Source organism: Natrix helvetica (assembly GCF_964273705.1).
Source record: "Natrix helvetica genome assembly, chromosome: Z".
Lineage (NCBI taxonomy): Eukaryota > Metazoa > Chordata > Lepidosauria > Squamata > Natricidae > Natrix > Natrix helvetica.
In genome coordinates, this window is record NC_138554.1 from 41,223,381 (window position 1) to 41,284,328 (window position 60,948).

The following is a 60,948-nucleotide window of genomic DNA, read 5'->3' on the forward strand; positions in this document are numbered from 1 at the left end:
GGGAAAATGGACATGGACATAAACTAAGAATCAAATGTAAATGTTCTTTATATCCTTGGAAGAAGACAATAGAAGTCATTCTATGTATATATTTGTGTCTTTCTTTCTTTTTCTTTTTACCTTTTCCCACTTCTATCCCTTTCTTTTTTTACTCTCTATTATTTATCTTGATTATTAGTTTATGTTATTTTTTATATTGTAGAAAGTTAGCACCCACCCCTCTCCTAGAAGAATGAAATATTTTGAGAAATATTAAAAAGGCATAATACTATATTTCCCTGAATGAGAAATGGAGAAACATGCTCTTGGAAAGCAGCCCCACCTTTCTTAATAGCCCTCAGCAAATGTCAGCACTTAAGAGACAGAGAGATAGCTAGCTCTATTCATAAGCAAATTACCTGCGGCAAGGTCTTAACAAAGGTAGGGTTAGCCCTCATCCCCAATAGGAACTGCCCAACAAGCCTCTTCATTACATCAGCAGACCAAACTTCAACCAAACCTAACTCAGACAAACTCTGAGGATTTGTACATGACCCCATGGAAGTCTGACAATAGCCAATAGAATACATGTTCTTGCACAGAAACAGGAAGTTCAAGTGCAAAGCCCAAGAGAGGGTATAAATACCCCCCACTCTCAACTCCATGTGGTCAGCTGCACCAGAACCACCCATGTGGTTATTGCTTCATCATTAAACCATCTTTCCAATGTTTCCAGTGTCTTTTTCCCAGCTTGGAATTGAACCAGATGGATATTTCTTCCAACAATATGTACACTTTGTAAAATGTAATAAAATTATTTGATAGAATTAGAACCTCGGAGCCCATGAATTTCTAGGCATGAAGCCAGATGGATGACCTGGATCAGCCATATTGTCTGTGTTGGGAAGGAAGCAATGGCAAATCACTTCTGAAACCTTGCCAAGAAAACCACAGAGATACAGGCAGTAACCAGGAATCAAAGGCATCTCTACCATAGTGTAGGACAACTTGCCACATACCACTCACCCTGGCCATCTCGCCATGGGACAACTCGAGGCAGGGCAATTCAACAACTCCACACTCTGGTTCATCCCAGCCTTGAAGATTTCTAACTTGAGAACATTCAAACCTAAAGCAAGACAAGGCCCACTGCAATTCACTTGTCCCTCTCTTTGATGTGAGTTTTCCCCTGGCAAGTCAGACCAGCTGCAGCGAGTTGTCCCATTCTGTCCCTACCATCCCACCACTATGCAAAAAAAAGGTGTAGGAAGTTAGCACCTACCCTTCTCCTAGAAGAATGAAATATTCTAGGAAATATTAAAAAGGCAGAATATTATATTTCCCTGGATGAGAAATAGAGAAACATTGTTAGATATTAACATATATCGTAGGAAGTCTCCTCTCTGGTCCGCTGCTACAGCGGGAAACAGGTATCGCTCTGATTGGTCGAGAGGCGTACCCGAGTCCTATAAAAGGGGAACCCTCCGGCCACAGAGCAAGCTGGATCACTACTACTACTACTAATAAAGAGCTGTTAAGTCACTTCGTGTCCGCAGTCTGTTCTCTCGTTGCCCAGATCCAACATTGGCGACGAGGGTGGGATCGAGAGACAGATAGGACGAAGAACGCTACTTCAGAATCCCCGGATTCGATCCAGCCAGGAATTCGGCAGAAATTCCGGCAGCCATCTCAGGACACCGCAGCGCGGCAAATTCAAACGAGGGAAAATGGCGATGCACACTCCTCCAGCTCCATTCGACCCAATCGCTGATCATTGGGAATCATACATGCTCAGGTTCGAGTGCTTTCTCGAAGCAAACGAATATACAGGAATACCAGACTCTCGAAAGAAAAATATATTCCTGAGCTACTGCGGCCGAGAAGTTTTCGAGACGGCCAGGGACCTCTCTGAACCAACCCCCATTCAGGCGGTATCATGGACGGCGCTGCAACAAACGCTGCAAACCCATTACGCGCCAAAACCTTCCCGCCACGTTTGTCGCCAAGCATTCAACACGAGGAACCAGAAGGCGGGAGAATCTATCAACCAGTACGTTGCAGCTCTACGAAAAGCAGCCACACATTGTGGATTCAGAGACCTGGACGAGCAAATTCTGGATCGACTCATATGCGGGCTGAGAGACATTTCCCTACAGAAACGGCTGTTGGCCAAAACCAATTTAAGCCTGCAGATTGCACTCGACGAGGCAAGAGCTTCAGAATCAGCAGAAAGATCAGCGGAAACCATACAACGCGGGCTCAACACAAGCCAGCCAGCACCAAGACACACCAGAGTCCACTACGACACAATTCCAGACTTCGAGGACCCCGAGCTCGAGGAAAGTCACCTGATGCGGAGCAGTCACGTGCGACCTGGGGGGAGACCCGGATTCCGTTTGCCGCCCTGCGCAAGCTGCGGAGGGAATCACCCCCGGTCTACCTGTAGGTTCAGGAACGTTGTTTGTTCGCACTGCAACAAACTTGGGCACATCGCACGAGTGTGCCGGAGCGAAGTCCCTGCCTCACGGCAACCACCCATGTACCGCCAACGGAAGCCCAACCCAGGGGCTTGGCGAAATCAAAAAGGGCGCCCAGAGAGAAATCCACAAGTGTTTACCCAGAGAGAAAATTCCCAAAGAGCTGAGTGAGCGTATTCCCAGAGAGATTACACGCAAAGAGCTGAGAGAGCGTTCTATCAAGAAGCTAAACGAGAGTATCTTCAGGATACAGACGCTGAGATAGAGTTGACCCAGAGAGAGGAATTGCGAATGTATCTCACCACAATAAGTCAGGTCCGCACCAAGCGGCCTAAAAAGCTGAAAGTCACAGACCTCTTGGAGGGCTCACCTTGCGAGCTAGAAGTTGACACAGGATCGTCCCTGACGATCATTTCATGGGCATCCATGAAACAGGCTATTCCTAGCCTCAAAAAGAGCCAACTACGTGTTCCAGAAATCCTGCTTCGAGACTACCAGGGAAACCAAGTCCCCATCGTGGGCCAAGGCACATTCCAGATCCGTTTCAAGGACATCGTAGCCCAGCTGCCTGTGACCGTCGCCAGCGCGCCGTTACAGAACCTTCTTGGACTAGATTGGTTTGAATCCTTGGAGCTAGAAGTCACCGGAATCAACGCCGTGGAAAACAGCAGCGCTGAGCAGATATTTAAGGAGTTCGAGGATGTGTTCAGCCCCGGTCTTGGTAAGTATGTGGGTAAACCAATCTCATTTAATTTAGACCCCAAAGTGGCGCCAATCCGACTTAAGCCGAGACGAGTGCCTTTTGCACTCCGCCCAAAAATAGATAAGGAGATAGATAAGTTAGTGGAGCAAGGAATCCTTGAGCCAGTGGATCACGCGCGCTGGGAAACTCCCATTATGACCCCCGTCAAGCCAGACGGGTCAGTCCGCATCTGCGCGGACTATAAATGCACAATTAATGTCGCACTACAACAAAGCGCATATCCTGTGCCAGTAGTACAGCACTTATTGCACTCGTTGGGGCCAGGAAAGATATTTGCTAAATTAGACATGGCACAAGCTTACCAGCAGTTGCCCGTAGATAGCGCCACAGCGGAGGCCCAAACCATAGTGACGCATAGAGGAGCATTCAAATGCAACCGGCTACAATTCGGCATGAGCATTGCTCCAGGATTGTTCCAGAGCGTCATGGAACGACTTTTGCAGGGGATACCGGGAGTCGTCCCCTATTTCGACGACATCTTAGTGTCCGCTGCAAACGAGGAGCAATTAAATAAAAGAGTCAGAACTGTTTTGGCCAGAATCAGAGAGAAGGGTCTCCGCCTTAAAAAGGAAAAATGCCAAATTAACGTGCCTAGCGTAGAATTCCTGGGTTATAGAATCGATGGTCAGGGAATACACCCCACTTCAAAGAAAATTAAGGCGATCCAGGACGCCCCCACACCACGAGATCAGACCGAGTTGCAGGCCTTCCTCGGACTACTTAACTTCTACAGCGTCTTTCTGAGACAGAAGGCGACCGTTGCTGAGCCACTACATCGACTACTCCAGAGGAACGCACCATGGAGATGGGGACGATCCGAAGCAGCAGCTTTCGCCGCGGTAAAGCGCCTGCTCACCACTGACTCGCTGTTAGTCCAATACAGCCAGACACTGCCGCTGGTATTGACCTGCGACGCATCACCCTTTGGAGTTGGCGCAGTCCTTAGCCACAGGATGCCAGACAGAAAAGAAGCACCCATCGCCTTCTACTCTAGGACTCTTTCATCGGCCGAGAGGAACTACAGCCAGATGGACAGGGAAGCGTTAGCTGCTGTAGCTGGAGTAAAACGTTTCCATGAATACCTCTACGGCCGCGATTTTGAACTAATTACAGATCACAAACCGCTGTTGGGACTTTTGGCGGGAAACCGCCCCACTCCGGTCTCCCTTTCTCCACGCATGACCAGGTGGACTGTTTTCCTGGCTGCGTACTCCTACAAGTTAATTCATCGACCAGGCTCCACTCTAGGACACGCAGATGCACTCAGCCGTTGCCCACTACCGGACCTTCTGCCAGACCCCATTCCCGAAGTACCGGTGTTGCTCATTGACTGCTTGGACTCTGGACCGGTTTCTTCCTGCGACGTTGCAAGGTTCTCCTCTAAAGACAATTTAATAAAACAAGTTCAAACTTGGGTTTGGAGGGGGTGGCCGAAGGGGAACGTGGGCCCGGAATTCAAAGTGTTTTGGTCGAAACGGGACGAACTCTCAGTGTTACAAGGTTGTTTATTGTGGGGGGATCGAGTTGTTATTCCTTATGCGTTACGTAGAAATGTGTTAGATGCATTACATGTTGGGCACCCGGGGATCGTTAGGATGAAGGCGTTAGCGAGAAGTTACGTTTGGTGGCCAAACATGGATAAAGAGATAGAGGAGTGGGTGGCCACTTGCGATCCATGCCAAGAATCGAGACCAGCACCCCCAGAAGCGCCCGCCACAGAATGGGAAAAGCCTAAAGCACCCTGGTCGAGAATACACATCGACTTTGCAGGGCCAGTTCAAGGTCAGACGTTCCTTATAGTTGTGGATGCATACTCCAAATGGCTAGAAGTAGTCCTAATGACTTCAACCACGGCAGAGGCAGTCATTAAGGTTCTACGGCGACTTTTTGCCACTCATGGCCTGCCCGACCTCCTGGTCTCCGATAACGGGCCCCAGTTCACAGCCATGCAATTCGAAACATACTTAGCAGGTCAGGGAATTCGGCATGCCCTCGTCGCGCCATTCCATCCGGCATCAAACGGACAGGCGGAGAGAATGGTGCGATCCGCAAAAGAGGCCCTCGCTAGGATGGGTCCAGGTGATTGGCAAACACGCATTGACCACTACCTATTAATCCAACACATTACCCCTAGCGCAACGACGGGTAGGAGCCCCGCTGAGCTACTCATGGGCCGCCGTCTACGGTCTCACCTGGACCGTCTTCACCCAAATTACTCTGCCACAGCACCCCCAGACTCCACAAGCAAAATTCGGAGTTTTAGCATAGGGGATTCAGTATACGCCCACAACTATGCAGGGGGAACATTGTGGATGCCGGCAAGAGTCATTGGCATCACGGGTCCACGATCGTATCTGCTAGAACTGGAAGATGGGCGGAACTGGAAAAGGCACATCGATCAACTTCGGGGTCGCCTGGCACACTCAGACCTACGAACCGAGGACGAGAGCTACCTACCAACACAAAGTCAGCCACTCGAGAGCCCCAACACAGAGAACTACGACACCTGCGAGCCCAGGACAGAACAAGAGGCCGAGCACGAAACGGAACAACCCCCAAGCAACGTAAGCGAGCAGACCCCCGAACGCCCAAGCAACGAAAGCACGAAAACCCCCGAACCCGAAACAGAGAAAGCAACCAATCCTGCAACTACTTCTGACCAACCCGAACTGTGACGCTCCACCCGAGTAAGACAAACGCCAACATACCTTAAGGACTACATAACAAACCGCAATGTTCCGTCTAAGAGGGGAGGGGTGTTAGATATTAACATATATCGTAGGAAGTCTCCTCTCTGGTCCGCTGCTACAGCGGGAAACAGGTATCGCTCTGATTGGTCGAGAGGCGTACCCGAGTCCTATAAAAGGGGAACCCTCCGGCCACAGAGCAAGCTGGATCACTACTACTACTACTAATAAAGAGCTGTTAAGTCACTTCGTGTCCGCAGTCTGTTCTCTCGTTGCCCAGATCCAACAAATATGTTCTTAGGCAGATAGCACTCACTCTTAATAGCCTCCAACCTCCTCAATAGCCTACAGCAGATGTCAGCACTTAAGAGATAAAGAGATAGCTAAGTCTATTCATAAGCAAATGCCCTCACCCAAGATCCAACAAAAGTAGGATTAGCCCTCTACCCATCTAGCAACAGAACTACCACATTACACCTGGGGAGATTACAACACCCAGCAAGATTCAACCAAGTTTGGGACTCAAAACACTACAAAGTTATCCCTGCATGGCCCTATGGGAGTCTGACAAACAATCAGAATATATTTATTACACAGGAACAGGAAGCTCCAAAGTGGGGGCCAAGAGAGGGTATAAATCTCACTCGTACCCATGTGTTTTTTCTTTTGCCCAGGATCTCAAACTATGCAGTCCTGTCCACCATTAAACCATATTTCCAAGAAGCTTCCATGTTTCCAGTGTCTTGCTCCCCCACTTGGAAGTAAACCCAGATGACATTTCTTTCAACAAAAGCACGCCTAAAAGTTATAGACATGCTCAGAAACGTCAGAAAAAAATATATGTGAAAATTTAATGGCACAACCATCTGCAGAACCTCAGAGATACCCTCTTTCCAGCATACCATAGTTTATACCATTGTCAAGGTCTGACTATTGTAATTTGTGTCCCACTTAAATTCTGAAAGATGGCTGTATTAGAATTCTTTGGTGGTTTTTCTCTTTTCAGGTGGGGCAACATTCACCCTACAAGTTCTGTATAGGTAGCAAGATGAGCTATTTCTTGGTCCTGAGACTTTTATTTTTTCTTTGTGATGAGAAAATTAAAATCTGCAAGTACAGCAGGCTGAGAACTCATCCCATGGTATGGCATACTTCCTGTGCCCTTGCAAAAAGCATTGCAAAAAGCTTTCCACATTTTACCCAAAGTAGCAATTAGCAACTCATCAATTGTTCAAGAGCAGCTAATTAGCAGTTTCCCTTGGAATCTGCTTTTGGTATCATCAAGCAAGCTCAGATTTGAGCACACTAGAGATTTCTGAGGTCTTGCCCAGAAGTAAATGGCCTGGATGTGTTTTGTGAAGAAAGCAAAGCAAATGAAGAGGAGCTGCACTGAGGTGTTTTTGGAGTCATCCAGAGGAAATAATATTCTAATTTGAACATTATCACATTTTCAGAATCCCAACATTCAGTGGTATATCATGTCTCAACCTAGCTATTATAAGAATATGAATCTTATTGTAAAGTTTTAGCTACTTTCAGAAGTGACATGGAGCTTGGATTTTACTACGTATTATTAAGCCAAGTACCTTTGAAACTGACTTTCAAAATAATGAAAAGTTGCAGAAGGGAAGCATTTTTTCCATATTTATTTAGGATTGCCCCATCAGCAAATAAGTTATGGTGACACTGTAGAAAGTTAGCACCCACCCCTCTCCTAGAATGAGATATTTTGAGAAATATTAAAAAGGCAGAATATTATATTTCCCTGGATGAGAAATGGAGAAACATGGTTTTTTTAGAGGCAGGAAGCAGCACCCACCTTTCTTAATAGCCCACATAGATGTCAGCATAATAGCCCACAGCAGAAAAAGAGATAGCTAGCTCTATTCATAAGCAAATTCCCTTTAGCAAGGTCTGAACAAAGATAGGGTTAGCCCTCAGCCACAATAGGAATTGCCCCAAAAGCCCCTTCATTGCATCAGCCAACTTCAACCAAACCTAGCTCAGACAAACTCCTAGGAATTGTACACGGCATCATGGGAGTCTGACAACAGCCAATAGAATATATGTTCTTGCACAGAAACACTATAAGTTCAAGTTCAAAGCCCAAGAGAAGGTATAAATACTCCCAACTCTCAACTCCATGTGGTCAGCTGCCCAGAACCACCCATGTGCTTCTTCTTCAACAATAAATGGACCCTCTTTCCAATCAGCCTCCATTTTGTCTCCAGTGCCTTTCTCCCAGCTTCAAACTGGACCTGGATATTTCTTCCAATACCACCTTCAGACTTGCAAAATCTTTTTTTTATTACTACAGCCTTAAGGTACTCCAGCAAGAGTAAGAACCAGGTGCAAAACATTTTCTTAAAAGATATTCAGACCCTTCATTGTCCATCATATCAAAGAACATAAACATGATCAAGTTTCTTGTTCATAACTTGGAATGTCTATTATTTCTATTCCTTAATTTGCTTTTTGACTTGAAAAAATGTTTTCCATAATTAGTTTCAAAACCAAATAGAAATGGTACATCTTACAGAATAACGCTCTAACATTGAAGAGCCAGAAACGCTTGATAATCTGTTCTAAATCACCCAAGGAATTAGATGATGATGATGATGATGATGATGATGATGATGATGATGATGATGATGATGATGATGATGATGATATAAATCATCCCTGATTTATATCATCAGTGCAAGTGGTCAACCAGAAAACAATTGTCACTGATAAATGAATAGACAACAGCGGAACACTCTTGCCCATCTGTTTCCCTACTTCTTCTGCAATAGAACTTTTTAATAAGCCAGAGGCCACAATAATTAATAGAAAAGATTTCTGTACTGAGTCCTCAAAATCTTTGTTGCTGTTTATAGACACATGGCACTGCTATGAAGAAGAGAGTGAGGCAAGGCTGACCCAGAATTCAACCACAGCATCCTGTCTTATAAGAATGCAATCAATGCTACCTAACTTGGAGAAATGAATGCTTTATGTGAGATGCAGTGTCTCCAGACTTAACACATAAGCACAGTATCCTCATAATCATAAAACAGAAAAATGGGGGAGGGTTAATCAGACACCAGTTGAACTCACCCTTGAGATATTCCTCTGACAATGGGGCTATTTTTTGGTTCCTTGTGCCTCCTCCCAGTCCGTTTAGAAAACATAATTGTCTCACTCTTTGGAATGTATCACCAGACTGTGACTGGTTGATGACAGTGCATGTTGATTCCCACAACTATAATGCACCAATGCATAGAAGACAGTATAATAGCCCAGATATTTTGATCACTTTCCCTTCATTGTGTTTCCAAACAGCTGTGAAACTATGGCTTTTCAGGAGAGCATTAGGGATGAGTAAAGGCTTTACCACCTTCAAATAGTGGTGCATGAGTCCAGCTGTTACTGGTTGTTATGTCATTTTTATTGTTTTAATTTTATTCTACACTGGTCTGATGTAAATGACCATTGTCTTACCTGAAGGGTCGTTTTCATGGCGCTGCGAAGGAGAGTCCAAGCAAGGGTTAAACACAGCCAATCTGCCCAGAACTGAATTGAAATTTTAAACCACGCTCCGGTGCTGATTATCTTCAGATTTTTTCAATGAAGACGTGGAACTGTTGCGCGCTGAGAAGTCCAACAATGTAAACAAGTCAATAAGAAAACCAAATCAACTGGAACCGTAATATTCGAACCGTCACCAGCAGAGCCAGACCCCTGGGTGGGGTCGACTCTCCTTCGCAGCGCCCTGAAAACGACCCTTCAGGTAAGACAATGGTCATTTTCCAGAGAATCCAAGCAAGGGACATGCCCAAGCTAATTGTCACTAGGGCGGGAAGCAGCAGCATTCAGAGTCTCTCCGCTGGTATGAATGCCTTGAAGAACACACCTCCCGAACGCCCCCTCCGTTGATGCAAAGGTGTCCAACTTATAATTTTGGACGAATGGAGACAACGAAGTCCAGGTAGCCACCTTGCAAATTTTCTCAATCGGTTCCTGGGTCGCCCAGGCTGCCGTGGCGGCGGCACTCCTAATCGAATGTGCTGTAATGTTGTGAGGCACAGGTTTGGACTGCAGGACATGAGCAAGGGCGATGCAGGCCCTCAGCCACCCACCAATCATAAAGGAAGACACTTTCCTGCCCTGGGAAGCCGGCTGGAATGATATGAAGAGTGATTCAGATCGTCGAAACCCCGCTGTGCGCTTGATGTACCTGCGAAGCGTCCTGCGCACATCCAGCAAGTGCCAGCGTTTCTCCCTCGGATGTCTAGGATGCGGACAGAAGTCCGGTAGAACCACCTCCTGGGCTCGGTGGAACCAGGAGTTGATTTTGGGAATGAACGACGGGTCCAGCCTGAGAATTACCCTGTCCTGTCGAATCAAGCATAAGTCGGCTCTGACGGACAGGGAAGCCTACTCCGAAATGGTAATGGCAGCCAAAAATGCTGTCTTAAATGTCAGATGTTTGAGACTGGAAGTCCTAAGTGGTTCAAATGGGGGGGGGGCGATAAGAGCTCGTAGCACTAAGTTGAGGTCCCAGAATGGATATCTGTGAACCACTGGGGGTCTCAGGTTAGTTGCGCCCCTGAGAAAACTGTGAATGGTAGGATGTCGGCTGAGCGAGGAATGTCCATAGGGAGCCAGAATGGTGGAAATAGCTGCCCCCTGACGCCGTAGAGTGTTAGGCGCCAGGCCCTTGTCCCAACCATCTTGCAGGAAGTCCAGGATGACAGGGACTGAGGCTGAGGAGGCTGAAGATCCACGAGCAGAACACCAGCTGGCGAAGGCTCTCCAGGTAGCATCATAGATCCGGGTCGTGGACGGATGCCTGGACGCTTGGATGGTGCAGATCACTTTGGCCGAAAGACTGCCTCTGCTCAGGAGATCCCTCTCAAGTGCCAGACGGCTAGTTGCAGCCACTGGGGCTCTGGATGTTGGAGAGCCCCCTGGCTAAGGGAGATCTCCTGCGGAGGGATCCGCCACAGTGGCTCGATGGAGAGACCCATCAGGTCTGCAAACCAGGTTCTCCTGGGCCCAAACGGTGCCACCAGCAGTACCTCCGCCGCCTCTGACAGGATCTTCCGGATGACTCTGGGAAGTAGAGGCAATGGAAGGAAGGCGTACAGTAGTCCCCACGGCCAAGGACAATGCAAGGCATTGACTCCTTCGGCACACGGGTCATGGAACCTTGTGAAAAACTTTGTGAGGCGCGTGTTGGATGCGGTGGCGAACAGGTCTACCTGCGGACGGGCGAACCTCTGGGACAATTGCTGGAACAGGTGCGGATGCAGGCGCCACTCGGAGTGGTCAACCATGGCCCTGCTCAGCCAGTCCGCCTGGGTGTTGGTCGTGCCTGAGATGTGTTCTGCCTGAAGGGACAGGAGGTGCTTTTCCGCCCATTGTCCTAGGAGTTCGGCCTCTGACATCAAGGATCTGGAGCGGGTGCCCCCTTGGCGGTTGATGTGCGCCTTTGTCGCAACTGGATGAGGACATTGTCCAGGTAGCAATGCAATCTTATTGGATGGGATCTGAGGAAGGCCGCCACCGCCGCGAGGATCTTTGTAAATGTCCTGGGGGCCGATGATAGGCCGAACAGCAAGGCTCGATACTGGTAATGGCGGCCTGCGTAAGTGAATCTCAGGTACCGGCAGTGGGCTTTGAGGATGGGTACGTGGAGGTAGGCCTCTTTGAGGTCTATCGATGTCAATATATCCCCCGGTCTGATGCATCCCAGGATGGATTGGAGGGATTGCATTTTGAACCTTCGATAGGTTACATGATCGTTTAATCTTTTTAGGTCCAATTTTCCCCTCCACCCCCCGGAATTTTTGGGAACCAGGAACAGGATTGAGTAAAATCCTGTCCCCTCCTGACCTGCTGGAACAGCCTCTATGGCCCTGATATCCCTGAGATGCCTGATCTCCTGTTCCGTGAGAGACCGTTTGACTGGGCATGAAGGGACGGGGCACCTGATGAAGTGGTGGGGGGGAGGGAAAGGAACTCCAAGGTGAGGCCCATGCGGATCGTTTGTAGGACCCACTGGTCTGACGTGATCTGCTCCCACTTGGCGTGAAATAACTGGAGACGCCCTCCTATGGGAGCTGATCGTTGATGGGTATCTCCTGAAGGGGCATGAACCAGACCCCCCCATGAAAGGGGCGTTTGGAGTAGTGTTGCTGGCGCCCTCTGTCGCGAAAGGACTGATGCCCCTGGGATCGATCGGTTTGCTGGGGATACGCCTGATGAAATGGGCGGAGCTAGTGGAAGGTTCAGTGTTCCGAAAGGGTTGCCTCCTGTAGGAGTTGGAATTTATGTATTCTATGTATCTTTTATGTATTGACTGTACACTGCCCCGAGTCCCTTTTTTGGGAGAGGGGGCGGTCTATAAGTGTGAATAAAGTAAAGTAACCCTTCCGAATGGACTTCTTAGTGACCGATGGCATCACCTTCTTCTTGTCCTTGTTTTCCACTAGGATAGGATCCAGGACCTCCCCGAAGAGCTTGTCCCCTTTAAAGGGGGCTGTGACAAGCTTCCACTTGGAACGCATATCCACGTTCCAATGTCTCAGCCACAAGAGGCGTCTGGTGGTGACATTAGACGCTAGGGCTCGCAAGGCAAACTTGGCAGCGCTCAGGGTGGCATCGGCGGTGTACTCTGTGGCCGCCATGATCTTGTTGACATCCTGCCTCAACTTGGTGTCCTTGACCAGAATTTTCCTCAGCAACTGCCTCAACCAAAGCAGGACTGCCCTGGAAAGGAAGGAGGCTGAGGTGGATGACTTAATCGCCCATGCTGCCGCCTAGTGAGTTTTGTGGCAGGCAGTCTCGGTCCTTTTGTCCTTGGCCTTGAGCCCCTCTAATAAGTCAGGGGGAAGAATGGACGTAGAAGTGAGTGCCACCACGGGAGGATCAATTGGAGGTAGCTTAAGCAAATCCTCCATGCTGGCATCTACTGTATAAAGCTTCTTATCATTGTTGCTGGGGGTAGCCATGGTAGCAGGTTGCGCCCATTGCTTTTGGACCATGTTAAGGAATAGTTTGGGAACTGGGACTATCTCCTGGGCCAACACAAGTTCTTCAAAAAGGTCCCCAAATGGATCATCTGGGTCTTGGGCCGTCGGAGCCAAGGGGGTAGACCCCATGCGGGTCGCTACCTTAGCTTTATCCAGGATGGTTTTGAAGTTGGTCAATTTAGATAGGCCCGAAAAGATAGGCTTTTCAGAAGAACCACCTTCATCCCCCAAGAACTCGGGCTCCTGCCTAGGTAATAAGTCCTCTTCCTCTTCCCAGGCCGAATCCTCCGAGGCTAGGGAGGAATGGGGGAACTGAGGAGGCTGGGAGAAGGATGCAATACTGGGAGTTGCCTGGGGCTCCAGATGGCGGGTCTTGTGAGTGTGTTTGCCTCTCTGTTGCATGCCCGCTTCAATGCCCTGAGAAATAGCCCTGTTGATGACCACTTGCATTTCCGCTGAAAGGTTGGGCCCCTGGTCCTCGACTGGGCGAAGCCTGGGTCCGGGCCTAGGGGTGGAAGTTGCGGTGCCAAGGGCCCCATGGGGGCTGGCTCCTCCTTCAGGTCCGAAGGACAGGCAAAGAGGTCGGCCTGATCTGCCATCGAGGGGCCTGGTGAGGCTGCCATGGCCAAAGAAGCCGTGTGCGAGAATTCTTGGCCTTCCCCCTCGCTATCGGAGATAGGTTGAGCCTAGGAGAGGGCAACCTCCCCAGAGGATTCCTGAGGGTCCACTAACTGGGAAGCCTGGACCTGTTGCTGTGCCTTGGAAAAATGTTTTTCTAGGGCCTTCTGGCGACGTATGGCGTCCTTATCCTGCCCCGATCCCTGTTTAGGCCCGGGTTTGGAATAAGGTTTAGTGCCTCTGATGGCCTCCCTGGCAGCCTTGCCAGCCTGCCTACTGAAGGCTCTGGAGGAAACCCCCATTGGTTCAGGGTTTTCTGGGGTCTGATCTGCCATGGCGTTAATAAAGGGCCTTAAACGAGACAGGTAGGGAACCACCTCCACTCACCACCTCACAGTAGCCCACCGCAAGCCAAAGTACTCAGGAAGAGACACAGAAGGTTGCAGGAAGAGTTTTTGCCAGGCAGGGTTATGGCGCGAGCAAATCCAGCTCCCAGCGCCTGCAGGAAGGTAAGGGTTGTGATCCAGGTGACCACAAGCGCTTGCTGCTTCAGTCCGAAAGGCTGGGGGCCCAGATTGCCGGTCCGAACGGTCAATGAGGTCTCCGCACGGCTCCTGCTATGAGTCAGGCTTCAGCAGCTGCAGCATGCGGTTAAATCGAAAACGAAGCAGGCGGCTCCAGATGGAGGTCGGAACTCCCTGCCACCTTTCCAGACGCTTTAAAAGTTGCCGCTAATGCTTCAAATGAATAACACAATCTTTTTTTTTCAGTAGTATAATTGAGAGTCCAAGCAATCTATCTAGAATTGAAGAGAAACTCGAAGCGCGTCCACTGGGCTAGCTGAATTGAAAAAAACTGAAGATAAACCACCAGAAGCGTGGTTTAAAGTTTCAATTCACTGCTGGGCAGATTGGCTGTATTTAACCCTTGCTTGGACTCTCCAGAGCAGCGCCCTGGAAAACTGCCCAGTCTTTGGAATGGAATGGTCTATAAATCTAAATACTTAAAGAAAGAAATATCAGCCCCAGACTCACAAAATCAACAATTTGGCAAGCTTTTCATAAACTAGCTATAAAGTGATATATCTTTCAACTTCATTTCACAATAGTTATCTCCTTTTCCTCAGTAAGCATATTATTTTGTCTTCTGATCAAGTTAGCAGATGAATGGCACTTATTAAATCTGTTTTGTTTATGTCTGCATGAATTTACTAAGCAGAAAGAAAGTATGTTATAGTGGAAAATCGCAAAGAACCAAAGCCGTTGCATGAGGATTATCTAGGCACTTGCCAGGACTCATTGTTGGACAGGTAGCCTAGGGCTCAGAACCCTGGCCAGGATACTCTTTATCCTTTGGGATTTGGCCACTTAGTTGATCCTGTCTCTTATGCAAAGGACACAGCAGTAAAGGAACCAGCACTGGGAGTAAGTCAGGTCTCTGTACTGTTCATAAACTCTTAGCCCTACTGTCCTGATTGCAGAAAATAAATACACTTTGAGAGCCTAATCAGAACCCAAAAATTATCCTCTTATAAACATAATAAAAATATATATAAATTTGCAAGATGTTTTCAGCATAAAGTCTCTTAGACCTGGCATTACGTGCTATAAACTGCAAGTTATGTTAGTATCATTTACAATAATTAAATTGTGTTTGTTGGATTCTAATTGTTAAGACCTCAGGTACAGAAGAGGTACTCAGATAAATCGGAATAAGTATTCCATATAATGTATTTAACTATTGGCCTATTCCAGTGATGGCTAACATTTTTGTCATTTTGTCATAATGCAATGCGTATGCCCCACCTTCTGCACATGCAAATCTGAACACACACACCCGCACTGCCCCCCCCAATTTAGGCCTAGCAAACCTCTCTGCTACCCACTCCACACAGGTGCATATTCCCCTGACCCCACTGCCATGCACATGCATCTCCCACATGCGCCCCACCTCTGCGCATGCATGGCACTGAAAATCAGCTGGCCGGCAGACGTGTGCACTTATACACGGTGGAGCTGAGCTGGGGCGACAGCTCATGTGCCCACAGAGAGGGCTCTGTGTGCCACCTATCTAATAAGGAAAGGACAGTCAACCAATCTACGTAAAAATCAAATCCTCCTTGGCAGACAGAGGCTATTACATCAATCTCTCTGAAGAATTCTGTCCTGTGTTCAGAATGTGCCAACCTCCTTCAGATTCCAGGCTCCTTCAGATTAATCTGATTCTCTATGTATGTTTCCATCTGGTTTAGATTTGGGATTAAACTTGAAACTGTACTGTCATCCTGCTAAACAAGCTCTGCCCAAAATTAATGAATCATAAAAACGTAGCGCTAAAAAGGACCCTGGGATTCTTCAATACCCACCCCTTCCAAAAGCAGAAGTCCTTATATTATATCCATACAAATGATTGGCCAGTATTTTCTTGACGACCTCGAAGGATGGAGCATCCGTAATCATTCTCACCATCAGGAAATTCCTCATTATTTCCAGATATTCTCTCTCTCTCTCTCTCTCTCTCTTCCCCACTCCCTCTCTCTCCTCTGATGAGCATCTATCTCGCCTCAGATACTATGGAGACTAAGCCAATCGCCTCTTCCCTGTGCTCTTCTCTGCTCTCTTTCTAGTATCTCACCATCCAAGTGTGGCCTCACTAGTGCAGTACACTGTAGTACTATCACTTTCTGCGAACTTGATGCTATATTTCTGTTGATGCAGCCTAGGACCACGTTCACTTTTTGACAGCTGCACCACACTGCTAACGAATATTTAGAGAGTGGTCAACAAGACCCCTTTCACAGGCACTACTTTTGAACCAGGCACTCTGTACTCTGTTCCTGTGCATGTGGTTTTTCCTGCCATCTTGTTGGATAGCGTCTGATGCTCAGATCTATTAACATCCTTCTGAATCTTGAGTATTTTCCAAAGTATTAGCAATTTCCCCAGCTTAAATCAGCAAATTAGATAAGAGTCCCTTCAATCCCCTCATGTAGGTCATTTATGAAGATGTTGAAGAAAATTGGGCCCAAGGCAGAATCTTCGGTACCTCACTGTATGCTTCCCTACATGTAGATGTAGTTCTATTGAGGATCACATATTGAGTGTAGTTGGTCAGCCAACTGCAAATCCATCTGGTGGTGGTCCAGTCTATATGTTCTATCTGACCAAGAAAAAGATGGTCTACTTTATCCAATGCCTTAACTAAGTCTAAAAATACTACATTCACATTTCTTGGATTTAGTCACTTTATCAAAGAAGGCAATAAGGTTTCCATGTTGGCTTCTAATAATCATTTTGTTATTTGTAGGTGCTCACAAATCCACTTCTCAATTATTTTTTCTAAGATTTTCCCAGGTATGGAGGTCAAGCTGATTGGTTTGTAACTTCCTAAATCCAGTTTTTCCCCCTTTTTGAAGACTGACACCACCTCAGCTCTTTTTCAATTTTTTGACAATTTCCCCATGGTCCAAGACCCCTGAAATACTTCGTTCGTGATACTGAGATCACCTTTGTCATCTCCTACTGCAGATTGCGGATCAAAATTTCAAACAACAGCAGTAAAATAAGCTACAAACAATACAGAGATCTAATTTTCCACGGAATTTTCCGCACAAACTCTCCCAAATGTGTCTGTTAGCAAAGCATGGGCAATATAGACTACAAATGTAAACTTAGCATCTGATATGCTAAAGTCTTTATCTACCAGGAGAAAGAGAAAGAAGACCACCCATACTGCTAAGAATAAGATGCAACGTGAGAGTCCATTGGGACATGAGCAGTGGTATCAATATAGATGACACTCAATTTTTCTTCGCATAAATTTTAAATCCTAGTGAGACAATGGGTATTCTGAATCAAGGCTTGAAAAAAATAATGGATTGAATAAGGAAAAAATGGCATTCAGTTCAAATAAAAAGAGGAAATGTCTGGATGAATGGTACTCAATTTATCTTAACAAGGACTGCATTCCCATTAAAGGACCAGAGGCGTATTTCCAAGATAGTTCAGCATTTATCATAGTCATTGGATGCACAGATGGACTTAAAAAGTAGCAGTACCTTTTATAAGCTTAGACCAGTTATACGCAAAGTGACTCCTATGGGCATTAATTTATCTGCTAACATGTCCTTTGGCACCTATTAAGATCTCTTTTTCATCTGACTTAAGCTGTCCTCTGATATGCTTTTCATTTTAAAAAATGAATAAATGGGAGCTTATATGTAATATAGCAAACATCCATAGCTAGCATATTTATTTCCAAGAATGCATTTGATATCCATATTGTGTTGGTACTTTTTTTTAAAATAGACAAATAATGGATGAGGTTAGATTTAGTTTATGTTGAAACGTAAGTTTATGTCTTACCTTTTGGTAAATTGGCATTTTGTTAACACTGACTTACAAACATTTTGTTGCATAGGCAGGATGCCCCCTGGCAGCCATTTTATGAGAGTGCTCACAGCTTGCTCCCAAAATTGTAAATCATCCCACTAGCTCAAAACATTTATCTGCTGCTAAGTTAACCTAGCTGACCGCGATTGCATTGTTTAGGCAAAGTTACTCTTTCATCAGATATAAACAAGGTGGCAACCTTTTTGTTGAATTTTGGAAGTGCTATGTACAGAAGCATTCCTCAAAGACAATTTGAAAACTTAACCCAAAATAGTTACTAGATTATGAAGTCAACTACTTGTCCAGAAAGAAAATGAGAAATAAAACTTTCTCATGACTGCAGCAAGTTTATTGTTGGTGCAGTGAAGGAAGAATAAGGAAATCCTCACAGTGAATGGAGGAATGGATTGTAAAACATCACAATTCACACAAATGGCAAAACTGATCTGTTTAGTTAGAGAAAAACAACAACAAAAACTTTTGTGAAAGACTGGAAATCTTTATATGGACTTTTTTTGCTGAAAGATGGAAGAAATGAAATGATGATTTATAGATCTGAAGTTTAAGAAAAATGTGGATTAAATGAGGGGCTGAAAGGATTTGTACCAGAGAAGGGTCCCTACTGGTTCGGCCCAGTTCGGCTGAGTAGGTAGTAACTCGGCCTGCCACACCCCTGAACCGGTTCTATTATCGGCAGTGCCATCTTGAATTTCAATTCTGCGCATGCGCAGAACAATCTTTATTGCCAAAATGTAAACTTTTTCCCTTTTTCTGATGTTGTACCCTTGTGCAGACCTTTTTTAGGTGGAAATGCGCACGCGCGTTAATGCTGGCAGCAACCCACCTCTGATTTGTACAGGTAGTCCTCGACTCATGATCACAATTGATCCCCACATTTCTGTGGCTAAGCAAGACAATTGTTAAGTGAATCAGAACATCACAAAAAGTGATTATATGTCCCCATGACACAGCAACCGTCATAAATACGAATTAATTGCCAAGTGTCTGATCACATGACTATGCGGATGTTGCAATGATTGTAAAGTCTAAAAAGCAGTCATAGGTCACTTTTTCCACAGCTGTTGTAATTTTGAATAGCCATAAATGAGCTGTTCTAAATCAAGGAAGAAACAGGAAGGATTGTAAGATTGTAATCTATCTGTTGAAGGTTGGAAGTCATTTATATTTTTCTTCAATTTCTTTTTCATTTGTTGTACTTTTTTCTTTTCTTTTTTCTTCCTTTTAAATTTATCTTTTATTCTATGGAAAAATTATTCGATGGAAAAAAGTATTAATCAATACCATTTTTTTAAAAAAAGGAAATACATAAATAAGGTTAAAAAATAGTTATGTCCAAGAGAATGGGTATTCCGACCTACGTGACTTCTAGTCTCACCCACAATGCTATTCTCAACATATTTCATATTTAGAACATTTCTCCATCTTCTTAAAAAAATTAAATGTGCTAATTTGAAAGAGTTGTGTGATACTCCTGCTATCTTTGAAGAACTTCCTTGAGAGGAATAGCAGAAAAGCTGTAACCAGCTAAAGGGAAGTCTGAGAAACATGCGTGCTACTCACCATTATATCTTTCCTTCTTTCAAGAATTTTTTATAATTTAATTTTGATTTTGAATGCCCCTACTAAATTGAAAGTCTTTTTTACACAGTAATATTAAGACACTTTCATGTCATTTAACTATCACTGTTTCACTATTTCAATTATTTTAGATGTTTCTGGCCATTCAAAAACCCTCAGTTATTAAGTGAATTAAAATATGGTAAATAAGTAAATAAATCTATACTATTCCTGATAGGGCTGGTATTATTTAGTTCTGACCAGCAGTCATTTAATTTCCACTCTTCAGGTGTAACTGCTTTTCCACAGAGGTGTTTCAGTCAGATGAGTTTAATTATTCAGGGCTTCGGCAGCCAACAACTTAACCCCAATAGCTGGTCCATTTCAGCTTTGATCCTCCAGATCCAATCAACCGTCCTTCTAATTGACAGTTTAACTTCTATTACAATGCCTGGCATCTCTTGCTCTTTCTCTCCAGCCATGCTTCCCCCTGAGGATTCTGCATCCTCTTGCCACTTCCTTCCTTGCTTCCAGTAAATAGATTATTAGAATTTTTTGCACACTGTCCAAATATACTATGTCATTGTCTCCTTCCCTTCCTCCATCCCAGGAGATAAGCCACCAGAACAATCCCACACACCTGTAAGCACCTTCCCCCTTCTTCCTTTCCTTGAATTCTGCTTACCAAAGCTGATTAGACATAAAAGAATTTTTGTGATTGCGGGAGAAAGATTTGCCAGAAATGCAAAACCCTTTTCTATACATCCGCACTACCACACACCTCTTCCATGCAGCTGTCTCCAGTGCAATATGGAACCCAGGTATGTTTGTATTTTTAAAAATATAACAGGAACACATTTGTAGCCAGAAAGAACATCAGCCATAAACCTCTCAGTATTCAGGATTCTTCTATAGAATGGAATAAAGAGGTTATGTTTTAGATGTTTGACTGTGATTCATGAACCTTGAAATCTGTTTTTTCTCGATATGATGTTGGTTGAAGACATGCTTGTCCATTGCAGCTGCTTTTTAGACCACCCACTGCCCTCTGACTGTAAATAACAGCAGCCGGTTGTTTCTCCCCATCAACCACTTCTTTAGTCTCTTAGAAGAAAGTTATACATCTTAGATGTTGTAACATAATCTGCTAACTGTGAGTTAGCAATACATAAATACGCAAGGTAATACTCTATTTAATGTCTTTAGATAGCCTCTTCCATTCTGAAAGTCTTGATACAGCCAACTTCATACACAGAATAGTTTCAGAAGGCCAGCTTTTCTGTCATGAAAGATACATGAAACTGGGAATAAAATGGCCTAGGGTTTCTCCCCACAACATACACATACTATTTCATGCAACATAGCAAAGAATTTCTGCTGCACTGGTAGTGACACTCAGTGCTTGAAAATGGGATTTCTTGGCCTGAGACAGTCAGGCCAAAAAATCAAGAACGTTTAAGGGAATCGGGCATGAAAAGACTGGGAAAAACCCAGGATTAATCATGTTCTCAGAGATATTTCATTCCATGGTTTTTTATGTATGTTTCTGAAACATCACGCATTAAGTTCTATTCAGTAGACATTTAAAAAGTTTTTCTAGAGAAACAAAATTAATTTCCCAAACTTAAAACTCTAAAACACTATCTGCTCTAGAGCACACTAGAAACAATCGATGTATACAGAGACTTAAATGAAGAATGCAACCTTTATGTATATTTATTTGGAAGTTCCATTGAATTATTACTAAATAATTATATCTCTGATATAACCGCAGGAATTTTTAGATTGAGTTGACTGTCATAAAATCCAGTAAAGAAGAAAATTTAGGCTAAAATTTGTGGAAAAGCAAACATTTTAAGATGCTTAGCAAAATAGCAACAATTTATTTCATATTATTCCAGCAGATTTTTAATTTTCATCATCACACCATCCCTCACAATAACGCACTTGAAGAACATTACTAGAAGCAGTTTCAGACATAGGAAGAAAACAGTTGTGTTGCTTAGGTAACTCCTATCCCAATGATGACATTTTTAAAAACACAGCTGTTCTCCCAAGCTTTGAGATAGGACGGTTGTGAGGCCCATTTGTGTGTTTTACAATGTACAGAATGCAGCTTGCCTGAATACATATTATCTTTTTTCCCCTCTCCTTTAAGCCATTTAGTTATTTTTTAGTCAGCCAACCTCTAAATAAAGCCACATTGAATATGTTAACTGGAGATCTATAAAATGGGGTTATAGAGTACTTAAGCTTCTTTCTTCCAGAAAGATGCTTCTGAGTTTCCAAGGATGCAAACTACCTACAACTTCATTAGCCAGTTTTTCCCTGAGTTCATGCTGTAAGCATGTGCAGAAAGCAGCCATACAACCCAATGTAGCTTTTTAAGGAGCTGCAGATGGATTCAAGTCAAACTTCCCTGATTTTGAAACAGCTAAGCAAACTTTGTACCTGGATGTGAGACAACCACCCACATCTGAGAAGGAACCAATGACAAACCATTTCTATCCTAATTTATTTATTTATTTATTTATTATTCATGCTTCTAGACCGCCCCCTCTCCCAAAAGGGACTCGGGGCGGTGTACAGTCCATGCCAAATATATCAAAATACAATAAAAATTGAATATGTACAGTTGGAATGGAGGAGGTTAAAAATGGAATTAAAAGAACTGTACAAAGCAATATATATAAATATAGGATTTTGAACCCCTAAAACACACACAATAAGTTAAAAACAATACCCCTAAAATAACCAGTTAATACATTTGCCAGGAGGGACAGTTGTAATTATGCCAGGCCTGCTAATCGGAACAGGTGTGTCTTCAATTTTTGCCGGAAGGAGCGGAGGTCAGTAGTGGTTCTAATGTCGGGGGGGAGGTCATTCCAGAGGGTTGGGCCCATCACAGAGAAGGCCCTACTCCTTGGTGTCGCCCGTTGGCATTGCCTAGTGGACGGCACCAGGAGAAGTCCCTCTCTGTGTGAGCGAATTGGCCGCAGGGATGTATGTGGGAGGATGCGATCCCGCAAGTAACTAGGTCCCGTGCCATGGAGCGCTTTAAAGATGGTAATCAGCACCTTGAAACGCACCCGAAAAACCACAGGCAGCCAGTGCAGCTCGCGCAGGAGAGGTGTTACGTGGGAGTAGCTCGTACTCTCCATCACAGCCCGCGCGGCTGCGTTCTGAACTAACTGCAGTCTCCGGGCGCGTCCCAAGGGCAGCCCCATGTAATGCTAAGAAAACCATATAGATGTGTCCTAAAGGGTCTTTTTCAAGAGGCAAATGAACTTTTTAATTTTTCTTTGAAGTCGTTTTGCTTCTCATCCAAAAAGCTTGAGAGAGACCATGTAGATGTGTCTATGTAGTCACCGGAAATTATGCTTAACTTGACAAGAGATTTTATGTACATAGATAAAAATAAAGGTTTCCAGCCAGCATTGTCCAAAGGCATTTCCATAGTCATGTGGCCCGGATGAAGATACGTGAAAGGTTCACAGAATGCTGTTACCTTCCCATCATAGTTGCATTTATTTATCTACTCACATATGCATCCTTTCATTTGCATTTGCAGCATCCCCATGTTCACATGATCAAAATTCAGATCCTTGGCCAAGTGGTTCATATTTATGACAGTTGCGGTGTCCCGGGGTCATGTGATTAGCTTTTGTGACCTGCTGACAAGCAAAGTCAACGGGGAAGCCAGATTCACTTAACAACTGTATGATTAACTTCACAAATGCAATGGCTCACTTAACAACTGTGGCAAGAAAAGTCGTAAAATGGGGCAAACTCACTAAACAAATGTTTCACTTAGCAACATAAATGTTGGGCTCAGTTGTGGTCCTAACTTGAGGACTCTCTCTCTCTCTCACACACACACACACACACACATACACACACTACTGATGAAGAACGGTTGCAGGAACTGGGTATGTCTAGCTTAAGAGAAAGAAGGACTAGGGAAGACATGATAGCAGTGTTCCAATATCTCAGGGGTTGCCACAAAGAAGAGGGAGTCAAACTATTCTCCAAGGCACCTGAGGGTAGAACAAGAAGCAATGGGTGGAAACTAATCAAGGAGAGAAGCAACTTAGAACTGAGGAGAAATTTCCTGACAGTTAGAACAATTAATCAGTGGAACAGCTTGCCTCCAGAAGTTGTGAATGCCCCAACACTGGAAGTCTTTAAGAAGATGTTGGATAGCCATCTGTCTGAAACGGTATAGGGTTTCCTGCCTAGGCAGGGGGTTGGACTAGAAGACCTCCAAGGTCCCTTCTAACTCTACTATTGTATTGTATTGTATTTATATGCTAGCGTCTTCTTGGTTCAAATTAAGCTCATATTTTGTTAAGTAGCTCATCCATGTCCCAAGTAAAAGAAACAACAAAAAGAAATGAAGTGGTATGAAACATCAGCTATTGCCTTCTCTTCAATTTTGTAAAATGTCACATCAGTTATATCCAGCATTGTTAGTATTCAGATTTATTTTTGAGTTTGAAAGTGAACTTAACCCGCACATAATCATGTGGAACAATGACTCACCATGCTTGAAATACTCTCCTGTTCTCTTCTAGACACATGGCTTGTTCATTCTGGCTTAATTATTTAACAGTTCATTAGATGACTTTTGCCTCCATTCTCATATACAAATACAGTAGATTGCTTACAAGTGAAAAAGGAGTTTCTGAGAAGGAATATTCTTACTGGATGGAGCAATTCTCAACCCTTAGTGGACATTTACCTTTGACTTTCATGGATTAATTGCTATTCATAGTTACTCAGTGCAATTCTGCATTATTTCCTTCTCACCAATGCTTTCATTTCATCTTTCAACTTCTCAGTGCCCCTCTTCTGATACTCAGCTCACTGACGGACTTTGGTTAAGCTCCTTAAAGCAAGAAAAAGCCATTTTTGCAGCCTACAATAAAGTTGACTTGGCCTGATCCAAGAGGATTGGTTGATTTTCTACCTTATCCATCTTACCTAAATAGCAGTTTAAAATAACATAATAAAACAATAAAAACACATGACTAAAAGCAGAATGAAAATATTAAAAACTGAGTTAAGAACAAAGTGAAAACTTTACAGGTTAAACATAAAAATCAAAGTTTAAAAAATTCTGAGTGCCCTAAAATATTACTTCTGCTATAACGGCCCTTTCAACTCCATAATTTTATGTCCCACTGTAGAAGTAATATTAATAATGTAATACTATTACTAATAGTATAAGTTCTACATCTTGGGGACAGATTTTGTTAAGAGGAAAGGGCATACGAAGGACTGTGATAAAAGAAGGATTGGGCCTACCTAAGAACTATAATCTCTGTATTAGCAACAACTTGCATCTAATAAAAAATTGTGAAATAAATACATAAACAGACAGATTATGTCTGACTATCATAAGTTGCATTTTGTCCAAAGGGTTTCTATTCATGACCAAAAAAAAAAGTGTTTCTTCCATAGAAATAAACACCAATCCTAAACTGAAGTCCAGGCTCCATATTACATTATAGTTCCTTGTAACAATAGGTTAATATTTTTCCTTTTCCACTCTTCCTGCAACAATGAAGCAGCACAGCTTCATGCAATCTTTTCCCTTTTTTCTCATTTCCATAAAAGCACTCTTCCCCGTTCAGCAGCTTTTCTCTATACATACCTGAGTTTCCCTGAAAGTAATGTGTGCCCCCCCCCCCAAATAAGCACTATGGCTTTTCTTTTTGCCTGTATGGGAGGCCCACTTTTTCTGCTTGTTTGCGGCGAAGCAGGTGGCTGCGTGGTGTGTCAGTGCTGCCGCTGCAAGCCAGGGGGCTGGAGCTGCTCCACATGCCCCGCACCGGCTTACCTCAGGGTACCCACAGCCAGGCCACCCAGGCCCCAACAACTGCTTCACCTCATGGCTACAGCTCCAGTAGTCTTCGTCTAGCAGGATCCAACATAGCCATCGGCCCACTTCTGCTTGCTTGTGGCCGCAATGAAGCAGGAGACCAAGCAACATGCTGATGCCGTAGCCACGAGGCAAGGCGGGGGTGGAGCTGCCACACACGCCATGCACCGGTTTACCTGAAGGTTCCCACAGCCATGCACTCCATGCCACAGCAGCAGCATTTCAGTCGGCCTCAAGCTCCGTTGCGACTGTGAGCAAGCAGAAGTGGGCCGGTGGCCACATGGGCTACTGTTGCACATGGCTGCTGGTGCCACCGCCCCAAAACAGGTGTCAAGGCATGGATAGCATGATTGCAGGGGCCCCGAGGTAAACCAGTGCAAGGCGCATGGGGCAGCTCCACCATCACTCAACCTCATCTCGTGGCCACAGTACGATGAGCCATCAGATGGAACAGGCAGGCAGCCGACTGCACAGGCTCTTAAGTAGGGCTTATTTTGGGGGTAGGGCTTATATTAGGAGCACATGTAAAATATGCTAGGGCTTATTTTCAGGATAGGTCTTATTTTCGGGGAAACGGTATATTACATGATTATGTTTCGTCTATATGAGGTAAACCAAACTTTGAAAACCAAATAGAGAAATAGTAACAATAGAAGGTAGTGATCTCTGGAGCAAAATAGAAGAAAGGAGCAGAGTTAAGCAAACAATTTATAATGCCTAGTCCTATTTTGGAGCAGAGAATCAATTGTTTTTCTTACTAAGCAATGTTGAAATGAGTTCAGCACTATGACTGTGGAGTTATTAATAAAACCTATTAATTCTGATAAGATTAAAATAGAAGAATTTCCCATTGTAATATACTATAAGGGCAGACCTATTATTTGGAAACTCAGTCTTATTTTGCAATTCATGAAATGATATAGAGGAGAATTTTTTTTTCATTTTAACAGTTAAATTTCTCTCAAGCTTTACAATTGTATTATTTCTCTATGTGGATATTCTTAAAATATGGAAGTTAGAAGTAATGGAAACATATGTTACTCAGGTACAGTTTTCCTTTTGAACAAAAAGAAAGCAAATAGATGGCAAAGTATTTCAGCAGATGGTAATCTTGCCTTAGATCTCTTCTCCAAAGCTCATTTAAAACACTCTTTCTCAAGACCATCTGCATTCCTAAACTACTAAATTCTAATGGTCCCACAGCCAAACCTGGTTCAGCCATAATTGATACTGCCCTTACAGATTTAATGCAAAATAGGCTAATGTAAGCAATTTCCTTGACTTCATTTCTCCTCCTACCAAGCAGTACCTGCTGGGAGGAAAAGCAATCACTCATTGTTCTCCTGTCCATACATGGATGGGAGTGGGGAAATGTAACTGAATGCCTGAGATAGAAAATACCTGTGTTCCCACAAAAATAAGACCCGGTCTTATATTTTGGGGGGCTCCAAAATAAGCACCAGGGCTTATTTTTTGGAGATGTCTTGTTTTTCCTCATGTATGGGGAGCCCATATCTTCTGCTTACTGCTGCAATGAGGCAGGAGGTTGCATGGTACCAGTGCTGCCGGTGCAAGGCAGGAGGGTAGAGCTGCCCCACACTAGCTTACTTCAGGGCCCCCGCAGCCAGGCCATCCACACCTCGATAACTGTATCATGGTGGCAGCACCAACAGCCATGTCCAGCAGGAGGCCACGTGGCCACCGGCTGCTTGCTTGTGGCCGCAACGAAGCAGGAGGCTGAGCAATACGCTGATACTGCAATCACAAGGTGAAGCAGGTGTGTGTGTGTGTGTGTGTGTGTGTGTGTATAACTTTCCCACATGCCCAGTACTGGCTTATCTCAGGGCCCCTTGCAGCCAGGCCATCCATGACCCAATACCTGCCCTGTCTCATGGCCATGGCACTAACGTGTTGCTCAGCCTCCTGCTCCATTGCAAATGCAAGCAAGCAGAAGAAGTGAGACACATGGCCCTTTGCTGGATATGTCTGGCTGCAGGAGCCCTGAGTAAGCTGGTGGGGGCACGTGGGGCAGCTCCACCCCTCCACTTGCCTCACCTCACCTCGTCACCGCAAGCAACCAGATGGAATGGAAGGGCGGCCAACTACACAGTCTATTAAGTAGGAGTTATTTTGGAGTAGGGCTTATATTAGGCACATGCGTTAAAAATCAGAGAAGGGCTTATTTTCAGGGAAACATGGTATATCCACTGTTCAAATTCCCTGGGAACAGGGTAGTGTCCCCAATCTTTCTCCTACCTCATTTCTTCTCCTTTTCCATACCTGCAATTTGTCACCTGGAATGTTTTTGGATACTGGTTCAATATACTATTAAGTGGGTGCTAAGTTCAGAAACAACCCAAATGACAAACTGAAGGCATAATGGAAGGTTTGCAAGGATTGGAGGACTCTCACTTCAGCCTGAGTTCAAAGCTCAATACCTGTTGGACTAATAAAAGTGGAAGTTGTATTTGGGTAATAGACAAAGGAACCCTCAGTAAGCATGAGCTCCAACTTTAACAAGAGCTACAAGAGAACAGTAGAATTAACAAGAAACTGTTGTCTGTTATTGATGAAGTCTGGCCCGACAGATGAGGCATCAGACTACTGAGGTAACGAGAACAGTGTTTATTCAACAGAACAACAAGCAACAGGCAACTATTTACAACTATTTATAAGGGAGCTGTCAAGCAGAGCAGCCAATAGCAACTGAGCAAAATCCCACTTCCAGCCTGGCGCATCTTAGCCAATAGGTGCGAGCCTTTGGTTGCCGGGCTGTCATTCATATGTCGAGACTTGCAGAAAGTCATAAGTCAAGGACTTAAGACCGGTTGCAAGTTGAGGACATTACAGGTATCACCTGGAATAAGCTATGGAACAGGCCAATGTTAAGAATTGGCAAAAGTGCACAATCCCTTCCCCTCAAATAACACATGCCATGCAAACACCTTTGTTGGCAAACAGCAGAAAATTTTTAATATACATAGTGGCAGAACCAATATTGTTCAGCTAGCAGAATAGTGTTCACTTTGCCAGATAAGAGTGGTGGCTCACTGGTTAGAATATAGTACTGCAGGCTACTTCTGCTGATGCCAGTTGCAGTTCAAATCTCAACAGGCTCAAGGTTGATTCAGCCTTCCATCCTTCCGAGGTCGGTAAAATGAGAACCCAGATTGTTGGGGGCAATATGCTGACTCTGTAAACTACTTAGAGAGGGCTCTAAAGCACTATAAGTCTAAATGCTATTGCGATAAATCTAACTTCTGTTCAAGCAGAGGATGAGTGCTCTCTAGAAAAGAGAATAAAACTTGTGTTTAAAAAACAGGTCTAGTTTTTTTTCCCCCAAAGAGCACTATGCTGTACATGTAAAAAGCCCACAAGTCTTTAGAAACATTTCAAAAAGTGCTCCTCAGGCATTACACAGGCAGTTTTCAAGCAGAATAGGCCCTAATGCAGCAATGGCAAACCTTTTTTGGCTCACGTGCCATAAATGGGGGGAGCGCAGAGGGGTCATGTGCAGGCGTGCTGCACCCATAATGCAATGCGCATGCGTGCACTACAGGCACTTCCCCCCCCCATTTTTACATGCTTTTTTCGCCCTCCCCAGGCTCCAGATGCTTTATAGGAGCCTGGGGAGGGGGAAAACAGCCTCCCCCGCCCCCCCAGATGCCCTCCGGAGGCATCAGGGAAGCCTCCAGACGGTCCCTGAAGCCTTTGGAGCGCTCAAAACGACCCTCTGAGCAAACTGGAAGTGACTTCCAGCTGACAGGGCAGCACCTCGCGTGCCCTGACAAATGGCTCCGCGTGCCACCTGTGGCACGCGTGCCATAGGTTCTCCATCACTGCCCTAATGGATATGGAAGGCAGTGTCCTCTGACTGGAGAAGCCATGCCTCCCAGCCCATTACCAAATCATTGACAAACTACCTTATAACATGTCCATTACAAAAACTACTGTATGTTAGGACAAAGGAACTGGAACAGCTAAGGACAATTTTAATGCTTTGGGCTTAGGATGGGACAACAGGATTGCCATGAAGCAATATCATGTAAATATTCTTAGCAGGGCATCTTATTGTTATGGCTACAGGAATATAAGAATGAGTCCACAGTATTCTCCACCCAGTTGTGAGCCAATAGGAATCTAAATCAGCATAGCAAACAGGAGCTAGTTTAAAATACTAAACCCATGCTCCCTTTCTGCCTAGGAAAGGGCGATGGTACTTACCTGATAGGCCTCTTCTAATAGAATGGAGATAACATCCACTTATGGGTTAACCCTGTCCGTTCTCCTATTGGACTGAGTCTGATTACTAATTAATTAGCCCCCTATATAACCCGTCTCTGAGAGTGACTCCACCCAGCTTTACAACAAAAAAACCAAGACACAGACTCGACGTGTTACCCAATCTTCAACTTTAGTAACGACATATAGAATAAACTCAACAAGAAATTCCACAATGATAAACAATGCCACGAACAACAGCCTGATCAACCCTTCATCCAGGTAATCACTGAAACAGTCTCTAGTCAGGGCCGGATGCTATCTCCCCTCTATTAGAAGAGGCATATCAGGTAAGTACCAATGCCCTTTCTCAATAGAGCTGGAGATGGCATCCACTTATGGGACATACCCAAGCTAGTCCCCCTAGGGAGGGAGAGACTGTTGTATTACCTTACAGGATGGACTGCTTGTAGAACCTTGCGGCCAAAGGCCGTGTTTGCCAAAGCGAATTTGTCCAGCTTATAATTCCAGACAAAGGGCGATGGAGTCGCCCACGCTGCTGCCCTGCAAATCTCCCCCAAGGAAGCCTGGGTGCTCCAAGCCGCAGAAGCGGCCGAGCTCCTGGTGGAGTGGGCCGTAACCTCCTGCGGGACTGGCTCCTCATTGGCGAAATAGGCTATGGCGATACACTTTCTAACCTATCTGCCTATGGTAGTGACCGAAACCCTCTGCCCCAGAGAGGAAGGCTGGAAGGAAACGAAAAGACATTCCGTCTTTCTCCAAGCCTAAGTTCTGTGTATGTAGGTTTGAAGGGCCCACCAGACATCTAACATGTGCCACTGCTCCTCTAAGGGTCTCAAAGGCGATTGTCAAAAATCAGATAATACAATTTCCTGCACCCTATGGAACCACGAATTGACCTTGGGGCGGAAGGAGGGGTCCAGCCTGAGGACCACCCTGTCTTCAAAGAAGGTGCACAGACCCTCACCAATGGATAGCACCTGGAGTTCTGATATCCTGCGCACAGATATGATGGCCACTAAGAATGCAACCTTCAGGGAAAGAAATTGTAGAGGAATAGTATTCTAGAGATTCAAATGGCGTTTTCATCAGGGAGGAGAGGACCTTCACCAAGTCCCCTGTGGGATACCTGTGTACTATAGGTGGCCTTAAATTAGAAGCCCCTTTCAAGTATCTCTTAACCGCCGGGTGCTGAGATAACATTTGTCCCCCTCCCCAGGAAAACATAGTGGACAAGGCCGCTAGCTGTCGCCTAAGGGTACTGGGCGAAAATCCCTTTTCCAGTCCGTCCTGGAGGAACTCGAGGACTTGGGGAACCGATGCCGAAACCGGCGTTATCCTATCAGAACACCATTCGCAGAACACCCGCCAGGTAGCATTATAAATACGATCCATGGAGGGTCGCCTGGATGCCTGAATAGTGTCTATGACCCTAGCGGAAAACTTGTCCAGTCTCAGACCCGCTCAAGCGCCAGGCGGCTAGCTGGAGCCCCTGGGGGTCTGGGTGCTCCAGCGACCCCTGGGTGAGGGGCGCCTGGGCTGGCAGGATCCTCCAGGGCCTCTCTACGGACAATGTCTGAAGGTCTGCAAACCATGGCTGGCGCGGCCAGTGCGAGGCAATCAGTATGATCTCTGCCCTGGATGCAATGATTCTGTGTACGACTCTGGCTAATAGTGGAAGTGGGGGGAAGGCGTATAGTAGTCCCTGAGGCTAGGGCCAAAGGAGAGCATCCATCCCTTCTGCCCCCGGCGCGGGGAACCTCGTGAGGAATCGTGGCAGCTGAGCATTGGTTGGGGAGGCGAAGAGATCCATGATCGGGACCCCGAACCATCGCGTAATCTCCTGGAAGAGAGAAGGGTGTAATCTCCACTCCGCCTGATCCAGGGTAGAGCGGCTGAACCAGTCTGTCTTTACATTATCAACCCCTGAAATATGTTCAGCTACTAGGGATAGGAGATGAACCTCAGCCCAGCGACCCAGCTTTTCCACCTCCCCCATCAGCTGCTTCAACCGGGTGCCCCCTTGCCTGTTGACATGGGCCTTGGCCGTAATGTTATCTGTCAGAATATGTACGTGTCCCCTTGATCACGTCTACGAAGTAGAGGAGGGCAAGACGATCGCCCTAAGCTCTAGGAGGTTAATGCTCAAGGTACTTTCCTCCTCTGACCACCTCCCTTGAGCAAAGTGTATGTCCAGGTGGGTGCCCCAACCTGTGAGACTTGTGTCAGTTGTGATCATGATCCTGTCCTCTACCCCGAAATAACGCCCTCTTTCAATTGCAGGGGACTTCCACCAAAGTAATGATTGACGTACCTCACTAGGCAAGGTAATCCTAGTTAGGGAGGTGCTCCTCTGTTCCTTCTGGAAGGGCAGTAGGAGTCATTGCAATTCCCAATTCCTCTGTAAACCAGGTGCTGGCTGTTTTGGTGACCCCGGAAGTTGAGGAGGCCTCTACCTGTCCCCCCATATCGGCCGCAGCAATTGCCTTGGTTAGGAGAAGTTTAAACAGGGCCGATGGAAAAAAGCCCAATGCCACGGGCTTGTCCGGGGTTTCCCCTCTTCCTCAGATAAGCCATCGTTCCTGATCTCCCCTTCTTCTGAGGCTGAGGAATGGCTGCGCTCTGGGCGCTGAGGGGAATGGTTAGCCCCCATGTCTGGTCCGAGGGTATTGTGTGCTCACGCCTGGGCAGCTGGTGGAGGTGGCGGTGGTGCACGCTGCTGCAACTCAGCAGCAATCCCCTGTTTAATTGCCTCTGCAATGAATGACTGGTAGTCCAGAGGCATGGCCTGGGCCGAGTACTCTTGGTGGAGGCCCGCAGCCGTGGTCGTAAATGTGGCTTCCACATGTCTGCTAGACAGGCGAGGTTCCATAGGGGGTGGCAGCACCAATTGCCCCCAGATCCCTGAGGTATTAATAGATAGCATAGGCCTAAATGGGCCAGGCCCAAGATCCAATTGTGAGGAGAGGTTATGGCCTGAGGTGGTAATGGGGGAATGAGAATGAGGCCCAGTGTGGGGGTGGGTCTCCTTGTCAGCTGATTTGGGGGTCTTCTTTGACTTAGAACCCTTGCTGGAAGATTTAGAGTCCTTAGAGCCTTTTTCCTATGGCTTATTTGCATTGCTGCTTTGGGATGAGGCAGGCAAGGCAGATGGCTTGTGGCCCCCAGCCACTGACAACAAACTCTGAGCACTCCCCTCCATGTCAGGCTGGCCTGATGCTGTGCTATCTGCCATCTGAGGGAACATTGGCATTCAAAATCGTGGCCGTGCCAATTCTCTGATTCAAAATGGCGGACATGCCAAAATCCTTGTTCAAAATGGCGGCCGCGCCAAATTTCTCCCCCTGCCAACGGCTGCCAGCTCTCTTGCTGGCCTCGGAGGGCTCCCCCCAGGCTAGTGTTGCCGTGCACGCCTCAAATCATCGTCTGCTGCCTCGCAGGGATCGAAGGCAATGTGTGAGGGCCTTTTGACTCCCCGCAGCGTCAGTGAGCCTCTTAATGGCAGCGCGGTTGCTCCAACCGCGAATCTGCTTGTAAAGGTCAGGCAAGGTCTGGTAAGGTGCCTTCCAGCCACGCACGTATGCTGTGCAATCGGCTGCTCACAAAAGTAGGGGAGGGGGGGTGCTGAAGGGCTAGTTGCCAGCACGCGATTATTCCTCCCCCCTTAGCACCTGTGGCTCGAGGCTGGCAGAAGCCTCAATGAGCCTCTCTCTTCAATATCTCCAGGGCTCCTTTACTCACTTTTTAAAAAAAATAATTTTGCTAATGAAGAAGATCAAGTACTGGATAACACTACTGTCCAGAGTGGATTGAGTCGGAAAGCTGGGTGGAGTCACTCACAGAGACGGGTTATATAGGGCAGTGATGGCGAACCTATGGCACGCTTGCCACAGGTGGCACGTGGAGCCATTTGTCAGGGCACGCGAGACGCTACCCTGTCAGCTGGCCAGCGCACATGCCACGCTGGCCAGCTGAGTTCACCGTTTTTAAAAGCCATTTTTCGCCTTCCCCAGGCTCCAGAGGCTTTATAGGACCCCCGGGAGGGCGAAAAGAGCCTCCGCCCCCGAAGCCCTCCGGAGGCTTCAGGGACCGTCCAGAGGCTTCCCTGAAACGTTCGGAACGCTTAAAATGACCCTCCGAGCAAACAGGAAATGACTTCCGGTTTGCTCGGAGGGTCGTTTTAAGCGCTCCGAAGGCTTCAGGGAAGTCTCCGGACAGTCCCTGAAGCCTTCGGAACGCTTAAAACGACCCTCCGAGCAAACCGGAAGTGACTTCCGGTTTGCTCGGAGGGTCGTTTTAAGCGCTCCAAAAGCGTCAGGGAAGCCTCCGGACGATCCCTGAAGCCTCCGGAGGGCCTCCGGGGGGGGGCGGGGGGGCTCTTTTCGCCCTTCCCAGCCTCTGGAGCCTGGGGTGGGCGAAAAAAGCATGTAAAAATTGGAGGGCAGCGCCTGTTGTGCGCACATGCGCACTGGGGGGGTCGCGCTTTGCATTATGAGTGCGGCACGCCCACACACGACCCCCCTGCGCTCTCCCCACTTGTGGCACGCGATCCAAAAAAGGTTCGCCATTGCTGATATAGGGGGCTAATTAATTAGTAATCAGACTCAGTCCAATAGGAGAATGGACAGGGTTAACCCATAAGTGGATGCTATCTCCAGCTCTATTGAGAAAGCACAGGTTTAATATCTGTCAGAACTTCCATCTGCCCAGGATGGAAGAAGTGTCAAGATAAGCTCTTTACCCCCAGAACAACTTCTCTGTAGGATGAGAAATTTGGAAGTTGAGTCACCTTCTCTTTCAGCTGCGTCTCTCCCAGGTTGGTAGGTATAGCAAAGAATATCTGATACATGCAGCACAGCTAAATCTGTTTTTGGAAACATATGGTTGAAAACTTCTCCTGCACTGTAAAATCCTTTCCACTGTGCTTATAGATTGTTTAGTTCAGCTCTTCCACTTCTCCCAACATCTCCTCCAGCCAACCTTACTTAACAGGTGACAAGCACTGGAGGGCTGTGTGCTTCAATGATAGACTCTCCCTCTCTGCTGCAAAGCCAAACAGGCTGTACTATGCTCTCCTACTACCACATACACCTGCAGGTGCATGCACCTTCCCAGGTGCATCACAGAAGGGCAAGCTGGCTTCACACCAGAGATAAAGATGAGCTGCTCTTCCTGCAGGGTCACCCAAAAAACCCTTCCTTCCCAGAGCTGCCTCACAAATGGGCATCTCAACCGGGAAGATTCAAAGCCCTCAGGAATCTGACTGCCTGCACAGAGAACCAGCTTGTCTCCTCACTGAAGTGGTACCTATCTATTTATTTACATAGAATATGATTTTTAACTGTTAGCTGGACAGAAACTGAGGAGAGTAACAGGAGCTCACCCTGCCACGCAGTGCTTGGGCTCGAACCACAAGAGCTGAGACCATGCAGCATCATTACGCCAGTGAGCCACCACGCCTCATGCAATAGAAGATAAGGAAATATGACTAGTAAGTAAACAAGAAGGAGGAAGTTAAAAGTTAAACTCAGCTGCTACCATACTAAATTTACCTCTCGTGAATTCATATATGTGATCACTAGAAAGAAGCAAAAGGAAATTTAGGATTCATTACAAGAATAGTTCATACTGGAGGGATGCAATCCCCAATGCCTGGTGCAAACAGAGACCCTCCACAGTCTCTGACTGATGCTTTGGGTTAAATGTAGGACAGCAAGACAAAGAGACGGCAATAAAAATGATTTATTTAAAAGCTCATAAATCAGTGCTGTGCCATTGAACAAGGAGAACCCTCCATTAGTGGCTGATTCTCTTTGACCCCATCCCCCCTTCTCGCTTTCTTATTCCTCTTATATTTATATGATACCTGATGGATGTCAAAATCCAAGCTGCTTTCTCGCAAATCACTAACTCTGAGACTTAATGAAGACCCCATGCTTGGAAGTATTAAGCTGAAGGCAGGAGTGGGGGATTGCTAGAAGTGCCTAAGACACAGTACAGAAAGAGGGAGGCTAAGTAGGAGTTAGCTGATATGAACTGAGCTAGATATATGCAAGCATTATTTTCCTTTTTTTGGAACACGATCTGGGGATAAAGCATTTGCTTCAGCTTTTTATCAACTCTGATAATTTGTCATCATCACCCACAAAAGTCAGATTACAGAAGAGGACAAGGATGCCTCCCAGTGGCCATTCAAGAGCAGCAACATTTTGCAAGGGAAGGAAATCAAGATGGGATGGAAGTCTACCTTTAATAAACAATTTCTTCATGATTATAGGCAGTGTTTCTCAATCTTGGCAACTTGAAGATGCCTGGACTTCAACTCTCAGAATTCCCCAGCTAGCTAGCTGAAGTTCATGTATCTTCAGACTGCTAAAGTTGAGAAACAATGCTGTACGCCTTTCTCCACGTTTTTAACTGTATCAACAAATGAGTCCTAGCCAAAAGAAATCTGCCACATGACCCCTTGATGTTGCCCTTATCTTATCCCCAGCCCCAGCATTAGTCATCTTTAGCTGAACTGGGGCTAAGAAAGAACATTCTCCCTTACTCCAGTTCCATCAGATGGGCAGCCTTCGTTCTCAGCTACCTTTGAGGAAAATCAGGTGCCTGAAATGAATTGAAAGAGAAGCAACAGAAGCAGGATAAGGACCAACAACATGGACTGCAAATTTCATGCTAGTAAGAATTCTCTCTGCCTTGATGTTTAATAAGCAGAATGAATACAAATTATCTTATATACAATTGGTACTTTCTTATCCACAAAATTGGTGCTTCCAAAACAACTGGGAAAGGATAGCTGCACTATTAGAAACTCTAATTTATTTATTTATTTATTTTTAAAAGGCTATCATTATATTCATAGCTTTTATGCTGCAATGGAACTTTAAAATTTCATGTTGCTGTATTCAAGGCAATATTGTTTACCTGTTTTTTTTTTATTTTAAACATTTATTTTCAATTTTAAAGTATTTATCGGCTATTCACAATTTTATTGTGAATGATAGCATATAGTCTCTTTAAGTAAGTAATTTGTGTTAACAAGATTTAAAAGGCTACTTAATTGTAGCCTTAAAAACCCCAAGAGCTATCTCCTTGATTAGCCTTTTAACTGATTAACCCAAAGATTTAATTAAATTTAAATAGATCTGTGTATTTTTTGAAAAATAAATGGATCTATGTAATGACAATCACCATGTTTTTGAAAGTAAAACCACATCTATTTCCTATTGCAGTAATAATCTTAAAACAAAATAATCCTAATAATAAAGTATATTGCACATTAACATTTTAATCAAGAAATCTGCTAAATTGGTTGAATTACGTAAAAAATACAATTCTTCCTAAAATATTAATTGAATAAGGTAAAAATTTTCCTTTATTAATGTGGAGGTACATACTTTTGACCTTATAGGTACAATATTGCATCCACAAGGTCAAACCACACAAAAGATGGATTTATCCTTGAGTACATCATTTTTAGTTTTAACTTTCAAACAGTTTGAAACTGGTAACGTAATTTGACTCTAGTCCAAAGTGAATTCTTTAATGCTGTACTGAAATAAAGTATGAAATATGTTCCCACCCATGTGTGATTTTTGGCTACTTTTGGCATCGAGTGAAATGAACCAGCCAAATTTGGGATGGGCCAATACTAGGACAAGGATCATTGGAGAAAGGATATCTGGAAGGACATTTATAGTGGACACATCAGCATAAGCTGATAAAAACTGAAGCCAGATGGAGAGGATAATAGTATTAGTGATGACCAAGATTGGGCAACATCTAAGTTCTATGATCTTAGCCCAGCAAAGTTACTATTCATTAAATGTAAGCAGTCACCTATCTATGCTATATCAGAGAAATAAGATCCATAAAAGCAATAGCCACAATAGTCTCAGAGTCCATCTTATCTCTTTGCCCGAGGCCAAAAGGAGGAATTAACCATAGCTTAACATTTTCCAGTGACATACCAAACTCTGCTTTAAGTCAGTAATCCTAGAACAAATATTATTACAAATTTGGAATAAGTAAATTTTCTTATTCTGCTATTTAATCTGGATATCACGCTAGGCTGAATCCCCATTATAGCTTATCGTATTGCATCATACATTTTTCACTCTAGACTTCTAGACCTGCACTACAAAAGAATGGATGACTATTAGATGCTACTTCTGGTAGCCTTAATAAAGAATTTTCATGGGCTTGGAGCAGTGGTGAAATCTAAAAAAAATTCCTACCAGTTCTATGGGCGTGGCTTGGTGGGGGTCATATGATTGGGTGGGCATGGCTATGTAGTCATATGACTAAGGGATCAAAATACAGAAAATCACTGCTGGAGCAGGGGGTTGGACTAGATGACCTCCAGGTCCCTTCCAGCCCTGGATTGCTGTGCTCTTTCAAGGTATCTGAAGCTGCATCTAGTGCCAGGTTTGTGGTCCTTCCTCCCTCTTTTTCCCTCCCTCCCTCCCTCCCTCCCTTTCTTTCTTTCTTTCTTTCTTTTTCTTTCCTTTCTTTCTTTCACAACACCCCCCCCCTTTGCCTCAGGCCTCAGATAAGCCTCCTGGGAGCAAAAATAGACCCCAAATTCTTTTTAAAAAGTTTTTTAAAAAGTTCCTACCATCATGCAATACAGCTGATCGCCAGAACTTTTTTTTTTTACTTTATTAAGCATTTTTTTACTACCGGTTCGTGTGAACTGGCCCGAACCAATAGGATGTCATCCCTGGCTTGGAGTAATAATCTAAAACTTAATGGCAAGGCTGCCAAGGAAGATAGGGCTGCTTATCATCTTGGCTCTTTACAGTTAGGCTTTACAGCTAGGCTAGGTTGTTGCTGAGCAGAATGCCTAATAGTATTGTGCTCACATTCTGCTTTTGGTCTTTTCAGAAGCACTAAGTTAGCTACTTTGGATTTTTTATTACATAGCTTTTAGATCAGCAAGGTTCTTTTTTTATCATTTAAAAACAAAATGGGGTCCAGCCCCTAACAGATGCAGTTGGGAGAAACCACACACAGTACTGAAAAGATAGCCTTTTGCCACTGATACTAGCTTCAGAATCAATCATTCTTCTTCCTGGTGAGACAGGTGAGTGTATTATGCCTCCCAAAGGTGCTCAGTCAGCAGATCCCTTGGTTTCTTTTTTTTTATGTGCTCTATTCCTAGAAATGTTGCTCTCTCAGCAATATGTTGAAGTAAAGAAGGCAATTTTCTGCCTTTTCTTCATTTTTAATGGAAGCTATATAATGGCCAATTGCTTTGATTCTGCCTACTTAGTGCTTAATGGAGGTTTGAACCACAGTCAGCTAAAAGAGAATCAGGAAAGAAAGGAGGGGGTAGTGGTGAACAGATGGAGATAGAAATGCCACCAAAGGCATCATTTTGTATGGGACATATTTTCATATAGTCTCAGGTGGAAGAGAGACTCATCCAGTGACATTCTGCTCATATTTACAAGTATCACTGTCTTCCTTATTGAATCAGGAATGATGAGTGAAGCAATGGAAACAAATATTATTATTCTTAAATGATTTTTAAAAAATCTTCTTTGTAACTAAAGTTACAAATCTTAGTATTATTCAAGGGCTTGAGCCCTTGAATAATACTAAGATTTGATTGAATTAACACGGAGCAATACAGTAGTCTCCCTTTACAGCCACGGGATTCTCTGTCTTATCTTTTATTATAGTCTTAAATGTTGTAATTAGAAAATATTAAAGTGGCAGCCAGCACACTGCAGTGCTAAATTTTAGCATCATACACATGAATGTCTGTGGATCCCACACACACTTTATGATGTTGAAAAATGGTAAACAGCTGAAGCCTAGCACTAGTAACCACTTGATTAGTAAAATTAAAAAATGAATTAGGAGTTATAAATAACACTTTAGCTGTTTCCTTTGGTAGCTATTTTGTAAATAGGAAAACCTTCAGGATAGTTCTCTTCTGAGATCATTTAAAAATGTTAATAAAACTTCACAGATGCTCAACAAAATGTTCTTTACTAGCTGGTATCTCGATATTAAACACTAAACTAAAGTAAATCACACAGATATTTGCTAAGGAATGCTTGTCTATTTGATTTTAAGCAGGATAGTATCTTCATCTCTATTAAATAGAAATAGAGTGGGAGAAATTATGCTCCCACTTTAGATCAGGGGTAAAATCCGCCTGGTTCGACCGAACTGGCAGGGACAATTGGCATCAGTCCTCTAAACCGGTGGCAAAAATCCCTGGTAGTCCCGGCCACGCCCACCTGGTCGCCCTGTCGCCACTCACCTCTTCTGGCCACACAGCCGGCCCACACAATCTGAACGTTTCTCCCTCCATTCACAGCAGAGCTGCTGCAGCCTGTCCCTTTAAAATAGACCCAGGGAGGGAGGGGGCCAGGGAGGGCCATAAAGGGAGCAGCAGCTCTGCTATGAAGAGAGGGAGAAATGTTCAAATTGTCTATGCTGTATTTAACATTGAATTCTATGGCAGAGACAATCCAAATGTTTCTCCCTCTGTTCACAGCAGAGATGCTGCAGCCTGTCCCTTTAAGGTACTTCAACTCTCGGGAGGGAGGGGGCCACAGGGGACCATAAATGGAGGAGCAGCTCTGCTGTGAACAGACTCATACACACATTTTTTTCCTACCGGGTTCTGTGGGCGTAGCTTGGTGGTCGTGGGGGCATGTGACTGAGTGGGTGTGGCCATGAGTGACATCGAGTTGGCCACGGCCACTCGGTCACAGGACCCCACCACCAAGTCACACCAACAGAACCGATAGTAAAAAAAAATGAATTTCACCACTGCTTTAGATCCCTATTCAATTAGCTTAGTTGGTTTAATTCAGAGTAAGCAGCAAAGCATGGGGAAGCTGAAAGAAATTAAGAATCATTCCACCTCTTACCCCTGGATGAAAACACAAAAGATCTAGTGATCCCAAACTGGCATATCTAATTTACAGGTACTTTCTTAAAAATACTGCATTGCCTTACTGATTGCAGTATATCTTGAAACAACTGAAATAGGCTATTTTACAGGTGAGGTGAATTTTTTTTTAAGGTTAACCTATGTCCTATTGCAAAACAAAATTTCTCACTAGAATCTGAATGTTAAATTAGCAAAACAATAGAGAAAAATCTACTAAAGGCCACTAGTGTCATAGTGATTGGTTAGGAAGCATATACCTTTATAACTAATTAAACAAGGATTGTGCAACTTTTAAAGAGACAATTGTTGCCCCGGGGCTTAGATGAACTGGGGGGTCATATTCCAAAAGGTGGCGACTCTATTCAGTTCAAAAATTAAGTTCCATTTCATTTGCATTTAAGTGTATTTAAATTAAATTCAATTCAATTAAATATATTTGCTCTCTAGTTTTATATTAATATTACCATATAAAAATGCCTGATAGTTTTGGGCTTTATCTAATGTTACACCCAACTCTGGGCCTCAGATTGTAACCTCTTAATCATTAAACCTTCTGGTATTTGCTATTAAAGTCAACATATGACAATTTTTTCAAAACTTCCAAGCAACAGCAAATATCTGTCACCATCCCTCCAAGCTCGTCATGGAGCAATAAGCTGTTTTACCTCATTATATAACAGACTCCACTCAATGTTATGCATGAATGAGCAGGGCAATACATAAAAGTACGCAAATGAGAGATGTTTTCAATTTTAGTCCCAACCACATAACTTCTAGAGCAGGGGTTCCCAATGCCTGGTATGTGGACCGGCACTGGGGCTGCAGATGCCAGAAACTGGGCCGCGCAAACAAGCAAAAGCCCCACCGGCAAGATACAGGCAGCACACAAAACCACACCACCTCTGGATCATGGAAAAACCTTCCTCCACAGAACTGGTCCCTTGTGCTCATAAGGTTGGGAGCCACTGTTCTAGGCAATTACTGGTACCTACATCAGAATGCAAACCTCTTACCTTTGTATTACGCTCTTAAATGGGAAACTTTTATTTGTCCTCCTGAAGGAATACTAATGGGAGGGAGGAAAAAAATACAATGTTTAATATTGGCTATCCATCAATTGTGTTCTCTTGGTTGAATATACATGCATCATGAATCTATTGGTACAAAACTATAATCTGATGCACTGAATGCAGATTTGTCAAAATGGATAAAATAGTCAGCCATTACTAACAGAATTCATTTAGATGGGGGACAACCGTTACATATACTTCTGTACTGCATGCATAAATATAAATTATTGTGATGAAAAGCAAAGGTATCTTCTTGATCTTTTAGTTAAACATTTCTTTGGAATAAAAACAGTTTCCTTCAATTCAGTAACTTAAAAAATTGAACACATCGGCTGTACTTTTAAATCTTTATTTTTGAATTATAGTTCTTTGAAGGAGCCTAGAATAAGTGGCCAATCCAGTTTTCTGGATTAAAACCACATCTGAAGCATAAATTAATCATATAGCTATATAGATATTATGTTTTCATGACACCCTAATTAACTAAAGTCATTTGGTTGTATGAACCGATCTCAAGTTGGAGAAAAAATTCAAAATGAGGGGTAACTTATCTTTGCCCATGGAAGTCTCTTTACATATTGAAAACAAGAAAACCTTTCAGTTTTTGGATTAAATAACACATGGAATATTCAGTGCTAAGGTTGGAGCAACAACGTTGCTCGTTAGTTTGTATATAATGCTCATACTTTTATAGTACAGCCGTAGACAATTTTTAAAAGATGTTAAATAAATTTTGTAGTTGAAACTAAAAGTAATGGGTTGTCAAATAAATGTCTGGAGAAAAGGCATGACTTTAACAGCAAACCTCACTGTGCTAACTGTCTATGGTTAAGATAGTCACACCCCATACATTTCATAAAGCATGGTTAAGTAAACCATGAGTTATGTCACATGAACAGCTTTTTTTTAATTCCCGCTCCATATTCTTAAAACACGTAGACTTTCAGCATCAAATCAACGGGGGGGGGGGATATTCCGTTATATATCATTCTTCTCTTTGCTGCACCAACTCAAAAAACGGCATATTCGAGCTTTAAGCACTAAGTTCTTCATCTCCAAACGGAGGGGGGAGGGGAATCCACGCGCCTCCTACGTTCACTTTTCCCTCGTGCTTACCGCCTGGCTCAGTTCAACATACGAACCATTCCCATGAAGCCCTGCGGCGGTCGTCAATAGGAAAGGGCGGGCCTTTGCATCGCGGTGCCGGCCGGGATTCGAAGTTTCATTTTGCTCGTATATGGCCTGTGGTGCTGAGGATATTGTTTTGTGCTTTACCGTTGAAAGAACTACGAATCCCGTCAGGCACTGCCGCAGCTAGCCAGGGCCGACGCTCGGGTGCGCCTTGTGCGTAAGTACAGAGGGACCAGGTGGCTTGGTGGAGTCTTCATGTGGAGGTCAATTCTTCCTTACGAGGTGAGTTATGCCTAAGAATCGTTGCGCTTTGCCTTTTTTCCCCCTTCTGCTGAACTGGGTGCATCTTTTGTTGGGAAATAACGGGGGAGAATTTACCAAAGCGCTGCGTGTTGAAATGCAAAAGCATGATTGAAAAGAAATTCTGATATTTTGGGATTTCGCTTGAAATGCGGTGCAGAATTCTCGCAAATGAAGGTTTTGAGCCGCAGATTGGAAAAGCACGGCCACAAAATGGAGAAATGGCTGGGGTAGGTAATGGGATTTGGGAGATGGGCGGATTCTGCAAATAAAAAGAATTGCACATGCTCCTGTAGTCTTCCAGAACTCGGAGTGAAGCAAGATGGTTGGGGTATCTGTCCATTTCAGTAGAGGTAGTAGGGATTAGACAGGATTTGCAAAGGGCGGATTCCTGTGAGAGGGAGAAGACGTTATAATGGAGGGATTGGCTAGAATAAAAATTGCTGTGGAAATTTATATTAAAAGCTTTGGAAAAGACTATATCTTAAAATCTATATCACTAGATTTATTCAGTAAAAAAAGCTTGCCACAGCTACTGAGTTAACCCACAGTCTAGAACACCCAAGGGGTGTATAATGTGTACTGTGCTTGGGAAATAGGAGTCCATCAGACCCATCAAGCTTTAACAGAACCTTGAATGAACAGGATTCTAACAATGTGTCCACAGAACACATTGCTGTACCAAATATAAAGACCATTGCTGGGAGTTTTCCTCAAGGTGAAACATTTGAAAATCACATTTGTTAAAGAGATTGATGGAGATTGGTCGGACAATTAGACATACTTATTCATTTGCCAATTTAGTCTTCTTAGTGTATTTGCTAATTGCCCCAAGACACAAAAAAATGTGGCTGGACTATTTTGACCAGACTATCTTATTATCTTAATATTCTTCCATCGTTTGTATTTAATAAGAACATTTTATTCTAGGATTAAAGAGTAACTTTAAAAGATTAAATCTACTAATTTAACTAATTTAATTCTAGGTTCTGATATTCCTAAATATGGGAGAATAAGTTTTTGGAAATGTTTTATATACAGTCAGGAGAAGATACTGCATTTACAGAATTGCTAGGGCTGTGCATCAATCTAGATTCAAAGAGGAAAAGATGATTTGAGTGTTCACGTTGCACATTCAAGATCATCTTAAATCAACCATGCCTTTTCCTGAAATCACATGATTTTTTTAAAGATATATCAGCATTCTAATATTTTTCCCCTTAAAGTCTTGGATTGTTGCATATTATTGCAGGGATTGTATTTTACATTATCCAAATAGTATTCTTAAATAACTACTATATTCTGTGAAGCTCTTTTTTTTAATATAGGCATAGGAAGCTGCTGTTTAAGCAGAAGTATCAACTGAGAAGCCATTTCTTTGCCCCAACTTTTCTTATTACTGGATTTTCTCCCTACCTGCATAGGTGTGATTATATCAGAAAACAGAAGCAAGACTTATTTTGGCACTAATGGCTTCCAAAATTTTTGAGACTGTGGGCAAACTCGGCTTGGGACTGGCGATTGTTGGTGGAGTTGTCAACTCTGCTCTGTATAATGGTAAGGAAGACTTTCTCTGCAGGGCATTTGCTTTCCTGTGAGATAACCAAGATAGGAATTAAGATAGGAATTGATGAAATATAATAATTTCAGCTTATATAATAATACTTTTGTTTAAAAATCTCAAGCCCACATTCTTAGAAGATTCTCCATCAAAGAATTTAAAAACAAAACTACAGAAAATAGCAGCTCATTTTTTTTCTCTTCTACTGTGATGGCCAGAAGAATGACAGTTCTAGCAGAATTAAGCCTATAACCAAAGACCTTCATTTCCTACTTTTCTCCTGAGACAGTTATTCTTCTGTAGCCATTGAAAAATACTTTTCTAACTCATGTAGAATTTACTATAAGTGCTGTTTACCTCTCATAGATAAGCTACATTGTAAGAAATTAATGTCCTATTTTTTTTTTGCAAGGAGGTTTGTAAATGTATTTTAAACTGTGTGCAACTAAATGTCAGATTTAAAATGTAGCATTACACTGTTTTACTGAACAGAAGTTGAAATGTGGGCAATCTGTTCTGCCTTAAAGAAAAGTCTCAGCAGGTGGCAGCACCCTTTGACCTTATCTGATCTTGAAGAAGCTAAGCATAGTAGATACGAGCAATACTTTGATAGAAAAGCACTAGGAAATCTCAGGATTGTAAGTTAGACAGGCTGGAAAGCTTGCAAAAATCCCTAGAAGTTAATTACTTTTAGTAGTTAAAGTTAAGTGCTTCAAAAGCACTTTTGTGCTGTTGCCAAGAAAATAGTATGAATGCAATCACCAAGAGTTGCACCTAACTTAAAGTAGATTTCACTGTACCTTTATATTTTCAAGACACTGGTACAAAGATGTGAATGCACTGCTGAAAAGGACCAGTCTCTAGTGTCTACTGATTCTGATAACATCCAAAAGAACTTCCAAAATCAATGCTGAAGCAAGTAGTAGCTTATTTCAAAATTTTAGGAGATTAAAGGACAATAACAGTTGGGGCAAGAATTGACTTTGCTGGTTGGAAGTTGGCCGGGAAGATTGCAAATGGCAATCACATGATTTGGGACACTGAAGCCATTGTAAATGCATACTGGTTGCCAAGTACTTAAATTTTGATCATATGACTTTTAGGAGGCTGCAGTGGTCATAAATGTGAGGACTGATACTAAGTCACCTTTTCAGTGACATTTTAACTTTGGTCATTATATGAATGGTTCTGAATAGAAGACTACCTGTATGCAAACTGCCATTAGACACATAAAACTTCCTCAGCAAGGTGTTTTTCATATGTTTTGGGATGTACCTCACAGTTAAAATTCTTATGGTTGTAATACTTCAGGATTGAGGAAGAGCTGCCTTAATTAGTGAGGCAGAGATGATTATGATAGAAAATAACAAAGATAAAATCTAAAGAAATTGAATTTTTTTACATGATCTGATACAAACAAGAACATAGAAGAGCTATCATTTCATGGGAGAACAAATTATTGTATATAGAACATTCTAGATTTAATCACTAATGTCTTTAATCAGATTCAGCTGGACTGGAGTTTAGGGAGTATTGGCAGAATTATAAGTAATCCAGTCTTAAACTGCTTTGAACTGGCCAGTTAATGATGTAATTAGCACAACAGTGATGCTTCTCCATTTCTCGGATAGGGCAGTTTGTTGTATTTGGCCACAGACCTACCAAAGAACACAAACAGGAGATAATTACTTTTCCACGTACAATAATGGTAGTGAATGAAATGAGTTGTAGTTCTATGTATCCAGTGAGTATCTCATTGGTAAAAGCTACCATCTGGAAATAATACAAAAGGAACATTGAACTTTGCATTGCTCTAAAATATCTGGGAGTAACTCTGGACTGCACATTTACCTTTAAGAACCACTGTTTTAATACCAGCCAGAAAATACATGCTAGGAACAGCATTTTGAGTAAATAATGGGTATAAGTTGCATTGCCCAACCAAACACATTAAGAACACCCACATTAGCCCTATATTAATCATAGATTAAAACATGCAAAACAAGTGGATGTGGCCCTAAATGAAGCAGCAAGACTGGTCACTGGATGTGTAACACCAACCCTAATATAAAAGGTGCATTATCTATCTGCCCCCCTCCCCCCCAAAATCTTTTGCTGAGAAAGTGCTCCACAGAATGTGTGGGTTAGAGCAACATTCCCATAAACACACCTACAAATGGCCATCAATCCCCAAAGGTCGAAACTGAAAACAAGGAACAGTTTTCTCAAAACTTTTGTCCCTCCTAACAACCGGCCACCACAGATCATCCTAAAACTATGGCAGGTGAGTAAGGCACTACAGGGCAACAGTATGCCGGTATGGCTATACAACTGTCTGCCACCTGGTCAAAAACAACCTTGGCCAATATGGAAATCAATAAATAGACTGCCCAGAGTAGGAAGATCAAAGAATCATCTAAGAAAATGGGGCTTCCTTGTAGAACACAGGTGTCAAACTCTTGTCACGTGACATATCATGACAGTTTTCCCCTTCACAGAGCTGGAATGGGTGTGGCCTATGGTGACGCCCGTTTGACACCCCTGCAGTAGAAGATACTCTCAGTGAATGTGGAGAAGAACAATCTGCCTCACACATACCGTGTTTCCTAGAAAATAAGACAGGGTCTTATTTTCTTTTGGCCCACAAAATATGGCCTTGGGCTTATTAAGGGGAGGGCTTATTATTTCTGGGGCAGGTGAGAAGCGAGGCGCGCCTTTTACCTTTCCAGCTCCGTCACGTTCCTCGCCATTGTGCTCAGGGAAGCGGCTGGTAAAACCCCTTCTCGTGAGTTCAATCAAACATTTTGAAATCCCAAAAAGGGGTGTTTATTTTAACCAGGGGCTTCCCTGAACACAATGGCAAGGAACCCGACGGAGCTGGAAAGGTAAGAGATGCGCCTCACGGCCAACACCGCCCACCTCACCCCAATGGTAAAAGCAGCCTGCCTGGTTCCCTTCCCCGCTGTCCCTTTAACGAGGGGTGGCAGGTGGGGGGGTGAGAAGCAAGGCGCACCTCTTACCTTTCCAGCTCTGTCGCGTTCCTCACCCTTTCACCCATTGAATCCCCTTGTAAAAAAAACTCATGAGTTCAACTCGTGAGATTTTCTTTACAAAGGAATTCAATGGGCAAAAGGGCAAGGAATGAGACGAAGCTGTCAGTCTCTGGTAGCGCTAGGACACGCGGCTCGCTTCTCCCACACACGCACACCTGCCACCTTTCGCTAAAGGGACGGCGGGGAAGGGAACCAGGCAGGCTGCCTTTATCATTGGGGCGAGGTGGGCGGTGTTGGGCTGTGAGGCGCACCTCTTACCTTTCAAGCTCCATCGCATTCCTCGCCCTTTCGCCCATTGAATCCCCTTGTAAACTAAACCTCATTAATTCCAAGGGGATGCAATGGGCGAAAGGGCGAGGAACGCGACGGAACTGGAAAGGTAAGAGGCGCACCTCACAGCCCAACACCGCCCACCTCGCCCCAATGATAAAGGCAGCCTGCCTGGTTCCCTTCCCCGGTTCCTTTACCGAGAAGTGGCAGGTGGGGGGGGGGAGAAGCGAGACGCGTGTCCTAGCGCTACCAGAGACTGACAGCTCCATCGAGTTCCTCGCCCTTTCGCTCATTGAATCCCCTTGTAAAAAAAACCTCATTAATTCAACTTGCGAGATTTTTTTTCCAAGGGGATTCAATGGCCGAAAGGGTGAGGAACGCGACGGAGCTGGAAAGGTAAGAGGTGCACCTCACAGCCCAACACCGCCCACCTCGCTCCAATGATAAAGGCAGCCTGCCTGGTTCCCTTCCCCGCGATTCCTTTAGCACGAGGTGGCAGGTGTGGGGGGGAGAAGCAAGACACGTGTCCTAGCGCTACCAGAGACTGATAGTTTCGTCACGTTCCTCGCCCTTTTGCCCATTGAATCCCCTTGTAAAAAAAAACTCGCGAGTTAAACTCATGAGCTGTTTTTTACAAGGGGATTCAATGGGCAAAAGGGTGAGGAACATGGCGGAGTTGGGAAGGTAAGAGGTGCTCCTCGCTTCTCCCCCCTACCTGCCACCCCTTGTTAAAGGGATGGTGGGGAAAGGAACCAGGCAGGCTGCCTTTACCTTTGGGGCGTGGTGGGCGGTGTTGGGCCGCGAGTGCACCTCTTACCTTTCCAACTCTGTTGCGTTCCTCGCCATTGTGTTCAGGGAAGCCCCTGGTTTAAAAAAAAAGCCGCCTTGTGATTTCAAGATGTTTGATTGAACTTGCAAGAAGGGACTATTTTTCACCAGCCGCTTCCCTGAGCACAATGGCGAGGAACGTGAGGAAGGGAACCAGGCAGGCTGCCTTTGCCATTGGGGTGGGCGGTGTTTTTTTGAGCGAGAAGGAACAGGCGGGAGGGGTGATCACATTGCTGGCCTGCTGCTGTTTTTGCGGCGAGCCCTCTTTTTGCCCTGCAAGCTGTACCGGTAGGTGGTACAGTGTTAATGGCGGTGACCAATTGCGCATGTGCTTAAATAGTTGGGGCGGGCTTATTTTCAGGGGAAGGCTTATGGCGCATGCTCTGAAAAGCCCGATTTGGCTTATTAGCAGGGCATGTCTTATTTATGCGGAAACACGGTACTTTGGTGCATACAATGTCCTTTAACATCTGGAAGAAAACTTCATGCTGTCAACCTAGTAAATGTCATTTACTTTTAATCCTATTTATTTTATATACTTTTTATATGTGGTATTTCTATGACCTATTTTATTGGCTCACAGTTGAATGTTGTAAGTGTGTAATTTGTTGATGCTTCTGACACAAATAAAGAACACAAAAAGTATTCCATTTTTCTTGCATTCAAAGGATGTTGTTTGAATTCCCCCCCCCCCCCCCCGATATTAGAACTATTACCGACCTCCGCTCCTTCCGACAGAAGCTTAAGACCCACCTGTTCCAATTAGCTGGCTTAACTGATTTATAGTCCCATTTTTAACCTCCTGGCAAACATCTTATTGGGTAGTTTTTAAGGGTAATTTTAATGTTTATTTGTATTTTAATTTAAATATTGTACAGTGCATATCCTACCTCCTCCGTTTACCTATTTGTATATTTAAGTATATCTATATTTTGTATTCATACTGTTTTAATATGACTGTACATCGCCCCGAGTCCTGTTTAGGAATGGGAGCGGTTTATAAATTAAAATTTATTATTATTATTATTTGCAGTGGATGCAGGCCACCGGGCTGTCATATTTGATCGATTCCAAGGTGTTCAAGACATAGTGGTGGGAGAAGGAACCCATTTTCTCATTCCTTGGGTTCAAAAGCCAATACTCTTTGACTGCCGTTCCCGCCCTCGCAATGTGCCTGTAATCACTGGGAGCAAAGGTAAGCTGTGAGACAAATCCTATTTTTATTAATGGAATGGAGAGCTGGAGCTAGGTGATTGAACACGTAAAGCTAGAGCATATAACGGCATCTGGCAGATCTTCATCTCAAACTAAGAAAAATTGCACTTGGTTAATACTTGAATGACAGATCAAATGGAAGTCTGAAGAAGATAAAGTAGACATCAGTGGCAAAGCCACTTTTGTATCCCTGCCATGTATATTACATGGACTCAAAACTATCTTTTAATGAAAACTTATAACCTAACCAAACCATCCTGTTATATTTCTATTATGGAAATAAGAGTTAAAAACACATCAGTTTGTTATCCTTCTTTCCTCCTCCACCTACATTTTGGGGGAGCAGGGAGGGGCAGTGATTTGCAGATCATCTTATCTGGTTTTGGGATGTTTTTCTTTCCCTCCCTGGATTCCCTAATGAGCAGGAAAATAAAAATTAGCAAAGGTGACTAGATAGGATTGGAATGGGTGGGAAAACTATTCTGATGGTCATCTTTATCCTTACTAAAGCTGGCCTAGAACTATTTAGAAGAGAAAAATGGGTTAGATTATTTGGCAGCAGATCACCCTTTATTTTGGCAATTCTATGTGCAAGGCTTGTATGAGTATACTGATGGAATTCTGGGAATTGTAGTCCCAATACTCCTAAAAAACTAGGTGTGGGAACCTTGGTAAAGGCTCAGAACATGTAACTGCTACAATCTGCTTCCTATCTTCTGGGTAGATCTACAGAATGTGAATATCACACTCCGAATCTTGTTCAGGCCAGTGATGACACAACTCCCCCGGATTTTCACCACTATTGGCGAAGATTATGATGAACGAGTATTACCTTCCATCACAACTGAGATCCTCAAATCTGTGGTGGTAAGAGAGAGTAGGATAAGACCATGTTTCCTCTTATGATCCTAGGCATTATTTCCACAATTCTATTTGCTTCATTTAGTGGGATGCTGCAAAGGGCAGAGCCTGATTCATTTAATTTTGTGGAGCCAATTATTCCTTCTGTCTGTTAAAAGACTTTCTAATTCCGTTTCCTTCCTTTTCTGTGTTTGTGGACATATTCTTGTGCAACCCATGAAAGCTCCCAGTGAATCTGTCTCCTGTCAGTTTCACATGCAGGCACTGCATTTTTCTTTCTTGGAAGGGGGAAAGGGGAAGATGCCAGTACATAGACAAAGGAGGAAGGCATCTTAGAAGGAATATTCAGGAATTATATTAATCCACTACACAGAGCAAACAGTTTGCAGAAAGTGAACAATAAGTCAGAGGAAAACTAGGCATCACATTAAAAAAAAATAACTTAGAGAGCTAGAGACATGAACTTGAAAGTGTGTATATACTGTGCTGGTGAGATTTTACCACTTAGCATCTATGCAGTAAGATCCATATTGTATTCACGCCCATTTCTCCTCCTCCTTATTTAGTAACCTCTTTCTTTATCTGATCCAGTCTTTATTCTCCCATTTCCCATCCTAGTTATCTCATTGATAACTTCTTTCTCTTCTTTTTATTCACACTTTCTACTGAAACAAATGAATGGATTGTAGGACTATGTTTCAGTGTATAAGAAGGATTTGAAAGTGTGAAAGAGTGAAGTTGAATATGAAATTCAACATTTATTTTATAAAATGATAGAGAAATAATGTCAAGCTGTATTATTATTATCATTATTATTGAAAGAAAATGTGGCCCTGCCCTTTTTTAATAGCACAGCTTCTGACAGAGCTATATACTTACATACTGATTGATGTGACATATTCCTACCTTTATTAGAGAAAGAAATAATGAGGATTGTAATCCAAAACACACTGTGGATACCCGATTGGAGTTCATTTCCAATGAACAGAAGAACCCAATTGGTTTAGTTTGAAATCCAATCCAGACTGACTTGCTATTTCCCATAGGAGCAGTTGATGCCTGTGGGAAGACTATCACTGAAACAGCATGAAAATGATGCTTGTTATTAAATGTGCATAATAGTTGCTGATGGGCTAATATTCTATCTGATTTAGGATTAAACTTTAATAAATCACTAGTTCTAATTTTAGCTTTGCTGTCTGTTCTAAGTGCTGTTTTACATATCTCATTATTCCAGGCTCGCTTTGATGCTGGGGAGCTAATCACACAAAGAGAGCTGGTTTCCAGACAAGTGAGTGAAGACCTGACAGAAAGAGCAGCAACATTTGGACTCATTTTAGATGATGTTTCCTTGGTAAGAGGCATTCTACATCTAGAAGCTGTGTAATTTTATATGTTTTACAGATATATTTCTACTTCACCCTTAATTCAAAGTTCCAGATTAAAGGGTATAGATGCTTTCTATAATCATTCATAGGTGTTGGGATACCTATATACCTCTTGATATTTCTGGAATCCAGCTCCCATCATCCCTGAACAAGTGGACTGGAAGCTGAGATCCATCAATACCTAATCATCTCTGTTGATGAGAGGAAAAATCCTTATCTAGGATTCTAAAATTGCAGCTAATTTCTCTATTATTAGATTGTATAACTTTCATACAGAAGGATCCATTTCTGAATGGATGAGCCTATAGGTTTTTTTTCTGTTTTCCCCACTCATATTATAAAGGTAATGTTTTTCTTTTTTTTAATCTACAAAATATGCATACTTTAATAAGGAATAGTGAATATCCAGTCTGCGTCTCTATTTCACAGATTCTGAATTAGATTTTTTTAAACATAATAAAAGGATACAAAATTAAAAGATTAAAAAGAAAGAAAATACAGAATTATGACTTCTGTCTTTCTTTCTATTTGGTAATTGTTATCTTATTCTGTCTCCCAGAATCTTTGACATTTCTAAGCCACATGTCTATAAATCATTAATTCAGTCTTCTTTTAACAAAATAAAATCCAAACTTCCAGACTTTTTTAAAAAAGTCTGTAATCTTTTCCCCAGTCAAACCAGTCAGCTTTGCCATTTCCACAAATTTTATTAATTTTATAATTAATCTTCTACTGTGGATATTTCATTTTTCCATCTTTGTATGTAAATAATTTTTGGTGCAGTTATCAGGAAGGGAAGTTTCCTCCAAAACACTTGTCCTTATTCCATTTGTGTCTTTTCACAGGGAGGAAATTGCATGAAGTGTTGTTAATTCTTTGAAATAAGGCTGCCTGTGCTTGTCCCATCCTCTATTCTTCTCAAAATGGAAAGATACAGGTTGGATGAAACTAGCATATAAAGCTGGGCCTGACCTATTTTTTCCATGTTTTTGGAGAGAAACTGCTTCAAGGCATTTCTGGTGCCTTCAGTCATCACAATTCAGCCTTTTTTTCCCCAGGGGTGGATTATATTTGTGGAAGGAAAACAAGAATTTTGTGACGGGAATGGGACTTTGCTTTGATTTTGCTTCCTCTGTAGGAGAGTTTATAGTTATATCCAGCTTTTGGGTCAAATCTTTCCCCCTACTCATGTCTTAAGATTAAAAGCAATCTCGTAACATAGGTAAATAATTATATAATCGGCAACAGACTGATTCTAAGGGTAAGTACTAGTAGACTTAGGAAGTTTGGGAGTTCATCCTGCTTGATCTTATGAGAACATTATTTACCTGATTACTTGATGTCAGAAAAATTATCATATAAAAAATGGTGGCATTTTCCATGTTAGAACTCATTCTATCCAACTGTGTTTTGATAAATTGATTGTTTATGTCACCTTATAGATCCATAGCAGTTCATAAGCACTACCAACTACTAGTTACCAATTTTTTAAACATCTTCTAAATTGGAAGATTTACCACTTTTTTTTAAAGGAATTCCATTTATATAGGAGAGATTAAAAGTCCTCTGGGAAAATAAGAGCTTTTTGTAGAAAATGGCTTTAAATTTTACTTCATCAAATCTACTAAAAATATACTGGTAGAAATAATAAGTATTTTAGAAAGATATTTAAAGTTGTAATATTATAAGAAACAACTAGAGATAACAAGAATTAAAAACTGTAGAAACATACAAAAATATTTTAAAAACATACAGAGATACATACAGAGAGTGAAAACACATGTCATACAAGACATGTAGAAATAAAGCATACAAGCATCTTTCTCTCGTCTCCAACTAGAAGATCCTTAATTTTTTTTAAAAAAAATATTAAAGTAATATATATGGCTAAAGCAGATTGCAACTGCTTTATTTGAATAAATTTATTTAGCTTTTGAATCAGAGAATTTCTTCTTTCCAAGCCCCATCCACAAAGGAAGCAATAATTAATCAGTGGAACAACTTTCCTCCAGAAGTTGTGAATGCCCCAACACTGGAAGTCTTTAAGAAGATGTTGGATAGCCATTTGTCTGAAACGGTATAGGGTTTCCTGCCTAGGCAGGGGGTTGAACTAGAAGAGCTCCAAGGTCCCTTCCAACTCTGCTATTGTATTGTATTTTTTTTTGTAATAGTTGGAAAAACAGAGATTATTATTACACTCTATTCATCAAACATGAAACTCAAACAACTGAACCTCCAAAGATGCATCACAAATACCACTGACTGTTACTAATGGTTGATACGGGTTGCTGCCAGCGTCCTAGATATCAGCCAAGAACCTTCTTAAGTGTACAATGTTCCGAGTTGCACAGTTTTTTGCAGTTCCACTGGTGTTATTGCAGGAAGCTGCAATTTCTTGATGTATCTTATAAAATTCTTGGATATGGTACCAAGTGCCCAGATGACAATGGGTATCACTGTTACATGTTTCATTCATAATTGCATAGTTTCAGTGGCCAGGTCATGGTATTTCATGATTTTTTCCAGTTCTTTTTTTTTCCCAACTCTGGCATCTCCTGGTACCATGATGTCAATAAATTGTATATTTTGGTTATTGACAACTGTGATAAAAGTTATTATTATTATTTCTTTTCTTCATTAAACATGAAACTCAGTCAAGTGAATATTTAAAGATGTGTCACAAATATCACTCACTGGTGCTAATGTTGATACAGGTTGCTGCCAGCGTCCTAGGTATCAACCAAGTACCTTCTTAAAATTTGTTGTTGTTATTCCTTGTTGCTGAACTTGCTCTCTCAAATAATTTGTACTGTTGGAGAACATGAGAAAATCATGTATCTTCTAGTCTTCCATTTCAAATATCCAACATCCAAACTCAACCACAAGACTGAACTTCTATAGGAATGAAAATAGAAATTTAGACTGTTGTTTCTACATTAAGGTTGTGATGAGGAAATCTCACACAAGAATTTTTCCATAACAGCTCAGCATTATAGAAAATATTTGGAAATATATTTTACATAACACTTAAAATGAAGAAAAAAAACTGAAGATGACTCCATTAAAAGCATAGCCAACATCTACAACAAAATAAAAAGCTGCTCTCAGGGATTCCTCTCTGGATAAGAAAGGATAAGTCTTAAGTGAATGCATGAGAAAAATTCATCCATAATCAACTGAGTATGTCCCCAATAATGTCAAAAGAATCCCCCACCAAAAAACTGGCTCAATTAACTAATGTGAGAAATGTTATTCAAAACTTTACCAGATGCTGTTATTGGAACTTTTAACTTTTCTTGGTTTCTGCACAATCTTTATTTTCCTTTCACACACTTTTAAGTGGCCTTGCGGCTTCTTATCTCTCTTCGTACACTCCAACACAGTGCTACTGCTAATTATGCTTAGATTCCTCATTTGTTTTTCCTTCTTTCTACAACCCTTTGAGACTTACTCCTTTGCAGCCTTCTCAAAATTACTCTTTTTCAATATCCTACTACAGATTTCCTATTTGTTTCAGAGGGAGAAAAACACATTCTTTGCCTCTTCCATTTTCTGTTGCAGGAATTGACAGTTCACAAGCTACTTCACCCTACCACAGAACCCTGATTAATTTTCCAAAAAAGGGGTTTTCTGACCCCTTTTTAACCCCATTCAAAACGAGAATGTGATTGAGATAGAGGTCGTGTAGAAACCAATCTCACTTCCCCACCCTCACCCTTAAAATCAAAATAGCAAAAATATAGAATGGAAAAAAGAAGATATGCACTTCATATGGCCGCTAGATAGTTGAGAGAGTGACATGAGGGAAGTTGTCTCCACCTCTCATGTTGCTTGTCTTGAAGATACATGTATGTTTTGTTTTGTGACTTCCCCAACTTGACACCCTTTAATATCCATGCACCATATTGTCTGGATGATTATGGAAATTAAAATCATAGCTCCAAGGGGGCATGGAGTTCAAGCTGAAATTCAGTCTTCCGATCTTTCAGTGGGATACAAATACAAATCTATTTGGTAATATGATGTGTGGGGAGTGAGAATGGAAACAGCAATGGAAGGTCTCTGAAGTCAAACTGTTCTCATTTCTCTGTGTAGTATATGTATGCTAGGAGGATATGATTATCTGTGGAAATTATATTAATAGTTTATATCTGGGTTTCTCAAGTTTGGAAACTTCAGTATTTATCAACTTTAACTCCCAAAGTTCCCAATATGCTTGCTAGGGAATTATGGAAGTTGAAGTCCACACATCTTCAAACTGTCAAAGTTAAGAAATAATGGTTTATATTATTATAATTCACTGGTATTATTTTTCTATTTCCATCTCAGACACACCTGACATTTGGAAAAGAGTTCACAGAAGCAGTAGAAATGAAGCAAGTTGCCCAACAAGAAGCTGAAAGGGCCAGATTCATAGTGGAAAAGGTAGGAATATGTACAAGCAGCCTTAACTCACTTCTTGCTGAAAAGATTTTTGTCTCCTTTTTTTAATGCTCCAATTTTCAGAATTTGTTATTTTCAGCATCGTAGTGTACAACATCGTTATAGCCATAAATAGGAATTTGTAGAACTCATTAATTCGGGAACTAATTCTAGAAACTCCAGAATATTTTGTTTTCCCTCCAGATAATGCTGAAATATCCTTGATCATATTATCCTTGCCACAGTTTGGTGGGTTTCAAAAGCAATTCCACTAAATTGGAAGTGGTTAGAGATGTCCTGGATGAGGCATTCCTAATACAAACAGCCTTGTATTGAAACTGAACTATTAGTGGGATATATCAAACTGCTTTTAGAGCAAAAGATTTACTTCCAGAATCAGCATTGAACAGCATCTAGAATAGCATGATGTATGGAAAGAAATGGAACATTCTCAAATTCTCCAAAACTTTCCTGATTTGATGAGTTTTACACTAATAGTTTCCCCCATTGCACATTCTATATGCTTTTGGCTTAACACATTGTGTGAATCGTTATTTTGGTTTAAACCATGGTTAAAATAAGACATGATTATTATGATGACAGAATCCAGTCTCACCTTTATTAAGAATACTGTTATCAAAATGACAGCTATCGGTATGTTGTGTTCCATCTTTTTCCTCCACCCATCTGCTGCTGCTTTTCTTAACCTGACACTCACTATTCTAGCAACTGAGCATAGTCATAGCACTGTTTGTTTAAACAGAGAGTTGCTTCCTTTAAGAGACTATTTTATATCTCATTGGAGCTTCTATTCTGGAGTTTGCAAAAGACCTCTAATATCAGATATACTTCCTACTCTTTTGGAAGTTTCCATAGATTTTTCTTCCCTAATATTAGAATTCCATATTCAGTTCAGAGAATTTAGGTCATGGCAAAAGCATAAGTGAAAATATCAAACTCTCCACCATGCATTCAATATAATGGGAACTTCCAAAGTACCTATTTAGTTGGTCTTAGGTCATACTTTCCAGCTGCTTTTCCTCGGAAAAAGTTCTTTAATGATTCCATTAAAAAGGATAGCAGGGATTGTTCTTTCTTAACATCTGCTCTCTGTTGTGCGCTAGGAATAGTAGCAATACATTAGAACACTAACATAGCATGCAGAATTGTTACTCTTGCTTGATCAAAATATGGAAAATACCAGTTTGATACTGTTCTTTCCAAGCATATTCATTCTCTCTGTCTTATATTTGTTTTGTTAATTGCCTTAATTTGGTTACTGTCTTATAGCTACCACAATTCTTTTATTAGCTCAATAGTACATGAACACTTACCATATTTTTCTGAGTATAAGACGCATCAAGGTTTCAAAGAGGCAAATTTTAAAAAAAGGTTTTGCACTCTGCAGACCTCCCAAAAAAGGGCCGTTTTTCCTAAAAACTGGGCCCGTTTGTTTTTCCAAAAAAGGGCATGAATAGCCTTTAGGAGGGCTTGTAGAGTGCTCGGGGGGGGGCAAAAACGAGCAAAAAACAGCCCATTTTTTTGCGAAAAAGGGGCATGCACAGCCTTTAGGAGGCTTATAGAGTGCTCCTCGGCTTGGGGGTGGGGGCAAAATTGAGCAAAAAAACATCCTGTTTTTCGCTCATTTCTGCCCTCCCCAACCCCCAGGAGCACTCTGCAAGGCTCCTAAAGTCTATGCAATGCCATTTTGGTGAAGGGGGCAGGGTTTCGGGAGGCAAAAAATCCTGTATTCAGTGTATAAAATGCACACAAATTTTTAGCCTCTCTTTTGAGGGAAAAAGGTGTATCTTATACTCCGAAAAATACGGTAAACTTTCTTTTCTGAAGTAATTTTTTTGCTTTCTGTGCATATCTACAGGCAGAGCAGCAGAAGAAAGCAGCTATAATTTCAGCTGAGGGAGATTCAAAAGCAGCTGAGTTAATTGCCAATTCATTGGCTACAGCAGGTGATGGCCTTATAGAATTGCGGAAGCTTGAAGCAGCCGAAGATATCGCTTATCAGCTCTCACGATCCCGTAACATCACCTATCTGCCATCGGGACAGTCAGTGTTGCTTCAGCTACCCCAATGAGTATCCTCCAAATTCACCCACTGTCTCCCCACCCTCTTTTCTACTCTTTCCTTGGGGGAGGGGAGACACATTTGCCAAAAGTAACCCTAAGCTTTCTCAATTGGATTGAAACTATAAGAAATTAAGATTGATTGAAAATCCCTTCAAGTAATAAAGGCAATCATTCTTCATATTCTCCTTCTAGAGTATTCTTTTTAGCAGATCAATATTTAGAATAAAAGCTGTAAAGGATTGCTGAATTGGCAAGATAGTGCTGAGTAATCTAAAGTATACATATTCTGGAGAAAGTAAGTTCATCTCATGTTTGTTGGCAATCTGTGGCCCATAAAACAGTTTAGAATATATTCCATCTAGAGCCTGATGTCATGATTACTTTAAAAAGATTCATTTAGCATGAAAGGTACCAACAGTGAAAATATTTTTTATTTCATAATCCATCAAATTTTTAATTACTTGTATTTAATAAAGTATGATATTAGCAACAGCTAATATCAATGTCGGATTTCATAGAACAGAATTTTTAAAAAGCTTTCTAAAAACTTCATAGTAGATATTTATCAATATTGTACATTTAAAACACGGAGAAAATTGCAATAATTTGAATCATTTCAAGATAAAAGCAATAACTATGCTGACCAAGTATACATAATTGAGAAATAAAATTAACAAGATGAAAGAGTTAATACCACACTGTAGGAATGAAATATTAGTTATAACTACAGAAATAGTATCCAGAACATCTGAAAAAACAGGAAAGTTCTAGATTACTGTTGAGACAATGAGCAACCACCAAAAAGTCCTTTTTCTTAGCCATTAAAATTAAGGCTTATTTGAAGGGTCTTTGTACATGACCTTAACACAGGATGAGTACTTATCAGAGAATCACAATCCTATCAGCAATTAAGATTTCAAATTCATAAGAAGAGCAATGCTGGATCAGATCAGAAAGGCATCTCTTCCTATAGAGGTCAGCTATATATAATATGAGAATAGCATCTTTTAAAAAAAGCACACTAATGCTTGGCTGGAGCAACTTGCAATCTTATCAGCGGAATACATGAACAATTCACTGCATGCTAAGAGGCCAGTATTCATCTTGGAAAAGAAAGACTACTTTTCAGGTAGAGCTTGAGACACACTAGCATACTTGTTAGTATGCTAACAAGGATAAATGGATGATGGAGATAATAAGACTAAGAAGCAAGGTTCTGTACCTCGAGGAACAAAGGAATATATCAGATGGAAACAATAAGTCACATTTTGGGAAATTGGCCTTTAGCATCCAGGTTCACCAAAATGAAGAAAGGTCTCCATGGGGCATTTCAGGACACGTAATCTTCATAAATATATTACTGAATATTATAGTTAATTAGCTGCATTTCACTAGATTTCAGGGGAGAGGAAGACATTCTGTAATCATTCTGTTTTCAACAGCAGGGAACAAACAAAGCTTCTGATTCTAAGATGACAGAATAGTATGAACTAATTCCTTATTGACTGTGACCTAGAAGATATTGGTAGCTGTTTCCTTTCAAGAGGTAGATACACTGGCCAAATTAGTTTACAAGATGAAAATCTTCAAGGTACAAATGACCCTAGTTGCTCACTTCTAGTCAATTTGTTTTTTTTTTTTTATAGTGCAGGGGAGGAGCCCATGCCAGCTATCGGTTGTCTGTAGCTGCAGGTGTTCCAGAACTGTTTAAGTGTCTTCCTAACCCTTTATAAAAAGGAGCTGCTAAATATACTTATGCAGGCCAATAATAACCTTATGTTCTGAGATTTCTACTGGATGCCATTCTGATTTTAACTTCATTATGTTCAGAAGTACCCTTCCAGAGCATGTTCAATTGGGGTTCTCTAATAGATGAACTTACCATAAGATACTATTGTGGTCACTGAAAGATGGCCTCAATAGTCCAACCTTTCTAGAAGTGGGGAAAATACAGAGAAGACTTATGTAGGACTATGAGTCAAATCTCTAATAGTAAGGATTAGATAGATCATATGATGCCTCTTGATGGTCAGTTTAACTGAATATACCACACAAAATATATGCTGTGTAAAAATAGAGAAATTCCTCCCACTCTCACAAGAGAGGTTGTGGAAATTATATAAAACTACATGAGATTAAATATAATGAAAAATGAGTATTTCTTTACTGAATTAGGAAGGTGGACTTTATATATCATTCAGATAGCTTA

At 42.6% G+C, this 60,948-nt stretch overlaps 1 protein-coding gene across 2 annotated transcripts; it reads left to right on the forward strand.

Annotated features, from left to right (window-relative positions):
* The first annotated feature begins 42,886 nt into the window (after positions 1-42,886).
* PHB1 (prohibitin 1) lies at positions 42,887-58,917 on the forward strand. 2 transcript variants are annotated; one of them, XM_081932768.1, is made up of 7 exons: positions 42,887-43,039; positions 44,482-44,614; positions 49,803-49,964; positions 50,709-50,851; positions 52,083-52,199; positions 56,563-56,658; positions 58,535-58,917. In XM_081932768.1, the coding sequence occupies exons 2-7, from the start codon at positions 44,527-44,529 to the stop codon at positions 58,745-58,747; spliced, it is 819 nt and encodes a 272-aa protein (XP_081788894.1). In that variant the 5' UTR covers positions 42,887-43,039; positions 44,482-44,526; the 3' UTR covers positions 58,748-58,917. The 2 variants fall into 2 exon arrangements, with proteins under 2 accessions (XP_081788894.1, XP_081788895.1); XM_081932769.1 differs by lacking the exon at positions 42,887-43,039 and adding an exon at positions 43,078-43,287.
* Positions 58,918-60,948: the final 2,031 nt, after the last annotated feature.

Bases quoted from the DNA above. Each gene is read 5' to 3' on its own strand.
- PHB1 (XM_081932768.1), top strand. From the start codon at position 44,527: ATGGCTTCCAAAATTTTTGAGACTGTGGGCAAACTCGGCTTGGGACTG. The intron at 52,200-56,562 runs GTAAGAGGCATT...TTTCCATCTCAG, and splicing joins TTTTAGATGATGTTTCCTTG to ACACACCTGACATTTGGAAA. The intron at 56,659-58,534 runs GTAGGAATATGT...GCATATCTACAG, and splicing joins CCAGATTCATAGTGGAAAAG to GCAGAGCAGCAGAAGAAAGC.